At 39.0% G+C, this 62,493-nt stretch overlaps 2 protein-coding genes across 3 annotated transcripts; one reads left to right on the top strand and one right to left on the bottom strand.

The window, feature by feature from the left end:
* Positions 1 to 19,485: 19,485 nt before the first annotated feature.
* On the top strand, positions 19,486 to 24,212 carry LOC306843004 (uncharacterized protein; the record flags this gene model as incomplete). The annotated part of the gene is made up of 5 exons (XM_079374251.1): positions 19,486 to 19,696; positions 22,705 to 22,789; positions 23,016 to 23,055; positions 23,142 to 23,252; positions 24,024 to 24,212. 5 exons carry the CDS (start codon positions 19,486 to 19,488, stop codon positions 24,210 to 24,212), a joined length of 636 nt encoding a protein of 211 aa, XP_079230377.1.
* A 65-nt stretch (positions 24,213 to 24,277) lies between these two features.
* LOC306843170 (nucleobindin-2-like) lies at positions 24,278 to 37,504 on the bottom strand. Of its 2 annotated transcripts, none has more exons than XR_013781810.1 (13): positions 37,343 to 37,504; positions 36,683 to 36,808; positions 36,204 to 36,311; positions 35,967 to 36,099; positions 35,599 to 35,702; positions 31,445 to 31,630; positions 31,119 to 31,209; positions 30,982 to 31,040; positions 30,790 to 30,882; positions 30,209 to 30,693; positions 29,742 to 29,912; positions 25,445 to 25,505; positions 24,278 to 25,339 (listed from the first exon to the last, which is right to left on the bottom strand). XR_013781810.1 is itself a non-coding variant. In XM_079374470.1 (13 exons), exons 2-13 carry the CDS (start codon positions 36,806 to 36,808, stop codon positions 25,257 to 25,259), a joined length of 1,305 nt encoding a protein of 434 aa, XP_079230596.1. In that variant the 5' UTR covers positions 37,343 to 37,498; the 3' UTR covers positions 24,278 to 25,256. The 2 variants fall into 2 exon arrangements, 1 of the variants encoding a protein (XP_079230596.1); XM_079374470.1 differs by having other exon boundaries at positions 30,604 to 30,693; positions 37,343 to 37,498.
* Positions 37,505 to 62,493: the final 24,989 nt, after the last annotated feature.

Genomic DNA, 62,493 nt, shown 5'->3' with positions numbered 1-62,493 from the left:
TTCATCCGACCAATAAAAGAAAAGTGTTTTTAATACAAAAAAAGTCAACCTTCAAATAATTATGTTCAGTTATGCACTCAATACTTGGTCGGGAATCCTTTTGCAGAAATGACTGCTTCAATGCGGCGTGGCATGGAGGCAATCAGCCTGTGGCACTGCTGAGGTGTTATGGAGGCCCAGGATGCTTCGATAGCGGCCTTAAGCTCATCCAGAGTGTTGGGTCTTGCGTCTCTCAACTTTCTCTTCACAATATCCCACAGATTCTCTATGGGGTTCAGGTCAGGAGAGTTGGCAGGCCAATTGAGCACAGTAATACCATGGTCAGTAAACCATTTACCAGTGGTTTTGGCACTGTGAGCAGGTGCCAGGTCGTGCTGAAAAATGAAATCTTCATCTCCATAAAGCTTTTCAGCAGATGGAAGCATGAAGTGCTCCAAAATCTCCTGATAGCTAGCTGCATTGACCCTGCCCTTGATAAAACACAGTGGACCAACACCAGCAGCTGACATGGCACCCCAGACCATCACTGACTGTGGGTACTTGACACTGGACTTCAGGCATTTTGGCATTTCCCTCTCCCCAGTCTTCCTCCAGACTCTGGCACCTTGATTTCCGAATGACATGCAAAATTTGCTTTCATCCAAAAGAAGTACTTTGGACCACTGAGCAACAGTCCAGTGCTGCTTCTCTGTAGCCCAGGTCAGGCGCTTCTGCCGCTGTTTCTGGTTCAAAAGTGGCTTGACCTGGGGAATGCGGTACCTGTAGCCCATTTCCTGCACACGCCTGTACACGGTGGCTCTGGATGTTTCTACTCCAGACTCAGTCCACTGCTTCCGCAGGTCCCCCAAGGTCTGGAATCGGTCCTGCCACACTTTTTCCTTCCCACAGACTTCCCACTGAGGTGCCTTGATACAGCACTCTGGGAACAGCCTATTCGTTCAGAAATTTCTTTCTGTGTCTTACCCTCTTGCTTGAGGGTGTCAATGATGGCCTTCTGGACAGCAGTCAGGTCGGCAGTCTTACCCATGATTGCGGTTTTGAGTAATGAACCAGGCTGGGAGTTTTTAAAAGCCTCAGGAATCTTTTGCAGGTGCTTAAAGTTAATTAGTTGATTCAGATGATTAGGTTAATAGCTTGTTTAGAGAACCTTTTCATGATATGCTAATTTTTTGAGATAGGAATTTTGGGTTTTCATGAGCTGTATGCCAAAATCATCAATATTAAAACAATAAAAGGCTTGAACTACTTCAGTTGTGTTGTAATGAATCTAAAATATATGAAAGTCTAATGTTTATCAGTACATTACAGAAGATAATGAACTTTATCACAATATGCTAATTTTTTGAAAAGTACCTGTATAAGTTATAATTGGCAAAGTGAAGGCTCGAGATAATGCAAGAAAGGATGACCGCCAGAATCCCAAACGATCCAAGTCTGTTAAAAGTATGGTAGAGGTAAAGTGATTATCTGGCAATATCTGTGAATAGCTTGGATCTATTCCTATTAGACACAACAAGACTATATGTAAACTCTAATGCCATGACAAGATGCAATTTGTTTTCTTTTCATATTGTTGCCATTATTTTATCCTCTTTGAATTCAAGAGGTTCGCTGACAAACTCGAAGTAATGCGCATACTTCCATCTCGCGAATGTACAGTCTTCTGCCATCTTCACCCATTAGTGATGGGTCGTTCTTGAATGATTCAAATCTTTAATGTGACTCGAGAAGAACGAGTCGTCTCGGGGAGTGATTCGTTCAGTCGCGCATGCGCAACATCCTATAGGTTCTGCACTGAATTAGTTCACCTGTTTCGAGTCTTCGGGTTTTTCGAGTCGTTCGTTCATCACGTGACAGCCCCATATGCTTAATCTATGCAGTCTGAGCCGGAAAGAAAATTGATTAGTTCATCTATCGAGTCTTCGGGTATGAACTAATCAATTCTCTTTCCGGCTCTGACTGCATTGGTTAAGTTTATGGGGTTGTAACGTGATGAACGAACGACTCAAAACCAAAGACTAAGGTAAGATAAGAGGTGAGGTGACTAAGGTCAGATAAGAGGTGAGGTGAGCTAATCATAGACTAAAGACCCAGGTAAACAACAAATTATTTTGTTTTCTGTTTCTTATACCATTATAGTTTTGTATTGTTTGTAGTGTGATCAACGTTTGCATAAGTAGTAGATGTGTTAGGGAAGTAGCATGTAACATTTTAATTATATTTTGTTAAAATGAACGAAATGACTCGAAAAAATATTAGTTCATTTTGCTGAACGAGACTCAAAGGTCAGAGTCAGTAAAATGATCCGAACTTCCCATCACTATCACCCATTAACCGCTTTTCCACTGGCCAGTGTGAGCCGGGGCTTACAGCGAGCCGGGTGGGGCTAATAGCCTCGCACCTGGAACACAGGGGCCGAAATCATGCCGCGTTTCCACGGTCGGGCCAGTAGCCTCGCGGCATTCCTGTAAAACCCAGCCTAAACACACCTTCACTGGACTATGTCACACAATGCAAAGTTCCACCAGCGAGAGGGAGATGAATGAAATAAATCGCTAAACAAATATATCAGCTGTGTAGTTGTTTAGTCTTTATTTACAAACTTGGACACCACACGCGGCTATTGACTGACCACGAACAGGAAATAGAACTTACTTGTGGCATTTTTGATTCGTTAATGTCTTGCGGTCTTGCTGTTTTTTTTCTCTTTGAACAATACAATGTTGGGCTAAAAGTGTGTTGTAATGCAAGCGTTACTGAACATGTTATGTTTGTATACCGATATGAAGGATTAAAACCTGCTATTCATATCCATATTTCCCAAAGCAGTTCATAATAGACAGTTCTATAATTACCTTTTGAATAGATGCCAAACAAAGTTTCATATCCTTCCTCCCGGTGTCTGTCCTGGCTCAGCGAGTTCAGACCACTTGAAGCTCGAAACAAGGATTTATTCAGGTTCTGATAACTAGTTATTTAATAATTAATTACTCAGAAGCTGTGTGTAAAAGTTTGACGAATCACCAATACAATGGTTTTGTTTTATTTAAAAACAGTAACTCATAAGCAAATAACAAAATAACAAGCCAGAAGTCTTCACCACGGAATGCCGGCCTTGTACATCCGTTTCATAAGCATTTTATAGCCTTGCATATCATTTGCATTAATCTCTCCCACAATTCCTCTCCTCTGCCTCTGTCTGTGCCTGCCCCCACCTCCGTTCAGACAGGTAATGTAACCTTTACCATAGAGGCTTCTCAAGGCAGAGTCAAAAGTTCAAACAAAAAAATTATAACATCTCTAGACAGCAAGCCATGGTCAGACCGTCATATACACTGAGAAACTGCAGACAACCTGAGAATCTACAGGTCTCAGTTAACATGTTAAATGATAAAGTCTGTGACGGTACAATTAGAAAACAACAAAAACAGACAAGTATGGCATGGTTGGAAGGGTTGCCAGAAGAAAGCCTCTTTTCTTTAAAAAGAACATGTCAGGATAGCTTGGGTTTGCAAAGTTGCATCTGAACAAACCACAAGACTTTTAGAACAAAAGAACTGTCCTTTTAACAGATGAGATCAAATGATCCCAAGCACACCAGAAAATCTACAATTGAACAGCTGAAAAAGAAAAGAATCAAGGTGTTGCGATAGCCCAGTCAAAGTCCATAAACCAATGGCCACAAACCTCAATAAACTGGAGCAACGTTGAAGAGAAGAGGGGGACAAAATTCCTCCAGAATGATGTGAGCAGGGGCGTGTCTAGAGCATTTTAAATGGGGGGCCAGTCTGGGGCACTGCCTTAAAAGAGGGTGGCCGGGGGGAGGGGTTGGATACACAATGTTAATAGGCCTATATTATATAGGCTATTAATTGCACAGTGTGAGATTCATTGGTCCTCACAGAACTTTGTGAGATCGCAATGAACAAAGAGTGACAGCTTTATTGGTTATGAGCACTCTTTGCGAGCTTTCTAAGCAATCCATTTAAAATGTAGAACTTTGTTTTTGGCCCACACACACGTTGCAAAGTTTTGGGAATAACATCTGCATATTTATGCGGGATTCGCTCTCGAAGTAGCAGCATATTGATAGCAATAGAAGGGACAGAATATGTGAAAATATGCATTAAGAGAGCACCCCCACTTATTTCAGAAGCAGCCTTAGTGATTACTTCTGGAACCTGGTTGATTTGCTTCTATAACTATATACAAAAACAACAAAATACAAATGTACTACATAAAATAATTTAATAAATGCATATTTACAATTTAAGCACTTAACTAAAATAAGTATTAATAAAATTAATAACTAGAGAAGGCTAACTATATTCAGCTTGCTTCCATTTAGTGAGAAAAGCCTACTCTTCACTTGAATTAGAAAAAAAAAGCTTTTCTGGTCTTCAGTGATGCGAGGATAACGTTTGAGCATACTCACAATATCTGAGTGAGACCCGAGCCAATTCATAAAAGAACAATGTAGATTTAAAAGCACAAGTCCAGTTTTGTGCGAGTGAAGGAAATCCGCTTGCGAGTGGAGAGATTCGTGCTCGCGCATTACATGATCGCGTAACATTATGCGCTCTCGACATTTGTCATTTAGATCACGCTAAAATGCCTAAAATTAATAAAGAAGAGAAGAAAGCGGCCCTAGGCAGCTGCCTACACATGCCAAGATACGCCAGATGCAGTTAGAAATTAACTAAAAACAAGCCTATCGCAAGACATCTGGTAGGGGGGGGCACCTGGGGTGGCCAACCAAATTTCAGTGGGGGCTGGTGCCACCCCTGGCCACCACATAGACACGCCCCTGGATGTGAGAGACTTATAAAGTCATACAGAAAATGATTACTTCAAGTTATTGCAGCTAAAAGTGGATCTACAACTTGAATCATAGACTGTCCTTAGTTTGTCACCAATGGCTTTTCCATATTGGCTTTATTTTTGCTTAATAAATAATGACACGGTGTGATATGTCATGTGCTGTTGTTCAGGTTTTATTTTCCAAATTTTAAGACCTGCCAAGAACCAGATGTTTTTTTAGGGAAAACCATGGAAATAAATAGGGTGTCTTTTCTTTTTCACATGACTGTGTATGTATGCATATATGGAATATATGTGACACTGCACCACAAAACCAGTCATAAGGGTACATTTTTTGAAAATTATATTTATACATCTGAAAGCTGAACAAATAAGCTTTCCTTTAATGTATGGTTTGTTGGGATAGGACAATATTTGGCCGAGATACAACTATCTGGAATCTGAGGGTGCAAAAAAATAAAATACTGAGAAAATTGCCTTTAAAGTTCTCCAAATGAATTTAGCAATGCATATTACTAATAAAAAAATAAGTTTTGATATATTTACTGTAAGCAATTACAAAATATCTTGGAACATGATCTTTACTTAATATCCTAATGATTTTTGGCATAAAAGAAGAGCGTCTCAGGTTACGTATGTAACCATGGTTCCCTGAGAAGGGAACAAGACACTGCATCCTCTAGAGGTTGCTATGGGGTGTGGCCAGTGTCTGAAGCATACATCTAAACAAGACAATAACATTGGCCGGCAACAGCCTATGCCGTCACTACCGGCGTGACCACAGTATAAAAGGGCGCCGAGAGAACACGTCATCTGCTTCTTCATCTGAAGCTCGCGTCTGCATGGAAAAAAGAGAGGACACAGCGTCTTGTTCCCTTCTAAGGGAACCATGGTTACACACATAACCTGAGATCTTCCCTTCCGAGGGAACTTTGAACTGTGTCCTCTAGAGGTTACTATAGGGAACGGTATACCCATGCTGCCATGCTGAGGGGAGTGCATGCCAAGCACCAACGCGAGCACCAACGTCGCGTTTAGCCACAGCCATATCACCCTGATCTTATCACACCCTACTTATTTTTAGCTAAGAGTTTTCTCTTAAAACCTATTCACAAAGCTGCTGAGACAAACTTTTACTAAGGAATAGAGAGAAGTCTTAAGCTAAGAGTAAGGGCAGGGTTGACCTCGTTGCTATGGATGATGTCAGCATGCTTACTAACTATGCACACAGTGATTGGCTGAAACAATTTTACTTAAGAATATTTTATTAAACTATATTTTATTAAACCAAATGAAATCAAAATTTCTACACACACCATGAACACACACCCGGAGCAGTGGGCAGCCATTTATGCTGCGGCGCCCGGGGAGCAGTTGGAGGTTCAGTGCCTCGCACGAGGGCACCTCAGTCGTGGTATTGAGGGTGGAGAGAGCGCTGGACATTCACTCCCCCCACCTACAATCCCTGCCAGAGCTGAGACTCGAACCCACAACCTTTGGATTACAAGTCCGACTCTCTAAACATTAGGCCACAACTTCCAACAGAGTGCAAGAAGCAAGTGTCCATCTCATAGTCCAAATCACTGAAATCAAAGTTCAGTATTACAGTGTAAGAATGACAACATATCCACTTGTTCTAGTCTACTACTAAAATTATAATCCAAAAATTATTTTTAAAGGAGTATTTACCAGAAATATTATTTAAAATAATTTATTTAGGAGAAAAAAGTATATGTGCAGTATATCTGGGGGAATATATATATATATATATTAAATAAAATCAATTAATTGGAGATGCTTTTGATTATTAAAATTTAATGGAACCGTTAAAATGGAATGCAGAAAATAATAGCAAACAGAATTTGGTAAAGATAAAACTGTAAAACTCAATTAATTAGACAGGCTTTTTCACTAGTAAAATTTAATTTAACCATTAAAACAGAGTATAGAAAAATGAAAATGGAAAAAATCTGAATTTGGAAATAAAACGTATTTCATAGGGCCCTATAATAATTGATTTTAATACATTTGTGGTAATATAAATAGATGTAAGTGAACAATAGCCTTTAAAATGACTTAAAATACTTATATAATAGCAATGAGGCAATAATAATTAGTTCAAATAAAGTATCAAAAGCAAGAAATCATATGGTTTTCTCAAATCTGTTAAAATACATAATGTATTCTAAACAATAGAGCTAATGTAGATTACGCATTATAACAAAGGCCTGCAGGGGCGCCAACAGCCTGACGGTTTTTACACATTACTGTGCGATCTAATCCGCGTTTAATATTGACCAAACACCATTTAATTCAAATGTCCAGTTAATCTTTAATATTTAGCCATTTATTTAGGACAGAAACTTTATATCCACTGTAATTAAATGAATATGTGGACATCAAAACGTGTAAACTCAGAGTGAGGGTTTGAGCTTTTATTTTGAATGCACAATGTATTCTCCTGTGTTTGCTGTAGATTTATAAATGGTTTACCTCACAAATCTGATGAAATGGCGCATGTTGCATTCCCAGATGAACTTCATAATAAACACAAACTCACAACAACATGCAGAGATGGAGCTTGAGACGCTCCACATGTAAATGATAACAGTTTCTGTGGAGCTACTGTGAATGGAGCCACTGTGTGACGCACGTACTTAAAGGGATAGTTCACCCAAAAATGAAAATTCTGTCATTAATTACTCACCCTCATGTCATTCCAAACCCGTAAGACCTCCATTCATCTTTGGAACACAAATTAAGATATTTTCTCCCATAGACAGAATGGGACACGATCAAGGTCCAGAGAAGTACAAAAATGTACTGTCGTGAATGTGCGTCCCCAAGAGAAACAGTAGAGACGAAAATGTAGAATAAAATTGTTATTTTTGTTTTCTTTGTGCAAAAATATTCTCGTGGCTTTGTAAAATTACAGTTGAAAGACTGATGTCACTTGGATTACTTTGTTGATCATCTTGGTACTTCTCTGGACCTTGATCGTGTAAGGACCCTTGCTGTCCATTTTTGATTCCATGAAAAATATATTAATTTGTGTTTTCCGAAGACGAACAGAGGTTTTACAGGTTTGAAACGACATGAAGGTGAGTAATTAATGACAGAATTTTCATTTTTGGGTGAGCTATCCCTTTAACCTACACGCATGTAAATAATTAAAGCGCATACTGTATTAAAACTGCATTGCATATAATTATTTAATTAACTCGTATCATTTGTGAATTCACAATTATGCTTAATTATGATTTTTAAATGGGTTTAATATATCATGCAGCCTTGGAAAACAGTCTAATAATGTGTTTTATGGATTCTCGTCTGTGAAATGCGGCACTTCTGGTATTTTGCCGTTTAGTCGACGCCAGCAAAATGAAATTGAGGATTTTTTTTTAATTGAAGAGTCGAATAAAATCGACGAATCGCGATAGTCCTACACTCAATTGAAAACAAAATTTAAGGAAAAATTCAATTAATTTCATAGGGCCCCAAATTAAAAGGTAGGTTAATTGGTGGAGTTTGTAAGGCTGGTGCCAATATGTCTGATCAACCCCTCGATGAAACAAAAGGCCCTCCTGAAAATTAACACTTGAACTATCTCCTGCATATGTAAAAGGAACTTCAGAGACGCAGCACACAGTGCAGCTCACTCTTCACACACACTATCTCCACTTCACCCCCCTCCTCCTCCTCACCTAAAATACACTGAAAACCTATGCAATGTTATGTATGTACAAGAAGTAACTATGCATGTTTGATATAATTTAAAGTGTCTCCGTGCGCCTGGTAAAATGGTCTCATTCTCCCAACCATAATGAAAAGCTAAAAGAAATGATAAAATATGAGAAAAGTGATGTGTCTCTTAAAAGGTGTTTCCCTCCCCCAGATCCTCCATTCAGACTACACCTCCTGTATGTAAAACAAGAACCCATTTAAGTACAAATTCTGATCTCACAGTGTGAATCCCTCAACAGGGAACAAAAATGTAATTATAATGACAGACGCCACCATTTGGTAAGAAAATTGAGTTATCTGGGTATATAAGGAAAAGGTGCAGAAAAGTTTGGGGAGTCTGTAGGTTGACTTCCCAGACAAACGCTGTGTGTAGTTTTGTTGACAGGTAATAATTTCTACAAATTCCTCTATTTCTGAATTGTTGTTATGACATGTTCAACTGATGATTTTATTCTTATGAATTGGATTTTGAATTATTGCTTCATTACTTGGTCAATAAATTGTAAACATTTGATTGTATTCTGACCGACTCTGAGATTTGTTTTTCCCAAGTAGATTATCGGATTCGTATATTTCCACAAGTTTGCGTCAGATATTAGTGACGACTAATACCCGATATCTAAATTCAAGTGTGCTTGGATGAGGAGACGAGTAAGTTTCTGTCTAGAATCAGCAGATGCTGTTTGATCAGCCTAGATCTGAATGCGTCGATGACCTCTGTTCTAATTTAATGTTACTTTAGATAAGTTTACGTGGAACAAGCCACGAGCTTGGCCAAAACAAAGCCATTTTGAAGAAAGGTAAAGTTGATCGACTAACATCTTTAAATGGTGGTCAAAAAGAAGACTCTACTAAACTAAACGATTGAATTAAGTTCCTGAGGGGCATCCAAGGGGGCTATGTATTACATATCTTTGATTGGGCACGTGGGAATACGGCAAATCTCAGATATTTAGCCAAATACCTCTGTTTTGGGTCATTGGAACTGACGAAATTGTGCCGGAGACCTGGTGAGGAACTCGAAGCAATATAGTTTCCTGATCTAAGCGGGTGAAATATAATCAGAGTTTAACAGAATAATCAAATATTCGTTCACTTTAATGATGCACAGATATCATTAAAACCTTTTCATTTATGGAGTCAGATGTAACAACGAGCTATTACATGTGAAAGAAATATATTGCATTTAATCTTGTTGTGTTGCGAAAAGGAAAGACAAGCAATAGGCAGAGAAACCTTCCTCGTATTATTGGGAACCCCCATTGGACCAATAGACAAGCCCTACAAGTTTAATTGAGAACAAACAAGTTGTTTTTATTCTCAAGGTCTATCAAACATGTGGAGACCATTTCCTTCCCCATTAATTGCAAATTAATATTGTAATATATATTGATTTTGAATGATAATGAAAAAAAACATATATCATATTCTATTCACATTATATTACATACACACACTATATTCATAATATTTTGGGCCATATTGCCATTACATTGTAATGATTTTAAAAAATTACATGGAAAAAGTCTTGCACTCGCTCGCAAAACGATGGAAATACAGTGGTTTAGTTGTGATGTCAAAACCCGGAAGACTAATTTGCCGCTGGTTCCCTCAAGATTTTCCTGTTTTTTAATGACCTAAAAATAACCTATACAGTATATTCCCTAATGGTTATTTTTATGGTTTTATTTGCAACCATTAAATAACATTCCCAGAACGTTGCAGGGTGGTTATTTTTAAAATAGCCTAAAACTTATATATAATTTAGAACATTTCCTAATGTTTATTCTTAGGTTATTTTTATAACCCTATAAAACATCTTTCCAATGAAAACGTTGTGTATATTTGTGTAATGACCTACACACCCTGAAATTAGTTTAATACAGCATTTACTAAAATACAGAAATTAGATCAATCAAAATGCATTTTAAAGTAGAATATTAAGCCAGGGTTAAGCATAGAGGGATAACAGAAATCATAAATTTGTGGGTTTGTTTCATCTTCATTTCTGTGCTTGCGAAATTGAAATATTAACGGTCATTTCATTTTGCTGGTTGACTGTTCGTTTATCTATCTCTTTATTGAATAATTACTTAAAATCAGGTGTGTAGCCATCATTTCAGAAGTGAGGAAATGTCGAATAAAATATCTACCTACCTACTTACGTTTTATTGATTGATTTATTGATTAATTGGCTAAGTTAACAAATACAGTACACTGCTGGACAATAACCAGTAATTTGTATTCTATAGTTTTATTTTCTATATTTACCTAATGACAATTTTATGATTAGTTTATATACAAAAAAGTTTTGTATTGTACAATTTCTACTATAATAAATGCTATGCCAGTCAGCACTGCATTGTTCATATACTTCATTTATTACCTGGAGATGACTTGGAAAACACACATAAATCATATATTTATGTTCATTGTCTTAACGTTTCATCAGTCAAAACGTTTCTGATTTTTATTCAGCTTATCTACAGGGATCGCAGTACGCCTTTGGCCATATTAGGGATTTCCTTACATCATAAATTATTACTTCTATGAGTCCGTTTTGGACTTTCTGCTTAAGAACGCCCTTCGGCTTCGAGTATGAATGAAACATACAGTGCATGAGAGTGTTTAGCAGTCTGTGATGATCACATCGCCTCATTTTGGATACAAGTAAAATGTCAGGTCATGCATAGACTATGTTTTCTCTTTGCATTTAAATCTAGATTTATTCACACAAGTCCTTGTAAACCTCTATGTGAAAACATTTGCCTGAAAAAAGGTCCCCTCGCTTATTCTACGCCCATGGTTAAAATTAATATAGTTATGAGAGTAAAATTCAGAGGGATTTGACATGCCTAACTAAAGAGAATGTTATGTTAATCGAGAAGTTTTTTGTTTACGAAGAATGTCCTGATGCAATCTGTACACTTCAGTGGTAATAAATTAATACTGATATCCTACTTTAAGTAATTGTTTATTCGTTTTTTAATATCTGTGAATAAATATCATGTCCCGATCAGGTTTTTTGTGCCCCCGATCTGATCAGAGTCATTAAATATTGAGTATCTGCCGATACAGAGTCCCGATCCGATTCTTGTATATTCCTAGTGTCTAGTACACAATTCAAGTACATTAAAGTTATTAAAATCAATCCAATGCATACAGAGTTGTGCAGAGAGTTAAATATTTCTGCAGTTGAGCCCAGTTGGATATAGGCTAAAGTATTAAAGGCATCATGTTTTATCAATTTTTTATTATTATTATTTACATTTAGATGTCACTGAGAAAAGATAGGCTACCAAATATGGGGGTTTAGGGTTTTCCTCTTTAGGTCTTTCCCCATATTCTCAGTTTGCACATATATCTACATTTCTGCATAAATATGACCCAAAACATAATCTGATTGCATAAAAACTAAACTAAAAAAACTAAAACTAAAAACTAAACTAACTAAAAAAAATGGCATTACAACCCCCCCCCCCCCCCCCCCAAAAAAAATGCTCCTGTAAATCATTCTAAGGAGTCAAATATTACCTTGTAATGGGAAGGCTAATTTTTGTTATTGATCAGAAGGTACTCCTGATTTTTTTTTTTTTTCAGAAGGTACTCCAGAATTTCTTTCAAATGGGCTCACCCTAGGGGCACTACACTGTGTTAATCCAGGCCTGCTCTCACTGCATCCGTGTACTCTCACCTAAATCCCCATTCACACGCTGTATGTAGATAGACTCTGTACTGTGAAGATGCTCTGGGCCAAATAGCATATACCCGGGCTGAGGGGGGTCCCCGGTGATGCCGGAAATATTAACTGCACTGCCATCCTTATATGTCCTATGCAAGAAGTGTCAAAACGCTCCAAAATATAGCCACCTTGTGGAACAAGTGATTTGTGCAAACAAATTAAATGCGCACGTGCGACCTGTGCGTGTGGTTACAAAAATCGGGTGATGTGCGTACATGTCATTACAAGCAGTGTTGTGCAAGTTACTTCCAAACTGTAATATTATAGATTACCCGTTACATTTAAAAGTAATTCCTTACCTTACAATATTACTGTCTCAGAATTGTAATGCGTTAGCTACATGACTCCTGTATTACTTTTGAGTTACTTTCACCAAAATAACTACAGAATTAGAACATTCTAAAATTACAAAATGTACTGCAGAGCATTTTACATCCAGTAGAGGGCGATATGGTGTAGCATGTGGGCTATTCAGGCTACTAACAATACAGGTCCTTTTCAAAAAATTAGCATATTGTGATAAAGTTCATTATTTTCTGTAATGTACTGATAAACATTAGACTTTCATATGTTTTAGATTCATTACAACACAACTGAAGTAGTTCAAGCCTTTTATTGTTTTAATATTGATGATTTTGGCATACAGCTCATGAAAACCCAAAATACCTATCTCAAAAAATTAGCATATTTCATCCGACCAATAAAAGAAAAGTGTTTTTAATACAAAAAAGTCAACCTTCAAATAATTATGTTCAGTTATGCACTCAATACTTGGTCGGGAATCCTTTTGCAGAAATGACTGCTTCAATGCGGCGTGGCATGGAGGCAATCAGCCTGTGGCACTGCTGAGGTGTTATGGAGGCCCAGGATGCTTCGATAGCGGCCTTAAGCTCATCCAGAGTGTTGGGTCTTGCGTCTCTCAACTTTCTCTTCACAATATCCCACAGATTCTCTATGGGGTTCAGGTCAGGAGAGTTGGCAGGCCAATTGAGCACAGTAATACCATGGTCAGTAAACCATTTACCAGTGGTTTTGGCACTGTGAGCAGGTGCCAGGTCGTGCTGAAAAATGAAATCTTCATCTCCATAAAGCTTTTCAGCAGATGGAAGCATGAAGTGCTCCAAAATCTCCTGATAGCTAGCTGCATTGACCCTGCCCTTGATAAAACACAGTGGACCAACACCAGCAGCTGACATGGCACCCCAGACCATCACTGACTGTGGGTACTTGACACTGGACTTCAGGCATTTTGGCATTTCCCTCTCCCCAGTCTTCCTCCAGACTCTGGCACCTTGATTTCCGAATGACATGCAAAATTTGCTTTCATCCAAAAGAAGTACTTTGGACCACTGAGCAACAGTCCAGTGCTGCTTCTCTGTAGCCCAGGTCAGGCGCTTCTGCCGCTGTTTCTGGTTCAAAAGTGGCTTGACCTGGGGAATGCGGCACCTGTAGCCCATTTCCTGCACACGCCTGTACACGGTGGCTCTGGATGTTTCTACTCCAGACTCAGTCCACTGCTTCCGCAGGTCCCCCAAGGTCTGGAATCGGTCCTGCCACACTTTTTCCTTCCCACAGACTTCCCACTGAGGTGCCTTGATACAGCACTCTGGGAACAGCCTATTCGTTCAGAAATTTCTTTCTGTGTCTTACCCTCTTGCTTGAGGGTGTCAATGATGGCCTTCTGGACAGCAGTCAGGTCGGCAGTCTTACCCATGATTGCGGTTTTGAGTAATGAACCAGGCTGGGAGTTTTTAAAAGCCTCAGGAATCTTTTGCAGGTGCTTAAAGTTAATTAGTTGATTTAGATGATTAGGTTAATAGCTTGTTTAGAGAACCTTTTCATGATATGCTAATTTTTTGAGATAGGAATTTTGGGTTTTCATGAGCTGTATGCCAAAATCATCAATATTAAAACAATAAAAGGCTTGAACTACTTCAGTTGTGTTGTAATGAATCTAAAATATATGAAAGTCTAATGTTTATCAGTACATTACAGAAGATAATGAACTTTATCACAATATGCAAATTTTTTGAAAAGTACCTGTATAAGTTATAATTGGCAAAGTGAAGGCTCGAGATAATGCAAGAAAGGATGACCGCCAGAATCCCAAACGATCCAAGTCTGTTAAAAGTATGGTAGAGGTAAAGTGATTATCTGGCAATATCTGTGAATAGCTTGGATCTATTCCTATTAGACACAACAAGACTATATGTAAACTCTAATGCCATGACAAGATGCAATTTGTTTTCTTTTCATATTGTTGCCATTATTTTATCCTCTTTGAATTCAAGAGGTTCGCTGACAAACTCGAAGTAATGCGCATACTTCCATCTCGCGAATGTACAGTCTTCTGCCATCTTCACCCATTAGTGATGGGTCGTTCTTGAATGATTCAAATCTTTAATGTGACTCGAGAAGAACGAGTCGTCTCGGGGAGTGATTCGTTCAGTCGCGCATGCGCAACATCCTATAGGTTCTGCACTGAATTAGTTCACCTGTTTCGAGTCTTCGGGTTTTTCGAGTCGTTCGTTCATCACGTGACAGCCCCATACGCATAATCTATGCAGTCTGAGCCGGAAAGAAAATTGATTAGTTCATCTATCGAGTCTTCGGGTATGAACTAATCAATTCTCTTTCCGGCTCTGACTGCATTGGTTAAGTTTATGGGGTTGTAACGTGATGAACGAACGACTCAAAACCAAAGACTAAGGTAAGATAAGAGGTGAGGTGACTAAGGTCAGATAAGAGGTGAGGTGAGCTAATCATAGACTAAAGACCCAGGTAAACAACGAATTATTTTGTTTTCTGTTTCTTATACCATTATAGTTTTGTATTGTTTGTAGTGTGATCAACGTTTGCATAAGTAGTAGATGTGTTAGGGAAGTAGCATGTAACATTTTAATTATATTTTGTTAAAATGAACGAAATGACTCGAAAAAATATTAGTTAATTTTGCTGAACGAGACTCAAAGGTCAGAGTCAGTAAAATGATCCGAACTTCCCATCACTATCACCCATTAACCGCTTTTCCACTGGCCAGTGTGAGCCGGGGCTTACAGCGAGCCGGGTGGGGCTAATAGCCTCGCACCTGGAACACAGGGGCCGAAATCATGCCGCGTTTCCACGGTTGGGCCAGTAGCCTCGCGGCATTCCTGTAAAACCCGGCCTAAACACACCTTCACTGGACTATGTCACACAATGCAAAGTTCCACCAGCGAGAGGGAGATGAATGAAATAAATCGCTAAACAAATATATCAGCTGTGTAGTTGTTTAGTCTTTATTTACAAACTTGGACACCACACGCGGCTATTGACTGACCACGAACAGGAAATAGAACTTACTTGTGGCATTTTTGATTCGTTAATGTCTTGCGGTCTTGCTGTTTTTTTTCTCTTTGAACAATACAATGTTGGGCTAAAAGTGTGTTGTAATGCAAGCGTTACTGAACATGTTATGTTTGTATACCGATATGAAGGATTAAAACCTGCTATTCACATCCATATTTCCCAAAGCAGTTCATAATAGACAGTTCTATAATTACCTTTTGAATAGATGCCAAACAAAGTTTCATATCCTTCCTCCCGGTGTCCGTCCTGGCTCAGCGAGTTCAGACCACTTGAAGCTCGAAACAAGGATTTATTCAGGTTCTGATAACTAGTTATTTAATAATTAATTACTCAGAAGCTGTGTGTAAAAGTTTGACGAATCACCAATACAATGGTTTTGTTTTATTTAAAAACAGTAACTCATAAGCAAATAACAAAATAACAAGCCAGAAGTCTTCACCACGGAATGCCGGCCTTGTACATCCGTTTCATAAGCATTTTATAGCCTTGCATATCATTTGCATTAATCTCTCCCACAATTCCTCTCCTCTGCCTCTGTCTGTGCCTGCCCCCACCTCCGTTCAGACAGGTAATGTAACCTTTACCATAGAGGCTTCTCAAGGCAGAGTCAAAAGTTCAAACAAAAAAATCATAACATCTCTAGACAGCAAGCCATGGTCAGACCGTCATATACACTGAGAAACTACAGACAACCTGAGAATCTACAGGTCTCAGTTAACATGTTAAATGATAAAGTCTGTGACGGTACAATTAGAAAACAACAAAAACAGACAAGTATGGCATGGTTGGAAGGGTTGCCAGAAGAAAGCCTCTTTTCTTTAAAAAGAACATGTCAGGATAGCTTGGGTTTGCAAAGTTGCATCTGAACAAACCACAAGACTTTTAGAACAAAAGAACTGTCCTTTTAACAGATGAGATCAAATGATCCCAAGCACACCAGAAAATCTACAATAGAACAGCTGAAAAAGAAAAGAATCAAGGTGTTGCGATAGCCCAGTCAAAGTCCATAAACCAATGGCCACAAACCTCAATAAACTGGAGCAACGTTGAAGAGAAGAGGGGGACAAAATTCCTCCAGAATGATGTGAGCAGGGGCGTGTCTAGAGCATTTTAAATGGGGGGCCAGTCTGGGGCACTGCCTTAAAAGAGGGTGGCCGGGGGGAGGGGTTGGATACACAATGTTAATAGGCCTATATTATATAGGCTATTAATTGCACAGTGTGAGATTCATTGGTCCTCACAGAACTTTGTGAGATCGCAATGAACAAAGAGTGACAGCTTTATTGGTTATGAGCACTCTTTGCGAGCTTTCTAAGCAATCCATTTAAAATGTAGAACTTTGTTTTTGGCCCACACACACGTTGCAAAGTTTTGGGAATAACATCTGCATATTTATGCGGGATTCGCTCTCGAAGTAGCAGCATATTGATAGCAATAGAAGGGACAGAATATGTGAAAATATGCATTAAGAGAGCACCCCCACTTATTTCAGAAGCAGCCTTAGTGATTACTTCTGGAACCTGGTTGATTTGCTTCTATAACTATATACAAAAACAACAAAATACAAATGTACTACATAAAATAATTTAATAAATGCATATTTACAATTTAAGCACTTAACTAAAATAAGTATTAATAAAATTAATAACTAGAGAAGGCTAACTATATTCAGCTTGCTTCCATTTAGTGAGAAAAGCCTACTCTTCACTTGAATTAGAAAAAAAAAGCTTTTCTGGTCTTCAGTGATGCGAGGATAACGTTTGAGCATACTCACAATATCTGAGTGAGACCCGAGCCAATTCATAAAAGAACAATGTAGATTTAAAAGCACACGTCCAGTTTTGTGCGAGTGAAGGAAATCCGCTTGCGAGTGGAGAGATTCGTGCTCGCGCATTACATGATCGCGTAACATTATGCGCTCTCGACATTTGTCATTTAGATCACGCTAAAATGCCTAAAATTAATACAGAAGAGAAGAAAGCGGCCCTAGGCAGCTGCCTACACATGCCAAGATACGCCAGATGCAGTTAGAAATTAACTAAAAACAAGCCTATCGCAAGACATCTGGTAGGGGGGGCACCTGGGGTGGCCAACCAAATTTCAGTGGGGGCTGGTGCCACCCCTGGCCACCACATAGACACGCCCCTGGATGTGAGAGACTTATAAAGTCATACAGAAAATGATTACTTCAAGTTATTGCAGCTAAAAGTGGATCTACAACTTGAATCATAGACTGTCCTTAGTTTGTCACCAATGGCTTTTCCATATTGGCTTTATTTTTGCTTAATAAATAATGACACGGTGTGATATGTCATGTGCTGTTGTTCAGGTTTTATTTTCCAAATTTTAAGACCTGCCAAGAACCAGATGTTTTTTTAGGGAAAACCATGGAAATAAATAGGGTGTCTTTTCTTTTTCACATGACTGTGTATGTATGCATATATGGAATATATGTGACACTGCACCACAAAACCAGTCATAAGGGTACATTTTTCGAAAATTATATTTATACATCTGAAAGCTGAACAAATAAGCTTTCCTTTAATGTATGGTTTGTTGGGATAGGACAATATTTGGCCGAGATACAACTATCTGGAATCTGAGGGTGCAAAAAAAAAAAATACTGAGAAAATTGCCTTTAAAGTTCTCCAAATGAATTTAGCAATGCATATTACTAATAAAAAAATAAGTTTTGATATATTTACTGTAAGCAATTACAAAATATCTTGGAACATGATCTTTACTTAATATCCTAATGATTTTTGGCATAAAAGAAGAGCGTCTCAGGTTACGTATGTAACCATGGTTCCCTGAGAAGGGAACGAGACACTGCATCCTCTAGAGGTTGCTATGGGGTGTGGCCAGTGTCTGAAGCATACATCTAAACAAGACAATAACATTGGCCGGCAACAGCCTATGCCGTCACTACCGGCGTGACCACAGTATAAAAGGGCGCCGAGAGAACACGTCATCTGCTTCTTCATCTGAAGCTCGCGTCTGCATGGAAAAAAGAGAGGACACAGCGTCTTGTTCCCTTCTAAGGGAACCATGGTTACACACATAACCTGAGACCTTCCCTTCCGAGGGAACTTTGAACTGTGTCCTCTAGAGGTTACTATAGGGAACGGTATACCCATGCTGCCATGCTGAGGGGAGTGCATGCCAAGCACCAACGCGAGCACCAACGTCGCGTTTAGCCACAGCCATATCACCCTGCAGCCCAATACCAGTTGCCCACTGAAGCTAAGCAGGGTTGAGCCTGGTCAGTACCTGGATGGGAGACCTCCTCGGAAAACTAGGTTGCTGTTGGAAGAGGTGTTAGTGAGGCCAGCAGGGGGTGCTCACCCTGCGGTCTGTGTGGGTCCTAACACCCCAGTATAGTGACGGGGACGCTATACTGTCAAAAAGCACCGTCTTTCGGATGAGACGTTAAACCGAGGTCCTGACTCTCTGTGGTCATTAAAAATCCCAGGGTGTCTTTCGAAAAGAGTAGAGGTGTGACCTCGGCATCCTGGCCAAACTTCCCCATTGGTCTCTGACCATCATGGCCTCCTAATCATCCCCTTACACTGATTGGCTTCATCACTCTGTCTCCTCTCCACCAGTAAGCTGGTGTGTGGTGGGCGTTCTGGCGCACTATGGCTGCCGTCGCATCATCCAGGTGGATGCTGCACACTGGTGGTGGACGAGGAGACACCACCCCTCACAATGTAGAGCGCTTTGAGTGCTTAGAAAAGCAGAAAAGCGCTATATAAATGTAATGAATTATTATTATTATTACTAAGTACCAACTCTACCATGGCCATGGGAGTTGCCCCTACGACGCCTTGATGGCTGTCTGTGACACTATTCCCTTCGGCCAAAGGCCTGAGCTGCGTAACCCAAAAAACGTACCTGTTAAGGGCTGGGCTCGTTGGAAGTCTGAACCCAGGGAGGAGCTCGAAAGCTTGGAATCAGAAGCATACGGCCGAGTATCTAGGTTGCCGTATAACCAAACGCTGGCCTGTCACCTAGGGGGCTACCTCGGGCTACCACGTGCTCGTACACTCTAAAAAAATGCTGGGTCTACACAACCCAATCGCTGGGTTCGTCCATATTTTACCCAGGGCTGGGTTGTTTAGACCCAGCGGTTGGGTTACTGCCCAGAATGTTGAGTTAAACATTTAACCCAACTGTTGGCTGAAAGCAACCCAGCATGTCTTCTGTCCAATATTTTCCCAGCACTGGTTTGTATTTAACCCAGCATTTTTTAGAGTGTAGGATCTCACAAGAGATTCTCAGAGTTTGGTAGCAAACTCCCTGCCTAAAGAAGTAACATCAAGAATGCATAAGTAGAGTGGGGCCCAAGGTGAGAACCGGGGCCTGAGTCAACACAGAGAAAGGGAATGAAGGGATCGTGTCACCCTCACCATAAAGAATTTTTTAAAAAGTGCACAAGGAGCTTAGTGTGCACACTTACCATGAACATAGGTTATAGAAAATGGATTATAGAAATATGGATTTTAGAAAAGTGCGCAAGGAGCTTAGTGTGCACACTTACCATAAATATGGATTTTAGAAGTATCGTTGGTAAGGGGTCACCTGAGGCCAGGACTGGCCTAGGGACTTGATATGACTATATGACTTGATATGAAACAAGCTTAGGAGTAGCAGAGCACTAGTTCGGCATATGTGGTTCTGGAATTGCTTGGTGTACCTCATAGAAAATCCTCCAGTTGAGGGGAGCCTCACCAACTCAACCATAAGCAATCACAAGACAGGAGCTCTAGATCATTATACCTACAAATACGAGCATAAACACTTGACTTGGGAGTAGTGTGCTCACAGATGACCTTTTAAAGCAAGGGGAGCACTACTAAGTTCAGCCATGAGAGCAGCCTAACAGGGAGGCAGAAAGTGCTTATCAACCCAGAATGATTTATTTTCTTACAGAGCTCCAGGGAGCGGAGGACTTGACTCTCAGAACGAGAGGGCAACTCAGACGCACAGTCAGGAACGGCGTGCTCACAGGTGACCCTCTGGAACAAGGGCAGTGCTACCAAGCTCAACCATGAAAGTATCACCAAGGATACATAAGAAGAGTGGGGGCCTGAGCCAACTCAGAGAAAGGGAATAAGGCTAGTATCACATCACACTTACCATAAAGGATTTAGAAGAGTGCGCAAAATGCTCAGTGTGCTCACTTAGCATAAACGTGGATTTTAGAAAAGTGCACAGAGTGCTCAGCATGTGCACTTAACAAAACATGGATTGGTTGCTATACGGAGCTCTAGAGAGCAGAGGGCCCGACTCCCAGGAGCGGAAGAGACACGTAGACGCTCAGTTGGGAGCGGTGTGCTCATAGGTGACCATAGGTGAATCGAGCTCCTGTCTCCAGCGAGCAGAATACTCAACTACACCTACTCATAGGTGAGGAGGATCAGCTCAACCTACAGTCCTAGCAGGAATGCTCCCGGAGAGCAGTATAATGTGGTTACCTGATAAGGACAAAATATGAATCATATGTCCAAATAGATATCCACATTAAACATTATACAATATGTATAAGGAATTATAAACAACAGGAAATACTGATAGGGAAAGATTTCCCGTCAGGTCCTTTCCATTCTATGCCCATAAACTGGAACCCACTGGCAACAGGCAGAGAAATCTCACATCAGCGCACAGCATGGTCCCCCTTGGGAGAAATGGCGGGTAGCAAACCTGCTACTGCTGCCACGAATGCATCGGTATTCCTGCGAGAGGCGAGCGCACTCATGCGAACGCTATCTACAAACTCGGGAAATTAGTGAAACGCTCACCTCCCCTCGTAGCCTCGCGAATGCATCAAGCACCCCTTTTCCACCAAGGCAGTTCCACTGCTGGTTTGGAGCCAGAGCCTAGTTTCAAACCGGTTCTTTGTTTTTCGACACCCAAAACACCAGCTACGAACCAGGAAAAGCGGTTCATAAGTAGCACCACAACATTGCTGGGCTAGAAGGAAGAACCGCTTGCGTCAGGGGCTGGGGGCGGGGTTACCGTGACCAAAAAGACAAACAGAAACTTTGGACCGCCATATTTGAAATAGCAGCTAAACGTGAACACGTTTGATTCGCCGTGTTTGGATGCCGATGTAGGTTCGCAAAGCCATGAATATCAATAGCAACGCAACATCCACCATTGTTGATAGTTTGTTTAAGCAGATGGCTCTTTATGCTTTTGGAACGCTCTCGCGATGCTTTAGTGTGTTGTGTGCTGATCGATCGATCGGTCTGCATGGCGCTGATGCACCTCGAACAAGCCTGTTGTGCCGTGCTAGTGAACCGAAACATGAAACGTATTGTGACGTAAGACCTGGCTCTGTATTGGCTCTCTAGCCTGTGGAAAAGCAACCGGTTCTCGCAGTCGAACCAACTAAGAACTGGCTCTAGCACTGGCTCTGAACTAGCACCTGGTGGAAAGGGGGTAAAGATGAGCATAGGATTTCTCCTCATGAGCAGAGCATGTTCAACTCACGCTTATCCACAAAGAAATAAGCAATGAATGCAACAAAGCACAATAAACTCTCTTGAGAGCTGAACATGCTTGCTCTTCACCACACAAACGACTTGCGAGCCGTGTTAAACTGCAGGTATCAAAGCAAAGCCTCTGGCAAGAGAACATGTGCTCCAGTCGTGCTTAGCTTTCTGCTAACATAAACGGCAGTGAAGACAAAGATGATGTGTTCTCTCTGCACCATTTTATACTGTGGTTAAGTCAGTAGTGATGTCACCGGCCAATGTTATTGTCATGTTTAGATGTATGCTTCAGACACCGGTCATGCCAAAGGCGTTCCCCATAGCGTCCTCTAGAGGAAACAGTTTGACGTTTCCTCGGAAGAGAATCGAAATTTTGACCCATACAATGTATTTTTGGCTATTGCTACAAATATAGCCCTGCTACTTAAGACTGGTTTTGTGGTCCAGGGTCACATATATGGAATTCCCCAAACTTTACATCACTCCACTGTCAATGTGTTCAGAATTGGCCTTCAGAAGGAGTTGATGATTTTCGAGATGTGTTCGTATAATTTTTCCAGCGCTGTAAGGAACTCTCTCTCAGAGTGCTCCAAGCGATGGCTCTTGCTTTGGGCCTGGAAGCAGAGGTCTTCTCAGCGCATATAAGCATATCATAAGTATGTAAATGATATGCATTACTTCTTGCTCCCAGTGAATCAGTGGCAGGGAGATCTGCAAGACCTCAATGATGTGGGTTGTTTTAAGGTGATGTGAATGGAACAACTCTGAATGGACTCTGTACTACCCTCCAGTGAACAGCGCATGTGTGAAGGATGTTCACTTATTGTGTGAAATCAACTGTGCTGCGGTGAACACTGATTAAGCATCACTTTGCTCTTCCAAAGCTCAGAGGGTGGACTGCAGGTGAGTACCAGTATAGGACAAGATGAGAAAAGTTTCATTATCATGTTTAATGTGGTGCTCTATCATTTAGGCTCTGTGCATTTCAGGTTCTGAACCGGGCTGGTAAGTTAATTTCAACCCCCAGCATTCCTGGAACAGTTCTGATTAACATAGCAGACCTGATGCAAAGGTGGACCAGCGATGTCTATGTGTCTGATGTACAGTGTTGGGGAAAGTTACTTTTAAAAGTAATGCGTTACAATATTGCGTTACTCCCTAAAAAAGTAACCAATTACGTTACTTAGTTACTTTTTATGGAAAGTAATGCGTTACGTTACTTTTGCGTTACTTTTTAAATATGAGCAGGGCTTGTTTTTAATACAAGAAATTCTAATCATAGCAAATGTAAAAGCCCTTTCACACTAAAATGTGTAATGAATAGACCTCAGGCTGAAGGAAGAGTAAATTCACGTCTGTGCAGTAGAAGAAGGTTCAACACTCTTCAGCAATAAAAAAAAACAACAAAGCACAATTGTTAGTTTATCTAAAGTCATTTTTGCTGCTTAGTATGGTTGAACTGGATCATATTCTATATTAATCTCTGCATTTGTTTTAATTCATTTTGATGAATACTAAATCAGTTTTTTTGCGAGTGGAATGAATTAATGCACATTCACATTTAGTCTAGAACTACAGTAACAGCATGACACAGCGCACTGTCAGTCAATAAATGGAACAAAAGTAACTGGCGTTACTTTTTTGAAAAAGTAACTCGGATATTTTCTTGTAAATTAAAAAGTAACGCGTTACTTTACTAGTTACTTGAAAAAAGTAATATTATTACGTAACTCGCGTTACTTGTAATGCGTGACCCCCAACACTGCTGATGTAAGATTTATTTATTTATTTTTTAACTAATGTGGCATTTAATTTTATTTGTGCAGTGCAGGCAATGCTTATTTAATTATTTTCTTTGTTCTGGCCCTCAGGTTCATAGGGTTTTGCTGCCCCCTGCAGGTGACTCCAGCACACGTCAGTTTTTGGTCTTTGTTCAACCAGATAATGAGGCCATTATTTCATGCTGCAATGGATCAGATAAATATCCTCCTGTTAAGTCAGATGATTACCTTAAATCAAGGTTCAGTGATTCATATGGCAAAAAACAGATCCTGGATTAAATTAATTTTTTTGATTTTTCATGTTTGAAAAAAAAAATCTCAGTGATAATCATTAGAGCACATAATTAGTGAAGCTGACATAATTTAATACATTGTAGAGAAATGTAAAGCACAGTCATTTATTCCTGAAATCACAAAGGATACTCAAACAAGGCAAAAAAAAAAAAGAAAAAACTACCAACCAAACAATCCATACCTACTTTACACTTTAAATTTATACATTGTTTACAGTAGAACACTGGTTGAAAACCATGAAACCATAATTAATTAAAATAAAACAGCTTGAAATAATTAACTGGTGTTGCAGTAGTAATTCATCAAAATTGGGATAGGATTGACTTTAATCTAAAGCAAAAAAAAGATACATTGATAATTGAATTAAATATAGGCCTGATTAGCATCGTTTTGTAATTTGTAGCATGAAACTGACAAAAAAAACAAACAAAGAAACAAAAAAAACACTATTTACTTACAACAGTAATGGTATTGTTATTGTTATCCTGTGTATTTTTTATTCTCTACACCTTTATTTTACACATTTATTCTTTTCGTTGGAAGTGCCGTACAATAAGAATACTTAATTGTATTTTCATGTTACCCTTTTCTTTTTCTATAAAAATATGTTAAAAAGAAGATTGCTGAATTGTGGGGCATTTAACATGACATGAACTTTGTTGCCCAGGTATAATATCAAATGTCTAAATGTGAATAGAGATATATCTTATGACGTTTGGCCATGTTTGTACAAAGATTGTGCAAATCAGACATGAAACAGTAAACAATAAAATTGCAGTTAATTTCTCTAAACACAAGTTTCAAGTACAGTCCTTTTCCTCACTATCTGCACTTTTGATAAGAGAAGTGTGATTGTCCACAGATCATATGTTTGATAATACTACCACAGTGATTTGTTTAATCATTTCAAGGAAAGCCAAGGTCTTTGTTAAGAGACAGTAAATGGTCCTTTTGTATGCGAGGATGGAAATATTTGACACCTCATACAACAGATAAACATATAACAGACACTAAGAAGAGCTTTAGCTGCTAAGAATGTGCGGGAAGGTCTTGCTGGTGACCTTGTGACATAGGCTGACTGTCCCCAGGTAGTATTTCCACAGCAGATGGTACTGCATTCATAAAAAACAAGAAAATATGATGATAGAAAATTAATATTTTGTTCCTTATGAGGCAAAATGGCTTTGACCAGAAAAATGTAAAACAATTACACTGACCTTTGGCCTGCACTGGAGGCTCTGTTTTCTGTGTTTTCAAGCGCTCCATGTGCTCTACTGCCTAAAAGAGAAGATCAGTATATTAGAAAGTGTTGAAGCGAGAGAAAACTAGCTTCAGACATTTCCATTATGTATTATAAAGGGAATATTTAGGGACAACAATATCAGCATAAGATAAAAGCAGTGGACGATAAATTAATCATATACACTCCTTTAAAAGTGTGTGTGTGTGGAGGGGGGGGGGGGGTGGTAATATTACATTTACATTTACATTTAGCAGACGCTTTTATCCAAAGTGACTTACAAATGCGGACAACAGAAGCAATCAAAACAACAAAAGACCAATAATATATATATATATATATATATATATATATATATTAGTGCTGTCAAACGATTAATCGTGATTAATCGCATCCAAAATATAAGTTTTAGTTTACATAATATATGTGTGTGTACTGTGTATATTTATTATGTATATATAAATACACATGCATACAGTATATATTTTGGAAATATTTACATGCACATACATTTACATATTTATATTCTTATATTTTATATTTAATATATAAACAAAACATTTTTAAATTTGTATATACTTGCAGGTGTTTTTATTTATAGATACATAATACATATACACAGTATGCACACATATATTATGTAAACTAAAACTTTTATTTTGGATGCAATGTTTATTTACAATTTATATAATTTGTAAGAATACAAATGCATTATTGACATTTGTTCAGCAATGTAATGAATCCTTGCTTTATAAAAACTATTGAAATTAAGATTTCAATATAGAGTGGACTTAAAGTGAAAATAACACTCTCTCTCCCTCTATATATATATATATATATATGTGTGTATATATACAGGTCCTTCTCAAAAAATTAGCATATTGTGATAAAGTTCATTATTTTCTGTAATGTACTGATAAACATTAGACTTTCATATGTTTTAGATTCATTACAACACAACTGAAGTAGTTCAAGCCTTTTATTGTTTTAATATTGATGATTTTGGCATACAGCTCATGAAAACCCAAAATTCCTATCTCAAAAAATTAGCATATTTCATCCGACCAATAAAAGAAAAGTGTTTTTAATACAAAAAAAGTCAACCTTCAAATAATTATGTTCAGTTATGCACTCAATACTTGGTCGGGAATCCTTTTGCAGAAATGACTGCTTCAATGCGGCGTGGCATGGAGGCAATCAGCCTGTGGCACTGCTGAGGTGTTATGGAGGCCCAGGATGCTTCGATAGCGGCCTTAAGCTCATCCAGAGTGTTGGGTCTTGCGTCTCTCAACTTTCTCTTCACAATATCCCACAGATTCTCTATGGGGTTCAGGTCAGGAGAGTTGGCAGGCCAATTGAGCACAGTAATACCATGGTCAGTAAACCATTTACCAGTGGTTTTGGCACTGTGAGCAGGTGCCAGGTCGTGCTGAAAAATGAAATCTTCATCTCCATAAAGCTTTTCAGCAGATGGAAGCATGAAGTGCTCCAAAATCTCCTGATAGCTAGCTGCATTGACCCTGCCCTTGATAAAACACAGTGGACCAACACCAGCATCACTGACTGTGGGTACTTGACACTGGACTTCAGGCATTTTGGCATTTCCCTCTCCCCAGTCTTCCTCCAGACTCTGGCACCTTGATTTCCGAATGACATGCAAAATTTGCTTTCATCCGAAAGAAGTACTTTGGACCACTGAGCAACAGTCCAGTGCTGCTTCTCTGTAGCCCAGGTCAGGCGCTTCTGCCGCTGTTTCTGGTTCAAAAGTGGCTTGACCTGGGGAATGCGGCACCTGTAGCCCATTTCCTGCACACGCCTGTACACGGTGGCTCTGGATGTTTCTACTCCAGACTCAGTCCACTGCTTCCGCAGGTCCCCTAAGGTCTGGAGTCGGTCCTTCTCCACAATCTTCCTCAGGGTCCGGTCACCTCTTCTCGTTGTGCTGCGTTTTCTGCCACACTTTTTCCTTCCCACAGACTTCCCACTGAGGTGCCTTGATACAGCACTCTGGGAACAGCCTATTCGTTCAGAAATTTCTTTCTGTGTCTTACCCTCTTGCTTGAGGGTGTCAATGATGGCCTTCTGGACAGCAGTCAGGTCGGCAGTCTTACCCATGATTGCGGTTTTGAGTAATGAACCAGGCTGGGAGTTTTTAAAAGCCTCAGGAATCTTTTGCAGGTGTTTAGAGTTAATTAGTTGATTCAGATGATTAGGTTAATAGCTCGTTTAGAGAACCTTTTCATGATATGCTAATTTTTTGAGATAGGAATTTTGGGTTTTCATGAGCTGTATGCCAAAATCATCAATATTAAAACAATAAAAGGCTTGAACTACTTCAGTTGTGTTGTAATGAATCTAAAATATATGAAAGTCTAATGTTTATCAGTACATTACAGAAAATAATGAACTTTATCACAATATGCTAATTTTTTGAGAAGGACCTATATATATATATATATATATATATATATATATATATATATATATATATATATATATATATATATATATATATATATTAGGGCCGGGACTTTATCGCGTTAATTTAGATTAATTAATTACACAAAAATAACGCGTTAATTTTTTTTAACGCATTTTAATCGCACTTATTTTTGCACCACGGAACGTTTCTCACTGGATGAGTTTCGGCGGACTGATTATACTGGAGCACCAACTAGCGTTCAGAATTCCAAGAACGCAAAGAACGGACTTGCGTTCTCGTGGAGAGACCGGTCTTGCCAAGCTTCCTTGGAAGAACGAACTCGGAAGGATGCGAGAACACAGAACGCACACTTATGAGAACTGAGATGTACTGCATTCCTGCTTAACTGACCGCATAGTCTCAGCATAAGAAACGGCCAATGAACAATAAATATTACAAAATGTCATAACTTATTAAAACATTTCATACTATTATAGATATTACTTTCATATAATTGTATTGTTTTATTTTACAGCGTTATATGTTTTACTGTTCAGATTCATTTTAATATGCCAATAAAAATGCAGACTTTCTCCGGGTCTTATATATTTATTAAAATTAACCAAAACAAAACGATAAATGTTTACTTTCAACTTGAAGAGCCGTTAAGTATTTGTGAGAGCGACTTTAAAGCTTACAGGCTTCCGTACACCGGCCACCCACAGCGTTTTCTGTGATTTCTAACGGCTCGATTCTCTCAAGTCTGCACTCGATGCATCCTCAGTTTCAAGAACATATCCGGGCACTTTCATGCATCCTCTGTACTTGCGTTGTCATTCTATATATATCTATGCTTGCGTTCTTGAGAATTGGAACTGAACTTCGACGGTTAATGATGACGTAGAACGAGAACACAAGGACGCAAGATCGCTGAAGAACGCATACCTCATTTCATAAATGAGCTTAGAATTATTGCTTCTTCTCTACATACACTTGAAAGTAATAAAGCTATTACATTAGCTAATTTTTTCAACCAATTTAGTGACTCATAATATATTGTAACCCCTTCTGTATTTTCTTTTTATTTATTTGTTTTATTTATTTATTTAATTTATTTCTAAATTATATTTAATTATTGATGTTAATGATGTACAATGTATATAACTTAGTTGTGTCTGCCTTGTATCTGAAATTGTGATTTTTTTCTATGTCTTAAGTTTGTTCAGTTAAAGCCTATTTTGCTTGTACATTTTTTGATTTTCATAATAAAAAAATAAAAATAAAAAAAAAAACCCAGAGAAAAATTCAAGAATCAAGAAATCCAAAAAAAAAAAAAAAAAAAAAAAAAAAAAAAAAAAAAAAAAAAAATCGCTGAAGAACGCATATTGAGAAACAGCCAAAAACAAACCGCAGTGAACATGGACGGGATGGGAAATGTAAAAATCCATATAAAAAAACTTACTTCTCACTGTTCTCAGGTCAAATATTTATATGCGATTAAAATGCGATTAATTTCGATTAATTAATTACAAAGCCTCTAATTAATTAGATTAATTTTTTTAATCGAGTCCCGGCCCTAATATATATATATATATATATATATATATATATATATATATATATATATATCAAACAAAGAAATATCCATCTATTTCCGTGACCTTTTAGGATCTTATTAATTTCCATGACTTTTCCAGGTCTGCAAATTACACTTATGAAATTCGTTCATGTTTGGAGGTTTTCCGGGACTGTGGGAAGCTGTGTATCTCTCTCTCTCAATATCTGGCGTCAAAATTAGTCCTATCTAGTTTTTATTCATTTATTTGTTTCTCTTAATCTTCCACTCTCCTACCCGCTGTAGCTCCATTTTCTGGGCGTTAAGTTGTTCCTGTTGTTTCTCCAGCTCCTCCCGCTGTTTCATCAGGTCATTTGTCCTCAGGTTCAGGTCTTGCTCCTCTCGAGCAAGATGCTCCTCAAACTCTCTCAACTCTTCATCGGTGTAGATTGGATTCTGTTCCAGAGTCTCGAGAGGAAGCAGACAAAGGGCATTTTTACATAAAGAACATTTTATGAAATGAACATTACTGTTTAAATGTTTGGGGTCTGTAAGTATTTTTTTAGTGTTTTTGAAAATAGTCTCTTATGTTTACCAATTCTGCATTTATTTGGTCAAAATTACAGTTAAAACAGTAATATTGTGAAATATTATTACAATTTAAAATAACTCTTTTCTATTTTAATCTTTTCTCTTTTCTATTTTCTATCTGAAAATGTAATTTATTCCTGTGTTGGTAAAGCTGAATTTTCAGCAGTCCTTACTTCAGTCTTCAGTGTCACATGATCCTTCAGAAATCATCCTAATATGCTGATTTGCTGCTCAAGAAACATTTCTTATTATTATCAACATTGAAAACACTTGTGCTGCTTGATAGTTTTGTGAAAAACACAATACATGTTTTCATGAATCTTTGATGAATAGAACAGCATTTACTTGAAATGGAAATATTTTGCATCATTATAAATGTCTTTACTGTCACTGAATGAATTTAATGTGTTCTTGATAAATAAAAGTATACATTTCTTTCAAAGGAAAGAAAAAAAATATACTATTCCCAAACTTTTGAACAGCAGTGAACCTTTATTCTTAATGAAAAGCAGTTGACAGACATGGAAGTCTTTGTTTCATGTTGACCCCAAAAGTAAAAAAACATTACCTCCCATCCATCTGGCTCTAGAAATTCTTTTCTATTTGTGGCCGTAATAAATTCATCAAGTGAAACAAGCCTGTCTTTATTAGTGTCGACCTATGGACAAAACCAAAACATGATTACTAGTGAAGCATCTTTGAAATAATATCATTAGCACAAAGAAGAATTCAGTCCCTGCTATGATGCTCCTACCTCATTCATCACATGCTCTCTCATGCGAAGTCTCTCCTCCTCCATTTCCATCATGTCATCCTCTTCATGTGTGGGATCATACACTTTCTCTAGCTGAACATGGTGGACACAAGCATCAGATTTAGCACCCCATAAAAATCCTCAAAATACTCTATTATGATCGCTCTGAATAGAAAGGTTATTAAGGGGAACCTCTTTGGTAAACAGTGCCTCGAGCTCTTGCTCATCAAAGTAGCCATCTCCATTAGTGTCTGTAAAAGCAAACAGATGTCACAGTCGTGCTGTGATATAATCTAAGTGTTCAGAACAGAGCGGCTCACTGATCTCACCATGTAGGCTGAAGAATGTCTTTGGGTCAAAATCATTGGGATCCAAACCGTCAGCTTCCTCCCAGACCTCTTTCAATTGGTCTTGATTGCCCTATTTACACACATACAGACCAAATCTATGCATTGATTGTTGGTTGGATGGATGGAGAAGGATCTGAATGTGAGCTGAATGTGAAAAAAGGGGCGAGGTTTATGTGGACGAAATGATTGGAGAAGTCAGATATATGGTCAATTAAATAAAAAAAAAAAAAAGAATGAATTTCTCAATATCACAATTTAGCTTTTTTGATTTTTATAATAGTTCAAAGAATGTATCTTTAGCTTACAGGGTGATTGATTTTGGGATGGTCTGCATGTTTCTTCTTCATCTCTTCATAGTGCTCCTCCTCTTTTTTGCGTGCTTCCTCATCCAGTGTTTTAAGATGTTCCCTCCGATCGTGTTCCTTTGCCATCTCGTACCTCTTGAAGTCTTCATGTCGTTCCTTGTCGAAGTTTTCCAGGTCATTAGTGGCCTCAATTTGACAAAATAAGGAAACAGAGAGGAAAATGTGTGGAGGCCAATAGATCATTATATAGATCCTCATCCAACATCGGAAAATAATATTGAATTGCACTTAGTGAATAATACAAACGAAGACTGTTGACCCTCACTGATGACAGTGTCCAAATCAAACATGAAAATAATCTTTTTGAATCAAAAGAATCAAAGAAGTTTTGCTTTGAATTTAATTTTGGGCACTTAAAGCAACTGTTTTTAACTTGTTTACCTTTATATCAGTTTCAAAATCATTCTGACTTATAATAAGGTGAATGGATGAATGGAATGGAAGGTGAATGAATCTAAATTGCAACTATGACAGTGATATAGCAGCAAAGTTGCAAAAGTACACAAAATTGTGTACAAAATAAATTTGTTTCATCTGTTGCTACAAATATGTGGAATTTTTTATTTACATTTCTACATTTAAATATGTCACATATTTACAATACATTTACATTTATGCATTTTATCCAAAGCAACACTGCATTCAGGGTGTACATATTATAATTTCCTTTATTCCCTAGGAATGGAACCCATAACAATGGTGTTGCTAACATCATGCTCTATACTGAGCTACCAGGATAAAATCATAAGATTTTATGACAAGTGCAGTTACACAGAGACAAAATTACCTGCATTTTACTCACAAATACACTAGGAGAAACAGCTAAATCAATAAATTCCCATAGTCATAGTGCATATATATATATATATCATGGCCAAAAATATCGGCACCCTTGGTAAATATGATCAAAGAAGGCTGCGAAAATTCTGCATTGTTAATCCTTTTGAGCTTTTTTATTTGAAAAAATACACAAAAATCTAACCTTTCATTGGATAATAAGAATTTAAACTGGGGTAAATATCATTATGAAATAAAAAAAATTTCTCTAATACACATTGGCCACAATTAACGGCACCCTTTTATTCAATATTTTTTTAAACCATTTGCCATTTGCCAGTTTAACAGCTCTAAATTTTCTCCTATAATACCTGATGAGGTTATGATGTTCATTTTTTATCTGTTGGTATTTGATCGAATCCATGATGCCATGTGTCTAAACAAGATGTCCAGGACCTCCAGCAGAAATATAGGCCCACAACATTAAAAATACAGCAGTATATTTCATTGTACACATGGGGTACTTTTTATCCCTGTATTCACCAAACCCATCTTGAGTGTTTGCTGCTAAAAAGCAAATTTTTTAGTTTCATCTGACCATAGAAGCCAGTCCCATTTTAAGTTCCAGTCGTGTCTGATAACTGAATATGCTGGAGTTTTTTTTTTGGATGAGCTAGGAGAATTTTTCTTGAAACCCTTCCAAACAACATGTGGTAATGTAGGTGCTGTTTGACAATTTTTTTAAGGTTTTCTGACTCCGAGACTGTGGTCCTTGGAGAGTCTTTAGCCAAACTCTCAAACTCTCCTTCTCACCGTGCATTAGAACGATATAGACACACGTCCTCTTCCAGGCAGTTTCGTAACATTTTATGTTGATTGGAAATTCTTAATTATTGCCCTGATGGTGGAAATGGGAATTTTCACTGCTCTAGCTCTTTTCATAAAGCCACTTCAATAATTTGTGAAGCTCAATTATCAGAAATATATTATTTGTTTTTTTTTCATTGTGATGGATGATTAAGGGAATTTGGGCTTTGTTTTCCCTCCTACTTATATTTCTGTGAAACATGAAGCCATGGCTGGATAATTTAATTTTCATAATTGTTCAAGTGCTCAAAATTGTGAATATGAATGGGAATATACTTCAGAGATATTCTACTCATAAAAATTTCTAGGGGTGCCAATAATTGTGTCCAATGTGTATTTGAGAAAAACATTTATTTCATAATGATATTTCCCCCCCATTTTAAATTCTTATTATCCAATGAAAGGTTAAATTTTTGTGAATTTTTTTAATAAAAGATCAAAAGGATTAACAATGCAGATTAATTTTCACAGCCTTCTTTGATCATATTTACCAAGGGTGCCGATATTTTTGGCCATGACTGTATATACAGTGCCCTCCAAAATTATTGGAACAGTAAAGACAAAATTGCTCTGTTGGCTGTGGAGTCAAGACATTTACAAACATGATTAAAAGATGAATATGAGACAAAACTACGGAACGTCACATTTTATTATTGGGCGATTCAACACAGATTGTTTTACCAGCTGAGAAGTTCAAGCACTTTTAGAGTTTCATCCCTCTATCTGATGTGAGCATAAGTATTGGAACAGTTGCCTCACAGGTCTTTCTAAGTGATCAGCTGTGTCCGGTTGCATTAATTCTTCAGATATTAAAAGCAGGGAATGTGTCGTATCAGTTATATCCATTACTTCTGCATTCTGAATCTTGCATTCGATGATGACACACACAAACCAGGATGAAAATGAGGTAGCTGACTTTGAGAGAAAAGCAAGCAATTTAGATGCTAAAAGAAAAGAAGAAGTCAGTTAGAGCTCTAGCAAAAACAAAGGGCATGGAGAAATCAAGAGTTTGGAAACCACCAGTGACACCAGCAACCAACAACGACCTGATTGGCTGAGAAAACAACAGCAGTTGATGACAGACAAATCATAAAAGCTGTGAAAATGAACCCTAAAAGACGCGTCTGTAAAATCACCAACAACTTCCAGAAAGCTGGGATGATGCTCTGACAATCTACTGTCCTCAGGAGACTTTGACACAGAATTACAGATGCTACACAGCAAGATGCAAACCTCTGACCAGCACCAAAAATAGAAAGGCAAGATTTGAGTTTGCAAAAAAGCACAAAGGTGAGCCAGAAGAGTTTTGGAACTGTGTTTATGGACCGATGAGACAAAGATGAACCTTTATCTAAGTGATGGAAAAGCAAAAATGTGGAGAAAAAAGGGAACTGCAAATGATCCCAAGCATACAGCCTCATCTGTAAAGCATGGTGGAGGTGGTGTCATGGAATGGGCATGCATGGCTGCCTCTGGAACAGGCCCTGTCTATTTTACTGATGACTTAATGTATGACGACAGTAGCAGAATGAATTTGGAAAGGTACAAAACCATCTTGCCTACCAATATTCAAGAAAATGCCACCAGATTCATTGGAAAGTGCTTCATATTGCATCAGGACAATGACCCAAAACACCCTGCCAGTTCAGTCAAGGAATTTATAAGGGCAAAGAAATGGAAAGTCTTAGATTGCCCAAGTAAATCTCCAGATTTAAATCTGATTGAACATGAATTTCACCAGCTGAAGAGGAGAGTAAAGGCAGAAACTCCCCAAAACAAACAACAATTGGAACTGGCTGCATTAAAGGCTGGGGAAAGTATTTCAAAGGATGAGACCAAGAGTCTGGTGATGTCTATGGGTCACAAACTCACTGCTGTGATTGTGTGCAAGGGATCTGCAACTAAATAATAGCTTTTAATCTTTTATATCTACGTTATGTTAAACTGTCCCAATACTTATGCTCACATCAATGAGTGGGATGAACTCTAAAAGTGCTGTGCTTTTTATTTAGTAAAACATATTTGTGTTGAAACGGCTAATAATAAAATGTGACATGCTGTAGTTTTGTCTCATATTCATCTTTTAATCATATTTGCAAATGTCTTGACTCCACAGCCAACAGAGCAATTTTGTCTATCTATCTATCTATCTATCTATCTATCTATCTATCTATCTATCTATCTATCTATCTATCTATCTATCTATCTATCTATCTATCTATCTATCTATCTATCTATCTATCTATCTATCTCTCTCTCTCTCTATATATATATAATCTATTTATATAAACATGTTTAATATATAATAAGGCAATATTTAAATTTGATAAATATTTATGACCAATAAATTTTTTTATTTCACCAACCAAAAAAAAAGTTGCCCTGAATGAAAATGTGTGAAAACTGTGAGTGTAGAATAAAACCAACAGCAAATCAGATATGGAGCCTACCGATTTAATGAGGCGATCCAAATCCTCCACTTCGAATGTATGCGGATTCATGTGATTCAGATGTTCAAACTGTTTCAAAAGTGCCTGGTGGTCCACTGTCATACCTTTAGGGAAATTAAGAGCATGTCATTTTTCATATACGTTACTTGTCTTTGCAGCAGGCCAGAGTTACAGGTTTATAAAGTAAACTGTGATATGGGGAGTTTGATAAATGGCACTCTCAGATACAACATTCTGTATCCTTGCAAATATGTGCTCTGTGATTGTGATCATAAATGAAACCAAGATGGTGGAGGACATTTCACAATATGCACCAGGGCAAATGTGAGCCACAAAACAATAACAAAAGTAAAGTGCTCCCGCGATACCTTTTTCTCCATTTATGTCTTGTTTGACTTTGATTAGGGTGCGCAGTCTGTTTACTTCTTGCCTCTTTAGCTCATCAAGTTTAGTTCGCACATGATGGCTGACAAAGTCCAACTCTTTAGCCAGTTTCCCTTGCTGTTTCCATCACACAGAGAATAAGAGGTTAGCAATGAGGGTATTTAGATAATCCGATTAAGACAGTCTGCAAAGTAGAATTGGGAAATAAAGCAGTGCAATACCTTGATGTCTTCCATGTCTGTGTTATGAAGTTTCTCTCTGAAATGTGGGTCCTTTTCCAGGAAATCAATAACCTCTCTGAGATATCGATCATAGTGCAGTCCAGTGTCCTAAATTAATTTAAATTAGATGTACAGAGTGGAGTAAGGAAAAAACACTAGGAAGACTAAATCTTTTTAAACCTATGTGAACATTTGCAAAATGACTGAGCAATCAGAGAAATGACTGAGAGATCAGAGAGTGAAGTGTCTATGTAAGCTGAGCACTCCTTTCTCATTTTATGGCACAGCTTATTATAAGCATCACATATGAAATGCCTGCTTACCAAACCTGTCTGAAGTTTTCACACTGCATATTAGAGAGAAGCGTCACACCAATTTTAACACTACATTTGAACATTATTAGTATAAAGACATTTTCATAAGTTGTTTTTTTTTCAAGACAGAGAGAGAAAAGAACATTATTAAATCATATTACTTACTACACTTTTAGGTGTCTCCAGTTGCTCTACTGGAGGGCTCACTTTGGTCTTATCCACAGCAACTGGCAGTGCATCCAAACAAGCCCAGAGACAGAATATCAAGCAGAAGTGTGATGGTCCCCACATCTGTGAGAGGACAAGAACATCACCATTTCTGACATAGATGACTATCCAGACAGAATTACTGCATGTTTGAGATATGAAGATGTGTAAATGATCTATTATTATTAATTATTTTATAATATAATTGTATCTTAAATGATGCAGAACTCTAGTTATCTCTTTAATAAAATATGTAATTTATTATTTGTTTTTATAATAAGAAGAAATAATTTCTTATTATTATAATTAATTTTTTTTTATTATTATTATTGCTATTAGAATAAAAAATATATCTATCTATCTATCTATCTATCTATCTAACATTCTAAATCTAACATTTTCAAAAATTACGAGTAAACAAATTCAAATTATGTGTTCAGACTGAAATCATATCGACAATGTACAACACATTAGCTACTAAATGACGTTATTTTCTGAATTTCTATTTTTCTATAAACACAAAACTGTATTACTCCACCGTTCGTGTCTTTAAGCATCATCAGTGGTAAAACAGGAGACAGCAGCTGACTTTATAAGGAGCAACAGGTGAACACCTACCCTAAAAGATCCCCTGAGAGTTGTTTATATAAACTCGATGTTGCTGTTTTCGCCTCGATCAAGCGCCACAGATATAACCTCTCTGACAGTTCATTTGCAACTTGTTTTACCTGATGTGTGCTAAACACAGTTCCTCAATGTAAACCCCGCCTCCTCAGACATGTAGCCACGCCCCTCGCTCTGGTGATTGGAGGAACCATCGCGCTTCCGCCTTTGTTTTTTCGCGTTGCTCTGTCATTGAACATGCTATCTGTCTGTCAAAGGTTCCCATGGTAACTTGGCAAGTACGCTTGTCAGAAGAGGTACGTGGCGTTCACGAGTCCACCGTTACACGAGTGTCACTGTCAATCACGCTTCTTCAGCGCTGCACAGAATGCCACACTAACAGCTGTCATCACTCGTGTCTGTGTTGTGTGTAGGTGGGTCATGACGCTACATTCCAGAATGTTGAAACTGGAACAAACAGAGGTTTCGTTTGTTAAAAACATTAAAAATAAAATAAAAAGGTAGGAACCACTAATCTATATAGGCTAAATGAGCTTATAGATGAGTGGTAGGAACATAATGTAGGCTACCTCAGTTTTTTTCTAGCAATGTAGGGCTCAAATAAGAAAATTACACATAGGCTATTTCTTCTAGATAATGGTTTTATTTTCATTTTACAGTCTTTGTATCAAGTAAAAGGTGAGTTGGTGCAATTTCCGTCTCTGTTTTCAATATTTTCCTCGCATATTTTGATTGTTCACTCACTGCCTCTCCTCCCAGTCTATTAAATGTCTGTATCCCTCAGAAACTATTTAGGATTAAAAGAGCATAATGCACCTGTTAAATGACTTGAAATGTAAACATTCAGGGTCCACCAATGTTTTTTTTTTCGTTGTGTATTTGTATGTGATGTACAGCTAGATTAGACAATAGACTACAGCTCTGGGTGTTAAAAAAAACAACGTAAACACAGTTGAATATTACACTCAACTCTAGACCAAATCAACATAAGTTAAATGTGGCTTTTACTGTGATTGCATTGTAGTTTGCTGCTGTATCCTTGTAGTAGATATAGCCTAATAATGGGAGGGTTTGCTATAAATTATATCCTTATGATTTGCAATGTCTACATCTAGCCGTTAGATGGCACTTAAAGTCTACCAATGAAATACTGCAGTCCCATTTTAAACATGAGCAGATACAGTATCAAGTGCTTAATGCCAATGTAACTGAAAGCAAAGGCATGTACAAGTTTACATTCTTTCTTTTTAAGGTAATCAATTAATTTTGATATCTTTGTCTTTGTGGGCTACATAGGCTACACCTCAAAATAACATTGGATATTCTGTCGTAGGAACAACAACTTTCACTATTTCTCTAAGGTTGAATTTGCTTACAGTCTAATGTTGTTGTTTTGCATTGGTTGCTGTTTGTTTTGTTGTTATTGCTTCCCCCCTTCCTTACACCTCTGTTTTGTTTGACTTTGCCGATTGCTTGGCATTTCTTTCTTATTTTTTGCCTTAAACTCTGTTTGACTAGTAGTTTTGTGTTTGCCTGTTTTTGTGCAAAAAGTAATTTAAGCATTTCTAACTTTCCAGCAGCTAAAGAAGAAGACTTGGTAGGTTAGTTAAAAAGCAGGCTGTTTTTTATTTGTTTTTTTTTGTGGCATATTTAGGGTAATATATATATATATATATATATATATATATATATATATATATATATATATATATATATATATTATAATGCGTTTGGATTTTTGCTTATCTTTTTGTTGTTATTTAATTAATTAATGCATTTTATTTATTACAGCTTTATTGAGTGCATTTAGAAGAGTCAGATTATTTTCAAAAGATTATTTTAAAGGCATCATCTAGCACAGTGTCACCATACTTATTTTGTCCCACCTTGACTAACCCTGGGCATATGTTGTTCTCATAACCTCCTGAAAACAGCTGCTGTTTAAAGAATCTTATCTACAGATAAAGTCAATAGAGCCATCTGGTGGTTTTTGGTAGATTTAATCTACAAAACAACAAAGACATTTGAGCAATATAATTAAACTGGCTGTTTGTGTGTCTGGAAATACATGAATAAAATGAATACTAGAATATAAAGTCCACTAGAGAAAATTTAGCATATATTAAATATATTTAAATAAAAAAAAAACATATAAAATAATATACATTCTTATTGCAATTCTTCTATATTAGAAATGTATATAATATAAACATAAATACTATATAATACGAATATGTTATCTATATATATATATACAGTACACTGTAAAAAAAAAAAATAAAGTTGGGAAACTTAAAAGTTTAAGGCAACTAGCTTCAGCAGATTTTTGAGTTTTCTTAATTCTTGTTTTAGGTTTATACAACAAAAAGTTGCGAAATTTCCTAAAAAATAAGGTGAGAAAACTCACAAATCTGCTGAAGCTGGGTGCCTTAAACTTTGGCTCAACAATTATTTTTTACAGTGTACTTTTCAAAAGTTTGTGTTGAGGTCAGTAATGGCTGCTTTTAAATTAGTACTTTTTTTTTTGGCATGGATACAGTGAAGACTTTTACATTGTTATAAAAAATGAATGTTGTTCTTTCTATTCATCAACAAATATTGAAAAAAATGATTATGGTTTCCACAAAACATTAAGCAGCACAACCTTTTCTTTTTTTTTTTTTAAACTGATGATAAAAAGAAATGTTGATTTTCAAAATGATTTATGTGACATTGAAGACTGGAGTAATGGCTGCTAACAATTCAGCTTTGCCATCACAGCTTTAAATTACATTTTACAATATATTAAAAACAGAAAACAATCATTTAAATTTTAATAATTTTTCACATTGTTACTGTTTCTATTGTTCAGATAAATTGATCATTAATAAATTTGATCAAAGAAATGTATCGGTGAGCTGTGAAATACATATTTTTGAAAAGGTTTAAAAAATCTGACGATACATTTTTTGAAGGGTATACATAATGCGTTTTTAGTAACAATTTTCAGTGAAAAGCTAAATGCAGAATCTGAAATATTTTCCTATCATAACAAATGTTCAAAATCCTAAAACTTTGTTTACTTCCAGTTTTAAATTTGATAATGATTTACAGGTTTTTTATGTGGCCTCATATTTTTGAGGCCTATTGTATTTATTGTTCAATAGTAGCAATTCAGATATATATAGTATTATGAATGAATAGAATAAGGGCTGTAAAACATTTTGAACCAAAGAGCAAAAATAGGGGGAGTTTATTGGGAAGTTCTTAGTTTCTCTTCTGACACACTTTACTAGTACACCGAAGATCAAAAAGTGTGGCATATCCCTGCAGTCCCGACCAGTGCTTCAAGGTGCAGGAATCAACCCATATTTCCATAACTAGACAGCCGCTGTGATGTTGCATGGCTGTAGCAATTTACCACTAAACACCCCCCACAGATGCTAAAGGTGCTGTCTGTGCAGGCGTATAAATAAGGCATAAGCCTTTGTGATTGGAATGAATATATACATGTGGGTCTGAGGAGTCGCAGAAGTACCTCTGTGTGAAGTGCTGACAAGGCTGTGGGGCCAAACGGCCGGCAAGAACTCCACAATGCAGATGGATAGAGGAGGAGTTCTGCTTCAGCTTGGCTATGATTTATAGGCCCTGAGAGGAGACTTTGCATCTTTATGTCTGTGTGGGTGTGTGTTTGTGTGTATCATGTGTTGTTGTGAGCAAGATTTATGAATTCTGACTTGATTTCCATGTAGTGTTGATGTGACAAACGTTGCTTTTCCATACAAGCTTCTCTAAGAGATATAGAAGGGGTGTATAGCTATAGCCAAAAGTTTGGAATAGTTATGATTTGTTTTTTGTTTTTTTGAATGATAAAGTCTCTTATGCTCACCAAAGTTGCATTTATTTGAAATACAGTCCCCAAAAAAATGGAATAGTAATGATGTTTAAATGTTTTTGGATGAAGTCTCTTATGCTCACCAAGGCTAAATTAATTCAAATACATTCCAAAAATATACAGTAAAAACAGTACTATTGTAAAATATTCATGTGATGGCAAAACTGAATTTTCAGCAGCCATTACGCTAATCTTCAGTGTCACATGATCCTTCAGAAATAATTCCAGTGTGGTGATTTGGTGCTCAGTTTTTATGATAAATTATTATTGATGCTCATTATTATTAATGGTTCATATTATCAGTGTTGAAAACAGTTTTGCAATGTGATTGGATTCAGGGGCCTGTGATTGATATTACAATATTATATGCCTATTTTGCACAAACAAATGCAACACAAACATTTAATCAAACTTTCTGAAAATTACAAATCCTATATCCAAAATGAGACATCCACAAAAAAAAATTAATAAATAAAATTCCAAAAATCGAAGCTGTTAAATTTTCTAATAAAATATTAATAAAATAGTAGAATGGTGAGTAGTGAAATAACATGAGTTTAAATATAAAAATATATATGTATATGCATCAATTCACGTCGATCTAGCATTACACCCAATATGCATTTATATTTGTATGTTTTTGAAGGAGGAGAGAGATTTATTTTTCAATACTGTTTGATTTATGAATGCTGGTCTGTATAGTGTTGTTTAATGCCTGTGTTATATTAGTACAGACGTCAGAAGTCTATTATTGTTTAATGCATGTTCACAGAATTAAGGATGTGCATTTTCAGCCTCTAGATTTTCTAGCACTGCAGAGCTCTTCCTGCTAAATGGTGTCTCTGCCTTTAATGGACTTCTTTTGTGTGCCAACAGGTCTGTTTTCACATCATGCATTTGCCGTTCTGTTTGGTGTTCCTTTAAAGTACACCACTTCTGCTTCCTCAAGCAATACCTCAAACAAGTCAAACTCAATATACAAAGAGGCACAATGGATGCTGCTGCTTCAGTTTGTGCCAACCCATGATTGACTATTTGAGGTAATTGATTGTAGGCTACTGTGTATCCTCTCTCATCTGGACTGCTTGATCAGCACGAGGTGGAAAAATCTGGCAATAAATGACCTGAAATGCTTTGCTAGCATTTAAACTGAACTAGATTAATCAGATATATACACAACATGAAAGTAACATTACAGCTTGCATTAGTTTGAAAAGATACAAATACACAAGTGAACTGAATGTGTCAGAACGTGTAAGTTCTGTTGAGAATGTGCGTAAAAACCCCACTAAAACATGGACAATGACGAGCTATAGCATTAAGATTTTACAAAATTGTATAGCTTTCACATGTTCTTGTTAAATGTTGTTAAAAGTTTGAGGTCAATTTTTTTATACTTTAGTGCAATTGATCACAAGTGACAATTATTAGACATTTATAATGTTACAAAAGATTTTAATTTTAAATAAATGTTGTTCTTTTAAACTTTCTATTCATCAAACTGAAATCTGAATAATTACGTGACACTGAAGTCTGGAGTAATGGCTGTTGAAAATTCAGCTTCGCCATCACAGGAATAAATGATTTTAAAATATATTCAAATAGAGAACAGTTGTTTTGATTTGTAACAACTAGGGCTGTCAATTGAGTAACATTTTTAATCTAATTACTTTCACGATGAGGAGATTAATCTAATTAATCACAAATTAATATCACAGCAAATCTGGCTCAGAAATTAGGCCCCAAGCAGTAATTTTAAGTCATTATTGTGTTAAATGAGAAAAAGCATCAAATAGACTTTACAAAATTAGTTTTAGAAAGAAATGTTTTGTTTAAATTTTTTGGGTGAACTACACCTTAAATTCTTTTTTTAAATATGGATTTATATTTTCATATTTTTTATTGATATGGAAATGTTGCATTCTTTTTTTAATGAAATGATACTCTAAATAAGAAACTAAAACTTCCAGCAGGTGGCAGTCAATGTCTTAATGAGTAGGTCATTGAGTCATTCATTCATTCGATTCGTTCAAACACTGATTCATTCAGGAATGAAGTAAATGGCTCTATAGGCCATTGAATCATTGGTTCACCTGATTCGTTTTATATAAATGTCTTATATAATTGCATTAAGGTGTGCTTTGATCAGTTAATTCATTCACTGGGAATTGAACCCATGATCTTGTGTTTGAGTCCCAGTGATAAAAAGGCTTATGTTGAATGAACTGGAAAATCTCAATATGGAAAAAACCTACAAAAGTACATTTAGATGTACTTATTTATTTATTTTTTTAATTCAACCTTTTAAATTAAGCTTTACTCTTCATGACTTGACATAATTGGATGAAGGAAATTAATTCAAGTCTCACTCACATATCATTGCCTCCAAGTTACCTTAGAATTCACCATCTGGAGCCAAGAGGGGTGTCTATACAGCTTCAATGAGAATATCAAAGACTCTCCCAAAAGATCTGGTGTCTTACAATAAAACAGAGAAGCTTTTGAAGTGTCACTGTTCAAATATGGCACTTGGCTTTCAAATAAAATTCAAGTGACTTGGAATGCTGCTCTCTAGGAAAGGACCGCAGTGCATTTCAAATATATGCCTTGACACTCTGCTGAAGAGTGATTTCACTTGGAAATTGGTAGGAAACTAGTCTGACCCTTTTGACAAATGGCAGTTGGCTTTGTCAGACAAGAGACAAGCGTAATTTTGCCTTTCTGCTCATGCTGCAACATTGTATTGTGTTTGTATGAGTATTTCAGCACCATTTAACACCAATAAAGCAATTGCTTGTGTTTCTGATGAGAAAGCTCATAGCATTATCTTGGTGTATACATTGTCTGGTCCATTCGATAAATTGCCCAGTGTTTTATGCTTTCGATCACCCCTCATCTTGATGCGTGGCTCTCTGTTAACTTAATGTGCTAGTGCTCTTCTGCCCTAGAGCACTGACTGTAACGTTTGACTCATGGTACATTAGACCTGCAGTGTTAGCAGTGGGAGGAGAAAGAGCGAGACGGAGGGAGCATGTGCATTGTTAAGTCCTCTCAAAATGGGTCAGGCCCCTTAAACAGTCTGGCTGTGCTTTATTCCACGTTAGTTATTTGTTAGCTGCTAGAAATAGATTTCAGACCTGCTGTGTCACGGTGTGAATCCTGATTATTCTGGACAATAAAACAATTTCAAACTGTTTGCCAAGGTAAAGGGAGGCGGGCATGGCTACATACATACACAAACACACACCTGTGTTCTGTTCATTATTGTTCCTCCCAAATGCTGGAAGCACATGCAGGATCAGCAGTAGCGGTCACAGCTCTGCTCATTATTATTCCATACAAAAACAACACCAGCCTCACATTGTTCCCTTCATACACAGCCAGTCAGCTTACAAAATAGGGTCAGCTTCGTAAATGGAAGGCCATGTTCTAGACTCTCTCCTGCACTGCCAGTATTGCCCCAGTGCAATTTGCTTTTGCACTTTTCTGGCTGTCCAACTGACTGTTTGCACAGACTTTCAGTTGCAGCATCTAATAAAACACCAGAGTGATTCTAGCATATGGGGAATGTAGCTTGGCAAGCAGATAATTATATTCAATTATTAAGGAATAGTTCACCCGAAAATTAAAATTAGCTGAAAATTCACCCTCAGGCCATTCAAGATATAGATTAATTTTCATTGTTTCTTCATTGGAACAGATATGGAAAAAATTTACATTACATAATTTGCTCACCAATTGATCCTCTGCACTGAATGAATGTCCACTGGTGAGCAAGTGATGCAATGCTAAATTCCTCCAAATCTTTTCTGAAACAATTCACCTACACCTGGGATAGCCTGAGCGTGTGTAAATTTCCAGCAGTTTCATATTTTTAAGTCAAGATAACTCCACATATTAAATGGGTCATTGGATGGATTTTTTATCAATGGTTGTGCCAACACACATGTCAGTTCAAACAACATGCAAAAGCGAATAATAAACTCCTAATATTTGAACAGTAGGGTTTATGAAATGTTTTAAAATTGGTTTAATTTTGCATTCTGTTTACTAAAGTTACTATTTTATTCGGAGTAGGCCTATAGCTAAAATTTATTTATTTGATATGAAAACAAACAAACAAAACGTATACTAAGGCCCAATCCCATTTGGATGAGGGGGGCTATTCGTGAAATCGCTAAACATTTTTCTCAAATATGGCGGTAACCGTAGTAGCGGTGTCCCATTTTTTAGGGGATTATTTTCACCCTTACCCCTTGACACTCTGTTTCAAGGGACAAGGGGAATAAAATAGAATTTGGATTGGGCCTAAATGAACAGGATTTTTTTTTTTTTTTTAAATAACCAAAAAAGAAATAATAATAATAGTAAAAAAAATTTATAAACACAAAATGGTGTCAAGCTTCATAAAAGGAAGGCCATGTTATAGAGTCTCACCTGCACTGCCAGTATTGCCCCAGTGCAATTTGCCTGTGCACTTTTCTGCCTGTCCAACTGTCCATTTGCACAGGCTTTCAGTTGCAACTCCTAATGTAATAAAACACCACAGTGATTCTGTAGCAAATGGGGAATGTAGCTTGGCAGGCACCATAATTATATTAAATTATTACAGGAATAGTTCACCTAAAAATGAAAATTTGTGGAAAATTTGCTCACCTCAGGCCATTTAAGACGAGTAGATGAGTTCAATCTTCATCAGAACAGATTTGGAGGAATTTAGCAGTTCTTCACTTTCTCACCAATGGGCACTTATTCACTGCAGAGGATCCATTTATGAACAAGTGATGTAATGCTAATTTTCTCCAAACCTTTTCTGACGAAGAAACCAACTAATCTACATCTGGGTTGGCCCAAGGGTGTGTAAACTTTCAGCGGATATTTATATTTTCAAAGTCAAGAGACTTCTATATATTTAAAATCTTTCCAACCCCTAATATTTGAATTGTAGGGTATATAAAATGTTAAAATGTGTATATATAAAATGGTTTAATTTAGCATTTTATTGACTAAAGATACTATTTGAGTCCGAGTAGAACTAACTAAAATTAATTAATTTGACAATAAAAAAAGGATGATAAATGAACAGGATATTTTGTAAAGAGACAAAGATTATGACTAAATCAAAAAATTGTGTAAAAATAACTAATAAGATCAGGCTTTGTAAAAGGAAGGCCATATTCTAGACTCTCTCCTGCACTGCCAGTATTGCCCCAATTTGCTTGTGCACTTTTCTGGCTGTCCAACTGACCGTTTGCACAGACTTTGAGTTGCAACATTTAATAAAACACCAGAGTGATTCTAGCATATGGGGAATGTCGCTTGGCAGGCACAGTAATTAATTAAGTTTTCTTTTTAATCTACATGTAATTTTATGATGCTCTATCAGAGAACTTTGCTGAGAACGACATGGTTGGAAGAACTTTAGAGGAACTTATAAAAGAGTGATTGTAGAAAGCAAATTTGTAACAGGCCTTGTGGCCTTACAGAAGGTTCTTAAAAAAATGATATTCACAGCTCATATTCATGGCTCTTGATCTTCATTCTACCTTAGTCGGTTGTTCACTTAATCATATAGTAAATTAATGTCATTTTTCACCCCGGGAAGGTTCCGTTCTCAATTAAGATAAATTACTTCCATGATGAGTCAGTTCGCATGACTGTATCAATATCTGCCTCTCACCATCTGTTTTGAAATGCACAGGGAATGGGTGCACTCTCCTGCACAGAGGGGGATGAAATCGAGAATAGTAATGACAGTGGGGCAACAGTTTATTGTTGAGGAGGTTTGCTTTGGGTATCCTAATGATGTGTAAATTACATTGTGTCTCTGTGTAACTCTCAAGGGATGTAGTCTATCATAGTCAGGGTGCAGATGTCTCGCAAGATTGATTTAGGACATTTGTGACATCGGCAACTCAATGGATCAGTTTATCCAAAGTAGTTTTGTTCATAAAGTCTGCAGATAATCAGCAGTGCACTTTAGCAAACTTTTAAGAACAGTAATTATTGAAATAATTCTTTAAAACAATACACTTAAGTGAGAACTGATGTTTGTTTAAAATTAAATGAAAATATGTTATAGTTTGAATACATATGAAATGCTGCTAGTTGAACATAAAGTGCTTTTTGACCCAACTACACTCTTAAAAGTAAAGGTGCTTAAAAGGTTCTTCACAGCGATGCCATTGAAGAACCATTTTTGGTTCCACAACGAACCATTCAGTCAAAGGTTCTTTAAAGAACCATCTCTTTCTTACCTTTTAATAATCTGAAGATGTTAAAGGTTAGAGGTTTTCTCCTAAAGGTTCTTTACGGAACCATTTAGATTAAAAGGTTCTTCTATGGCATCATGAAGCACCTTTATTTTTAAGAGTGTAGGTAGAGCTTAAATACATTTTTATATGCAATAAGTACTTCTAATGTGTTTGAAATATAGTTAGTTAAGTGTGCTGCCTAATGTACTGACAAACATTTATGGCTATTTAAATTATACTTGAATATCTTTTCTGTTGAAACTGTATTTGTTTTTAAATATTTTATAATTACACACTTTTAATGAAGTTGCAATTTAGAACATAAAATATATTAACTTTAAATGCAATATTTATTAAATACTTTAAATAAAGTGTTTTAGTGTGTTTCATAGTCATGAAATGTTAAGTGCACTTAAGTTGCCCTTTTTCATTATATTATACCCTCTTCAAGCAAGATTAGAAGATTTTAAACAATTAAGCACACTTATTTTTTCACAAGGGCAGCAGAATTCTTTGTGCTGATTTTAGTGAAAACCTGGTTTTGAGAGTACTAGTCCTGCACTGATATGTAATATTGAAATTCTTACTGATATACCAATAAGCAGATAATTATTTTCATTTTTTTTCATGCATGAAAAATACTGTAGCTCAGTGCTTCCCAAACCTGTCCTGGAGGACCCCTAGCTCTGATTTTGTATGTCTCCCTTACCTAACACACCTGATTCAACTCATTAGCTCGTTAGCAGAGACTGCAAGACATGGGCTGTATCCGAAATCGCCCCCTATTCACTATTCCCTACACTAGTCCACTCATACAGTTCACTTGAAGGAGTGAATGAAAACGAGTGAGTGAATTCGGACACTGAGTGCACAGGAAGGACTGCCGCTTTTGCATAGTTTGCTTGCTGTTTAATAATCATTTGAAACGGGCAGCTCCAGTAGTAAGATTGAAGGATATATCTTGAACTCTGTCATGGAGATTATGTATAAACCCTAATGGTCAATTTACAACTAATTTTGTACCCGTTTAGTATTACGCTGTATTACGCCGTGGACGAGTGCTTCTAAAATCAATGAATGGATGATTCAGCTGCGGACGCCATCTTCTGGTGAGACGCGGGAATTCACTCGGCGCGTGACTCTCACAGTGCATTCTGGGGATTCTCTAGCCGTTGAGTGTACATCGCTTGTACATCACTCGTTTTTGCGGTGCATTGTGGGTTTGAATGAGTGCACTCTAGAACATCCACTATGGTTTCGAACACTTCGGAGGAAGGAAGGCATCAAGGCACGTCCGAATTCAAAGTTAGCTTCTCTTCCTGTCTCATGACTCATGAGTCATGAGATACCTTCATCTGAACGATTTTTGAAGGCAGCATAGATGCATCCTTCACTGCCTTTGATATCCCACAATCCTATGCGTTCCATTCCATGACGGTTGAGCTAAAAAAAATAAAGATGGCGTCTGAAAGTTGTGTTTCATGGTTAGTTTGTGTGTAAATGTATATTTCTGATGAAAGTTTTGGACTTTTGATGTTATTTCTAGCGAGAAATTAGTATTAAAGTAATTAAATATTTGTTTAGTTATCACTAAAACTCATTCTATTTTGTTGTAGCTCATTAAACCGTTACGCTGCCTCAGAAGCCTGTCCGAAATGAGGTGCCTTCGTGCAAAAACGCTGCCTGCAAAGTCATTGCCTCATAAGGCAGCAAGGCAGCAAGTCCGCTGCCTACATTTTCGGATGCAGCCCTGAATTGGGTGTGTCTGATAAGGGAGACATACAAAATGTGCAGGGCAGGGGGGCCTCCAAGACGAGTAGCATCTGCCTGCAATGCCGCAGTCCTAGGACCGCATTTCTAGGACCCTAGGTTTTTAGTGAGAACGCCACCTACTGAATTAGAGGACCTGCGAAGATAGATGACAATCAGAGTGTGAGTATCAAATGTGAATCAATGTTTATTTGTTTAACATTAAAAACAATTGTGATGCATTTCATTGGAAAGTTAACTGTCACGTGCTCACAATCAGCCTGTTTAATGTTACCCCACAATACATGTTATGAGTACGTCTCTTCATTTTGACATGATTTTATAATGTTGTTTGAGACATATGACATTTTAATAGTCAGACATAACAGAGAGGCCATCATAATAACTGACTGTTAAAATACCATTGTGTCATTTACTGTGTACTGTACTCTATATGAAGTGCTTTCAAGGACACAGCTCAGGGCAGGCAATAGTATGACAAAAGATAAATAAATTGGTCAAGTACTAGGCTTAGGCCTAATTTATGTCTATTTATTTATATGAAATTAACTTAAAAATGTTTTTCAAGAAACATATAATAATCCAATTTCCCCGTAGGATGTACTCAATGGGAAGACTTCAAAATGGTATGCTCCGAAGTCCTTTCGCTAGGTGCCAGTCTACCTTGAAAGTTAAGAACAACAGGACAACCTTTTTGCTTTTCTGAAGTCAGTACTACATAAAACACCTACGCAACTGAGCTTCACGGATGAAGTGCAGTTAATCTGTGGTGTTCTATTTCCAGAGGTATGCATAACAATATAATGTATTGTGCATGTTTCTGCCCTTTCAAACCCTACTGCATATTAGACCTTATGCTACTTATGTACAGACCTGTGTATATTTCAATTAACAATTTTCTTTTGATAGGCCATCATATATGGCCTGGGTGGGCTTCAGAATTTGTCTCTGCAGGATGCTGAGCAGGCCTTCCTCTCTGGTCCTGATTATCATCACAGGTAAGAGTAGAAAATAGAATTGTTTTTACACAATGTCCAATATATCCCTTTTTTAAGTGTTAACAGTATTTCTGTTAACCTAGCAGTGATTATGTTCTCAATTTACTATTTCAGTGAAGTGGAAGAATTTAATAGGGTGATAGAGAAACAATTGAGAAAAGAGGGGAGAGCATCCAGGTGGTAGGTAGTGCTGCTGTATACATCACAATGTGTGCTTTAAATATTTAAAGGTCAGGAAAAGTCATGTCAATAATATGTTATTTCTATTCAGATTTCTTGCATCTCTCTCTATAATTTTTTTTCTCAGTTCAGATGGGCTTTATTGACATGAATGTTTCAAGAACCTTTGTTCCCACAACATCAATATATATATATATATATATTTTTTTTTTTTTTCCAAATCTTTGAATAATAGTATTATGAACATTAATTGGTATGAAGATTGATATCATTATTTTTGTATTGTATATGTGTGTGCGCTCTGTGGTAACTAAGTATGACTACTATGACTAAATATGAAATTTAAAATGAGAGAGTAGAACATGTTCAACTAAAGGTTCCTTATTTCATTCACTTCTCTCTCTTTCTCTCTCTTAGTCAATGAAGACATTGTCCATGAAGTTCATTCTATGTGGTTCACGTCATTAACACATTAGTTTTTTTGTGTGTTCAAGTTCAACTGTTGTAATATATTATTTTATAAAATATACACAATCTTAAATCTACCCCCAGAGTCATCCTTGTGCCTTCCCTCTGTACTTGAAAATGTGGTTGATCTAGTGACTGAAAAGACTACACCATGATTCCTTGTTTATTTTACTTGAGATATTATATTATGCTACTTAGACCCAATAATTACTCATCATTCCTAGGAACCAGGTTTAATTGCAATAAAGAAAGTAGTATTTGGGTGTAATAAAACTTTCAAAAACTCTAAAACTCTAATGTAGTTAAAACTGGGTGGAAATACTGCCTTGGTGGCACTTTTTTCAGTCCTCCTGAAAGTGCGGCCTCCGGTACTGCAGACGGATAATATTATCCAGGACAGGTTTGGGAAGCACTGCGTAGCTAGTTGCTATTATATACGTATACTACTTAAACTGAAAATTCTAAACAACATTAATATATAGTAAGATGGATGAATTTTCCTTTTGCTATAGTATTCTGTTTGAATAAGAAAAATATTAAGTGCGTATAGAGAAAGGAGCTCTGGAATGTTGGTTAGTTAGTCATTGATAGTGAATAGAGCACATAGAATAGTTTATACTATTATACTAGGGTATTACTAGGGTATTATGCAAGAAAGTTTGTGCGTGCTTGTGTGTGTGTGTGTGTGAACTGTAGTTCAAAGTAACATTAATTAGGTTGTTGTACATTTTTTTTTTCAAGACATTAACTTTTATTCATTGTTGTGCACAAATGCAAAACGCTCTGCTATCATTACATATGTGTGGCAACTTAAAACTGCCTTAAAGAGTACACTTAACTCTCTCTCATGTAATTTGAAATGACTTTCTCCTGTGGATCACAGAAGAAGGTATTTTGAAGAATGCATTGATTTTGTTGTATGGAATATTTAAGTTTTTAAAATGGAAAGTGCCCTTAAAGCAGTGGTTTTCAACCAGGGAGTTGGGGCCCAATAGGGGGCCTTGCCAAAATTCTAAGGCGGCCTCAAGATGACTTAAAATAATTTAAAACCAGCATTAAAATAAACTAAAAGAACCAAAACTCAAGATATTTCTTATTTTTTTTTTACTTTTTATTTTCATGTCCAGGGTTCCTACTGTCTAGAAAAACATATACATACCTGTTTATATTCTGTATGACATGACATGAATCATATGAATCAATTATAAAGTGTGTTACCTTTCAGTTGGCCTCTCCGAGTCTCGTTGGTGACCGACGAATTGGGATCTCACTTCAAGAGATCAATCTACTTCGAGTGTAAACTAAATGAGCCAGTGCACATTGGCATGCAATAATTGCATCCAGCTGCTGCTCGTCACGGCACGAGCATAAGTAGGCAGCAGGTGCAACGCATATTCAGCTTTTCGCTTCAGAGCCAAGCAGTTCTGTTATACTGTACTGCTCTGCCTATCAACAAGAGAGGGATTCTGTACGATTGTGCGAGCTCGGGGAAAGAGGCTTCTTCGTCTTGTGTTGGTGTGACGGCGCTTCAGCAATGTGAAAAAGCAAATTTCCCTAAAAGAGCAAACACGGGTGTGACGTTACATCTTTGTAAAGATGGCATTCCACCCGTGTGTTTCTGGATGCGGTTGTTTCCTGGCGCCGGATGACAGTCACGATGTGGATGTCAAGTCATGTCGACATGGTAGTGGCATGGCCATCGTGGCGTTGCGGCTGAGACTCCAGTACATCAAAAAAGGGGGAGTCCCCTTACCTATGCCCCGATCTAGTTTCTCTTCTGTTCCACAGAAGAGGGCTACTTCAGTGAACAGACAGGGTAGCCTGAGGGTTACAGTGCGGGTAAACCCACCGAGGGAATCTCTGTGGGCCCCCCATTCCTCTAGGATGCCGCAGGCTGTGGAGCTTCCAGGTAAACATGCCGGTTTCTTGTATGGGGGTCCGGCCGTTTCTTTCGGGGCTCCTCCGGACGATCAGATGTTGATTGCGGCATTGGAGGGTGAGCTGGAGTCTGGGAATGAGGACTCAGCTGCGTTGCCCTCTTTGGGGAGAGTAGTGTTGTCCGATCCTGACCCAGAATTAACGGCTATGCTTTCCCGGGCTGCCAAGGCGGAGTGTGGCTTGAGTGGAGAGAGCCCACCGTGTCCCGAGCCGTTGAGGTTAGATGATTGATATCTTGGGACGGCCCAGGGTTCTCAGGCCCCCACCTTTCTTCCCAGAAGTACATGAGGAGGTGACCAGGTCGTGGAAAGCACCATTTTTTGCCCGAAACCGGACTTGTGCCACCTCCTCCCTCATTACCCTCAATGGTGGGGCAGCCATGGGTTACGAGGCAATCCAACTGGTGGAGCACGCTGTTGCGATGCAATTGTGTCTGAGGAGTGCTGCCACCTGGAGGGGTAACCCTCGTCTCCCATCCAAGGCCTGTAAGTTCTTATCTGTGCTTTTGGCCAAGGTTTACGGTGCCGCTGTACAGACTGCCTCCAGGCCAAGACATTAAAGGAGTAGTTCTCATTGCATGAGGGTAGTTCTGACTCAGGGCTGATGTCGGAGCTGCACACAGCAACGGACCTCGTCTTGAGAGTGACAAAAGTCACTGCGTGCTCCCTGGGTCAGACGATGGCCGAACAGTTCTCAGCTGCCCAGAAGAAGACACAGGCAATTAAACATATCCTGCCCCGGCGGCCCACTGCTGCCTTCACTTCGCCGCCGGCTGCAGCTGCTCCACCTGTTTGTCGCAGAGGGCTTCCTTCGCCCCTGCTTAGCCTCAGTGGCAGCGTCCACTGAGGCCACAGCAGGGAGCTGGCCGCAGGGGTGTGGCTCCGCCCATCAAGGCCCTGCCAAACCAGGCGGCAAGCGGCCCTGAGACGGCCAACCCAGAGGTGGAAGGGACAGCTCTTCGGGAAATGGTGATCGCACCACTCCCTCCCCCTAAGGAGGGCCAGGTGGAGAATTTTTTGTTTCCTTTTCTTTTTTTTCCTGCCGCTGGCCTTTTAGCCAGCTTTACCTGAACCATTAAAAAAAGAGCAGTTTCCAACATCTTTGGGTTCCAAGAGAGCGCAGATGACGTCGTGTCACGCTATGCCTGGCCTTCTCCCATGCTCCCTGCCCAACCGTGGAGCCAGGTAGGTGTTGCACCACACACCCAGACCCCGCTTCGGAAATGCGATGCCTTCCGAGTCGGGTCCCTGTCCTCCACCACGCTGCCCTACCGTGGGTACGTCTGTGGTTCCTCTGGTCCAACTTGTATGGATTCTGGGAGCCTAGCTAGCGCTCCCCAGTACGTTTCGCTGGCTCATTCGGACCATCAGACTCGACTATGCGATTCATTTTGCCCCCTGCGTCCCGCCAAGAACAGGGGCATCCAGTTAGCCTCCATGCTGACCAGAGATGCTCCTGTCTTACGGGCAGAAATCACAGTCCTGCTGGCGAAGGACACGATAGAGCCGGTCCCTCCAGCTGATATGAGGTCGGGGTTTTACACCCCATACTTCATTGTACCAAAGAAAGGCAGTGGGTTACGACCAATATTGAACCTGTGAGTTTTGAACCGGGCCCTTCACAAGCTGCCATTCAAAATGTTGACAAAAAACGCATTTTCGAATGCATCCGTCCCCAAGATTGGTTTGCAGTGATCGACCTGAAGGATGCGTACTTTCATGTCTCGATTCTCCCTTGACACAGGCCGTTTCTTCGCTTCGCGCTCGAGGGGTGGGCATATCAGTACAAACTCCTGCCCTTTGTGCTGACCCTGTCGACCCGCATCTTTAAGAAAAAGGCGGAGGATGTTCCCAGGGCCCTTGTTCCCATGAGAAATCTCGACGACTGGCTCATTTAGGCTCAGTCGTGGGAGCAGTTGTGCGAACAACTAGCCACAGGCTAGGGTGCGACGTACTATGGGCATGCAGCGTCGGGGTTGTGGATGGGCTCCTATCTGCATTGGCATTTCAATTGCCTCGAGTTGCTTACAGTGCGACTTGCACTGAGCTGCTTCAAAATCCTCCTACGAGGCAAGCATGTTCTGGTCCATACGGACAAAACTGCACCGTTGCGCACATCAACAGCCAGGGTGGTCTGTGCTCCCTTCGTATGTCGCAACTCGCCCGCTATCTCCTCCTATGGAGTCAGAAGCATCTGAGGTCGCTTCGTGCCATTTACATTCCGGGCCTGCTCAATCGTGCAGTCGATGAGCTTTCACGACAGCCTTCGCTTACAGTAGAATGGAGACTCCATTCCTGGGCGGTCCAGATGATATTGAGACATTTCAGAGCCGCATAAGTAGACCTGTTTGCCTCTCCAGACATGTCTCATTGCCAGCTGTTTTATTCCCTGACCAGGGAGACATGGTTCCCAGAACTAATGCTCCTCGCGACAGAGCCTCCCTGGCGAATTCCACTGAGGAAAGATCTACTGTCTCAGATAAGGGGCAACCTCTGGCACCTGCATCCAGATCTCCACGTGTGGTCCCTAGACGCAACACGGAGGTCCTAGGTGATCTACCCTAGGCAGTGGTAGACACCATCACTTCGGCAAGAGCACCCTCTACGAGGCATGCCTATTATTTGAAGTGAAACCGGTTCGTGGAATGGTGTTCTTCTCACCGGGAAGACCCCCGGAAATGCCCGGTCAGAGCTGTGCTTTCCTTCCTTCAGGAAGATTTGGAGCGAAGGCTGTCTCCCTCCACCCTAAAAGTGTATATTGCCGCACACCACAATCTTGTGGACGGTGAGTCTCTGGGGAAGCATGCCCTGATCATCAGGTTCCTGAGGGGTGTGAGGAGACTGAATCCTCCTTGCCCAATTCCCGCACCCTCTTGGGATCTCCCTCTGGTGCTTACGGCATTACAGAGGGCCCCTTTTGAGCCGTTGCTGTCTGCAGAGCTGAGAACTCTGTCAAAAGAGACTCTATATAAGTGCTCTTAACTGCGTTGGCTTCCATCAAGAGGGTAGGGGACCTGCATGTATTTTCGGTCAACAAATTTTGCCTGGAATTCGGGCTGACCGACTCTCACATTATCCCAAGATCCCGGGCCGGATACGTGCCCAAGGTTCCCACCACGCCTTTCAGGGAGGTTGGCCCATTGGATAGTGGATGCCATCATCTTGGCGAATCAAACAAAAGGCGTGCCTTGCCTCCTCGGGTTGAGCGCACACTCAACGAGGAGTGTTTCTTCTTCCTGGGCGTGGGCGCAAGGCGCCTCGCTGACAGATATATGTAGAGCTGCGGGCTGGGCAACACTAAACATGGTTGTTAGGTTTTATAGCCTTTGTGAAGAACTAGTCTCCTCTCATGTACTCGCCTCGAGTAGCCAGTAAAGCCAGAGGAACTGCTCGGTGTCTCGCTTGCTGCGGCATTCCCCTCTATGGATTGGATACATGTGCTTTATTCTGCTATTCAGTTCAGTTCCCCACAAGAAAGTCGTGGGGGAGGGAAGTCGTGGCCTAATGGTTAGAGAGTCGGATTCGTAACCCAGAATCAGAATCAGAATCAGAAAGAGCTTTGTGGCCAAGTGTGTTTGCACACACAAGGAATTTGTCTTGGTGTTATGAGCTTCCAGTACAGAAAGTACAAACATAGTGCAGACAACATATAATTAAGGTGATAAAGAACACTAATGAAGAGAATATACAATAATTAAGAATAACAATAGTAATAAAAATAAAAATATACAGAAAAGAGACATGACCATAGACAGAACTGTGAATGTGCATGTGTCCTATGTACAGATGAGGGTTTGATGGTTATTTACAGATGCACAGTACCGGGGTGTGTTATGTGTTGTTCAGGTGGGATACGGCCTGGGGGAAAAAACTGTTCTTGTGTCTGGCTGTTCTGGTGCTCAGTGATCTGTAGCGCCGGCCAGAGGGCAACAGTACAAAGAGAGAGTGAGCTGGGTGTGAGGGGTCCAGAGTGACTTTCTTAGCCCTTTTCCTCACTCTGGAGGTGTAAAGTTCTTGGAGGCTGGGCAGAGGGGCACCAATAATCCTCTCAGCAGTCCTAACTGTCCGTTGTAGTCTTCTGATGTCTGTTTTGGTAGCTGAACCAAACCAAACAGTTATAGAAGAACATAGGACAGACTCGATGATTGCAGAGTAGAACTGTTTCAGCAGCTCCTGAGGCAGGTTGAACTTCCTTAGCTGGCGGAGGAAATACAGCCTCTGCTGGGCCTTTTTCGCAATAGAGTCAATGTGATTGTCCCACTTCAGGTCCTGGGAGATGGTGGTGCCCAGGAATCTGAATGACTCTACTGAAGTCACAGTGCTGTTCATGATGGTGAGTGGGGGGAGAGCAGGAGGGTTTCTCCTGATGTCCACTATCATCTCCACAGTTTTGAGCGTGTTCAGCTCCAGGTTGTTAAGACTGCACCAGACAGCCAGCTCCTTAACCTCCTGTCTGTAAGCAGACTCGTCACCGTCCTTGATGAGGCCTATGACTGTAGTGTCGTCCGCAAACTTCAGGAGCTTGACAGAGGGGTCCTTTGATGTGCAGTCATTCGTGTAGAGGGAGAAGAGCAGTGGGGAGAGAACGCAACCCTGAGGGGCGCCAGTGCTGATGGTGAGAGTCCTGGATGTGAGTTTGCCCAGCCTCACTAGCTGCTGCCTGTCTGTCAGGAAGCTGGTGATCCACTGACAGATGGAGGAGGGCACAGAGAGCTGTCTCAGTTTGTCTGAGAGAAGGTCAGGTATGATGGTATTGAAGGCCGAGCTGAAGTCCACAAATAAGATCCTTGCATAATTCCCAGGTTTGTCGAGGTGTTGCAGGATGTAATGCAGTCCCATATTGACAGCGTCATCCACAGACCTGTTTGCTCTATAGGCAAACTGAAGAGGATCCAGCAAGGGTCTAGTGATGTCCTTCAGGTAGGCCAGGACCAGTCTCTCAAGTGACTTCATGACCACAGACGTGAGTGCGACAGGTCTGTAGTCATTAAGTCCAGTGATTTTGGGCTTTTTGGGGACGGGAATGATGGTGGAGCGTTTGAAGCAGCAGGGAACTTCACACAGCTCCAGAGATCTGTTGAAGATTTGTGTAAAGATGGGGGCCAATTGGTCAGCACAGACTTTTAGACAGGCAGGTGAAATACCATCTGGTCCTGAAGCTTTCCTAGATTTCTGTTTTCTGAAGACCCGGTTCACATCCTCTACACAGACTTTAAACGCAGGTAGAATGGTGGGGGAGGGAGTAAGGGGGGTTGCAGGGGGTGAAGGTGAATGTGTGAAGTGCAGATCAGAGCGGGTGCTGGGTGTCAGTCTGGCCTTTTCAAATCTGCAGTAAAACACATTGAGATCGTCAGCCAGTTGTTGATTCTCCACAGACTGTGGGGGTGGTGACTTGTACATGGTGATGTTCCTCAGACCAGTCCATACCGACGCCGGATCGTTGGCTGAAAGTTCTTTTTTTCAACTTCTCAGAGTAGTTCTTTCTAGCCACTCTGATCTCCTTTGTTAGTCTGTTCCTGGCCTGGTTATACAAGATTTTATCCCCACTTCTGTAAGCGTCCTCTTTGGCCTGACGAAGCTGTTTGAGTTTCCCAGTAAACCACGGTTTATCATTATTGAATGATAAGAATGTCCTGGTGGGGATGCATATATCCTCACAGAAACTGATATATGATGTTACAGTCTCTGTGAGTTCATCCAGATCGGTGGCAGCGGCTTCAAAAACACTCCAATCAGTGAGGTCAAAACAAGCTTTTAAATCTTGCCCTGCTTCATTAGTCCATCTCTTAACAGTTCTTAATACAGGCTTAGAAGATTTGAGTTTTTGCCTATTGGTCGGTATGAGATGAACCAAACAGTGATCAGAGAGCCCCAGAGCTGCCCGTGGGACAGAGTGATATGCATCTTTAATTATTGTGTAACAATGATCCAATATATTACTGTCTCTGGTGGGACATGTAACGTGCTGTCTGTATTTTGGCAGTTCGCGGGAGAGATTTGCTTTATTAAAATCTCCAAGAATGATTAAGAAAGAGTCCGGGTACCTTTGCTCTGTTTCAGATATTTGTTCAGCCAGCTGTTGCATCGCGGCGCTCACGCACGCGTCCGGAGGCACGTACACATTCACGAGAATGAAGGAGGAAAACTCCCGGGGTGAATAGAACGGCTTACAGTTTATGAAGAAGGCCTCCAAATTAGGAGAACACATCTTCTTCAGAGTTGTTACATCTGAACACCAACCTTCATTTATGTAGAAACATAGTCCACCACCTCTCGTTTTCCCCGTTAGCTCCGTGATGCGGTCTGATCTGAACAGCTGATATCCCGGCAAATGAAGCATGTTATCCGGGATGTTTTCACTCAGCCAGGTTTCAGTGAAGCACAATGCAGCAGAGTTTGAAAAGTCCTTATTTGTGTGGGAGAGGAGAAGTAGTTCATCCATTTTGTTAGGAAGGGATCGGAGATTCGCTAGATGAATGCTTGGGAGCGCAGTTCGGAAGCCGCGTTCGCGGAGTTTAACCAGCGCGCCGGCGCGCTTCCCTCTTTTCCGTCTGAGCGCGCGTTTGGCTAGGACCGCTGCCCCTCCGACCAAAACATCCAACAAAGCGTCTGAATAATCAAAAACCGGAAAAAAATTGTCCGGTGTGTGTTGCCTTATGTCCAGTAGTTCGTCTCTGGTAAAACTGACAGTAAAAGAATGACTAAACACAGAACAAACAAACAAAAACAACAAAAGTACGGGAGCGTTCCACACCACAGCAGCCATACTCGGCGCCATCTTGAGTCAAAGGTGCAGCCATACTCGGCGCCATCTTGAGTCATCTTGAGTCGAACTCGCAACCCAAAGGTTGCGAGTTCGAGTCTCAGGTCCAGTAGGAATGGTAGGTGGGGGGAGTGAATGTACAGCGCTCTCTCCTCCCTCAATACCATGACTGAGGTGCCCTTGAGCAAGGCACCGAACCCCCAACTGCTCCCTGGGTGCCACAGCATAAATGGCTGCCCACTGCTCTGGGTGTGTGTTCAAGGTGTGTGTGTGTGTTCACTGCTGTGTGTGTGCACTTTGGATGGCTTAAATGCAGAGCACAAATTCCGAGTATGGGTCAAGTCACCTTTATTCATATAGCGCTTTTAACTTTTAACTATACAGACTGTGTCAAATCACTTAACAGTATCAAATTGGAGGATAGAGTGTCAGTAATGTATAATAATAAGATTAGGCACTCAATTTCCAGTTAAAGGCATTTCATTATTGAATTCAGAGATGTCAATGTCTAGCTTAGTTTAGTTTTAATAGTATCTTTGAAATCAAATGACGATAATCGCTAAAAATTAAGTGCCCCCAAGCCAGAGGCGACAGTGGCAAGGAACCGAAACTCCCTCTGTGACAGAATGGAGGAAAAAACCTTGGGAGAAACCAGGCTCAGTCGGGGGGCCAGTTCTCCTCTGGCCAGGATATTATTGTTTATTTATTGTTTACTTATTGTTTTAATTAAAATTTTAAATGTATAAATGTATTATATTTCTATTTTTATATTGTTGCAATTTCTAACAATAATAGCATTATTTAGTTAGGTATTTTATTATATTTTTTGTTATTTTGTTTTATTTTTCGTTTTATTGTATTTTTAGTCGAGGTCTTCACTCGGGATATGTCCCCGGGGCTCATCCAGGTGTCCTGCCTCCGCCAACGATCATTTAGACAATTTAGACATTATCTCCCGGCACTGATCCACCATCTGATCTGGACATGGACTGAGAAACAGAATAAGAAAGAAAGATAAATATTTAATCTAGATTTAAACTGACAGAGTATGTCTGCCTCCCGAACAGTGTTAGGTAGATTGTTCCGGAGTTTGGGTGCTAAATAGGAAAAGGATCTGCTGCCCGCAGTCGATTTTGTTATTCTAGGTATTATCAAACGGCCAGAGTTTTGAGAATGCAGCGGACGTAGAGGCGTATAATGTAATAAGAGCTCGCTCAAGTATTGAGGAGCTAAGCCATTCAGGGCTTTATAAGTAATTAACAAGATTTTCAAATCTATACGATGTTTGATAGGGAGCCAGTGCAGTGTTGACAGAACCGGGCTAATATGGTCATACAGTCAGGTCCATAAATATTGGGACATCAACACAATTCTAACTTTTTGGCTCTATACACCACCACAATGGATTTTAAATGAAACAAACAAGATGTGCTTTAACTGCAGACTGTCAGCTTTAATTTGAGGGTTTTTACATCCAAATCAGGTGAACGGTGTAGGAATTACAACAGTTTGCATATATGCCTCCCACTTGTTAAGGGACCAAAAGTAATGGGACAATTGGCTTCTCAGCTGTTCCATGGCCAGGTGTGTGTTATTCCCTCATTATCCCAATTACAATGAGCAGATAAAAGGTCCAGAGTTCATTTCAAGTGTGCTATTTGCATTTGGAATCTGTTGCTGTCAACTGTCAAGATGAGATCCAAAGAGCTGTCACTATCAGTGAAGCAAGCCATCATTAGGCTGAAAAAACAAAACAAACCCATCAGAGAGATAGCAAAAATATTAGGCGTGTCCAAAACAACTGTTTGGAACATTCTTAAAAAGAAGCAACGCACCGGTGAGCTCAGCAACACCAAAAGACCCGGAAGACCACGGAAAACAACTGTGGTTGATGACCGAAGAATTCTTTCCCTGGTGAAGAAACACCCTTCACAACAGTTGGCCAGATCAAGAACACTCTCCAGGAGGTAGGTGTATGTGTGTCAAAGTCAACAATCAAGAGAAGACTTCACCAGAGTGAATACAGAGGGTTCACCACAAGATGTAAACCATTGGTGAGCCTCAAAACCAGGAAGACCAGATTAGAGTTTGCCAAACGACATCTAAAAAAGCTTTCACAGTTCTGCAACAACATGCTATGGACAGATGAGACCAAGATCAACTTGTACCAGAGTGATGGGAAGAGAAGAGTATAGAGAAGGAAAGGAACTGCTCATGATCCTAAGCATACCACCTCATCAGTGAAGCATGGTGGTGGTAGTGTCATGGCGTGGGCATGTATGGCTGCAAGTGGAACTGGTTCTATTGTATTTATTGATGATGTGACAGCTGACAAAAGCAGCAGGATGAATTCTGAAGTGTTTCGGGCAATAATATCTGCTCATATTCAGCCCAATGCTTCAGAACTCACTGGACGGCGCTTCACAGTGCTGATGGACAATGACCCAAAGCATACTGCAAAAGCAACCAAAGAGTTTTTGAAGGGAAAGAAGTGGACTGTTATGCAATGGCCAAGTCAATCACCTGACCTGAATCCGATTGAGCATGCATTTCACTTGCTGAAGACAAAACTGAAGGGAAAATGCCCCAAGAACAAGCAGGAACTGAAGACGGTTGCAGTAGAGGCCTGGCAGAGCATCACCAGGGATGAAACCCAGCGTCTGGTGATGTCTATGCGTTCCAGACTTCAGGCTGTAATTGACTGCAAAGGATTTGCAACCAAGTATTAAAAAGTGAAAGTTTGATTTATGATTATTATTCTGTCCCATTACTTTTGGTCCCTTAACAAGTGGGAGGCAAATATGCAAACTGTTGTAATTCCTACACCGTTCACCTGATTTGGATGTAAATACCCTCAAATTAAAGCTGACAGTCTGCAGTTAAAGCACATCTTGTTCGTTT

The sequence above is a fragment of the Barbus barbus genome (genome assembly GCF_936440315.1).
Source record: "Barbus barbus genome assembly, chromosome: 23".
NCBI classification, from domain to species: Eukaryota; Metazoa; Chordata; class Actinopteri; order Cypriniformes; family Cyprinidae; genus Barbus; species Barbus barbus.
The sequence above is the reverse complement of the archived record's forward strand: the minus strand, read 5'-3'. Positions and strand labels throughout refer to the sequence as shown.

What these genes read in the sequence shown, in the direction of transcription:
- LOC306843170 (XM_079374470.1), bottom strand. Translation starts at nt 36,808, where the DNA reads ATGTGGGGACCATCACACTTCTGCTTGATATTCTGTCTCTGGGCTTGT. An exon ending in AGACATAAATGGAGAAAAAG is followed by an intron (nt 35,703 to 35,966) that starts GTATCGCGGGAG and finishes ATTTCCCTAAAG; the next exon opens with GTATGACAGTGGACCACCAG. An exon ending in ATCCCAAAATCAATCACCCT is followed by an intron (nt 31,210 to 31,444) that starts GTAAGCTAAAGA and finishes GTGTGTAAATAG; the next exon opens with GGCAATCAAGACCAATTGAA.